The 72,089-nt window shown below is 33.6% G+C and overlaps 1 protein-coding gene across 2 annotated transcripts; it reads right to left on the reverse strand.

The window, feature by feature from the left end:
• Nucleotides 1-9,518: 9,518 nt before the first annotated feature.
• On the reverse strand, nucleotides 9,519-38,697 carry LOC149535523 (S-adenosyl-L-methionine-dependent methyltransferases superfamily protein). Of its 2 annotated transcripts, none has more exons than XM_089803117.1 (7): nucleotides 38,465-38,697; nucleotides 30,741-31,407; nucleotides 30,344-30,554; nucleotides 29,926-30,223; nucleotides 28,665-29,054; nucleotides 23,252-23,329; nucleotides 9,519-10,033 (listed from the first exon to the last, which is right to left on the reverse strand). In XM_089803117.1, exons 2-7 carry the CDS (start codon nucleotides 31,398-31,400, stop codon nucleotides 9,802-9,804), a joined length of 1,869 nt encoding a protein of 622 aa, XP_089659243.1. In that variant the 5' UTR covers nucleotides 31,401-31,407; nucleotides 38,465-38,697; the 3' UTR covers nucleotides 9,519-9,801. The 2 variants fall into 2 exon arrangements, with proteins under 2 accessions (XP_089659243.1, XP_089659244.1); XM_089803118.1 differs by having other exon boundaries at nucleotides 30,741-31,410.
• Between the last annotated feature and the right edge of the window lie 33,392 nt (nucleotides 38,698-72,089).

The following is a 72,089-nucleotide window of genomic DNA, read 5'->3' on the forward strand; positions in this document are numbered from 1 at the left end:
CCATAAGATAGCACAATTTAGCTTCTTCAAGCACAAAGAGAATCACAATATCACCTACAAATTGGATATTTGATAGCTCCTCATTGGGAAGTGACATTACATGGACCTTTGGGGAAATGGATCTATCTCTAAGTATGTAAAAGAGGGCATCAACTATTATAATAAACAAGGTTAAGGCTAAGGGACATCCTTGTTTGATTCTAGTTCGGTAAGTTAAAAAGGATCAAACCTCACCCCATACTTTAGCTCCATTTAGGAGAGTTTGAACTATTCTATAGAAGTGACTAGGGAATCCTAAATACTTAAGCATCATCATAATGAAGTTCTACTCTACTCTATCATACACCACCTCAAAATCTAACAAAAACATTACAAGCTATAGGTCAAAACACTTTGCCCAACCCATCGCCTCCCAACAAGTTACTAGGCTCTCAAAAATGTAGTAGTCTTTCACAAACCCAATTTGGGTTGTAATCATGATACAAGGAAGAATTTTAGTAACTTTCGGTACAATAAGTATGGTAAGGATCTTATATGACACATTCAGAAGGGCAATAGGCCTCAAGTTCTTAATAAGTTTTATGTCCCCTTTCTTTAGGAATATGCTTGATAAGACCTACATTAATTCTTGAACCTAAATAAGTCTTGCAGATAGCCTCATTATAGACTTGAAGCAACTCACTAACAACCCATCTCATATTGGCCTTGTATAGCTCGACAAGTATACCATCCAAACCCGGTGCCATCTATAGTAATCTTTGTAGGTTAGTATGTACTTTTACAAATTTACATTTTCTTCATGCAACTTTTAAATTTGATATTCATCTATTTATGTTTTATTTTCACATTCTTATGTTTAGAATTATAGTATAGAGTTGAATGTCACATTCTTTTGTTTGTATTTGTAATTTAAGATTTGGTAAATTAAGTTTAGTAATATTGCATTTGTATTTTTTGTTATAATATCACATTCATTGATTTGATATCTAAACTTCACAATCTTTTATTTTTATGTTTAGGTATAGAGTGTTGAAACAGAAAGAACATATTGATAAAAAGAAAGTGGTGATGTTGAATAATATAATATTTTTAAATAAAATAATTTTGTAAATAATAAAAAGAAAGTTATGATAGCATATAACATAATAATTTTTGAAATAAAATAATGAATACATAAAATAATTTTCTAAATAATGATATATATCAATATTTCTTACATATTGTTTTCTAAATATGAGTATGCTAGTATATTTGGATGCAAATTAAGTGCTTAGTTTTATGTATGATGAATCTAAAATTATTTATCTAAGTGAAAGTACAAAGTTGTGTCACCTTTCAGGCTGACTAATCATAATGACTAAATTTGATATTTCTATCTAAAAATTAATTTTTTTACAAACATATGATCTTGTTAAATTTATTATAGCTAAATTATATATGGTCTTACACTTTTCCAATTGGAACTGTCTATTAAATGCATGTTTTATAGTAGTTAGTATCAAATTACCAAAGAAATTAAATTATTTCAAAAAATTGACATTTCAATAACTCTTACTATTTTTTATTATATCTTTTTAATACCATATAAACACCATTTTGTAAAGCTCAAAGTCAAGAATATTCTCATATAGAGTTCATAGTGTTTTAATTAGATATAATATATTGTAATTAAAAAATTTTAAAAGTACACATTTTAACACTCGAGAAGATGTTGATTTTGAGAAAGAAAAAAATAGTAAATCATATCAGAAAAATTTAAAATTATATGGCGTTCTAGAGGAGAGAGTCCTCTTCGAGAATCTATAATTTTTCTTTTGGTTGCAATAGATTTATTTTTAAAAATGAGATGGGAGATGAAAACTATCGATTTGAATAAGTTGAAATTTAAATCATTATAAAAGAGAAAATATAGATCTAAAGTCCATTTTTGTTTTTGATTGTTCTAGCTACATATATTATCTATAGCATAATTTGAAATCAAAAGGAAATAAGTTTATTTCCTTGTAGTTTTGTGGTGGGAACTAGACCCCTAATTTCCAATGTTTTTCAGCAACTAAAAAATTTATCTTTAAAAAATAGGAAAATTTATAATTTCTTTTTGCAAATAATTATTAAAAATCATAATCCTAAACCTTATCCATTTCTACACATTTCATTAGTTTATTTCATTTTCAAATTCTAAATAATAATACAAGATTTATGTCATTGAAGTTGAATAGTTATACTTTTGTTAGCCTTTTCCTTTGTAAAAGGGTGACACGGGTTTTTACTTTTACCCATCTAGAGTAATTTATGTTTTATTCATGTATATATCTAATTCAAATAAATAGATTAGAAAGGTGCAAGCAATTTCTCTCTCTCTCTCCCTCTCCCTATATATGTGTGTGTGTGTGTGTGTGTGTGTGTGTGTGTGTGTGTGTGTGTTAGTTTTAGTTTTATTAGGATCGTTGTAGATGTAATTGAATTGCCTTCTTGGTATACTCTTTCCAAAGACAACAATCTTATATTATACATAGAAAGAATCAAGAGTAGACATGTCCCATGATGTCCTTTCATGAGACATGTCAATTCATTAACATGATGATAATTATAATAGTTATAACACATGTATTAATTCTCATTGTATTAATCTCTCTAATACAATAAAACATGTTTCTATAATTACACACACACATGCACTTTAGTCTCATAGTTTATCCAACTGAAGCTACCAAACATCAACTCTCTCTCTCTTAGCTAGGGAGGATGAACACAAGACAACTATTACACCATTGGTAAAATTAGGAATGACAATTTTTTAGGATTTCTTTGATTAGAAAATATCCAACATTTTGATATCACAAGTATTAGTCTCCCAGAATATTGACATTTGATATTCACCAAGTACTCAAAACATTTTGATATCGCATATGATAGCATGAGTATTGATCTCCCAGAATATCAATGATATTCACCAAGTACTCAAATAAGGTTTGATATCATGAGTGTTGGTTTCTTAGAATATCAAAGATATTCACCAAATACTCTTTGAGTAATGGCCTTTCAGAATATCGAGATGCAAGATGTTCACCAAGTACTATGACTAATGGTCATCTAGAGCATCAAGTCACGTGATGTTCACTAAGTACTCTATGTAATAGTCTTGCAAAACATCAATTTGTATAGCATACACCATGTACTCAAAACATTCTTATAAGGTATGTACACATGCATTCTCATAATGATTACCATATAAAAATCCACCATACAAGGTATAATCTATCACAATCTATATAGACATCGTAAGATATCCATCATAATAGGAAATTAAGTTATTATAAGATCATCACCTTTTAATAATATTAAGTTATTATGTGTGTGTGTGTGTGTGCGCGCGCGCGTGCGTGCGCACTTTAGTCTCATAGTTTATGCAACTGAAGCTACCAAACATCAACTCTCCCTCTTAGCTAAGGAGGATGAACACAAGACAACTATTAAACCATTGGTAATATTAGGAATGACAAACTTTAAGGATATCTTTGATCAAAAAATATCCAACATTTTGATATCACAAGTATTGGTCTCCCAGAATATTGAAATTTGATATTCACCAAGTACTCAAAACGTTTTGATATCACATATGATAGCACGAGTATTGATCTCCCAAAATATCAATGATATTCACCAAGTACTCGAATAAGGTTTGATATCATGAGTATTGGTTTCTCAAAATATCAATGATATTCACCAAATACTATGAGTAATGGCCTTCCAGAATGCCGAGATGCAAGATGTTCACCAAGTATTGTGACTAATGGTCATCTAGAACATCAAGTCATGTGATGTTCACTAAGTACTATGTATAATGGTCTTGCAAAACATCAATTTGTATAACATACACCATGTACTCAAAAAAATCTTATAAGGTATGTGCACATGCATTCTCTTAATGATTACCATATAAACATCCACCATGCAAGGTATAATCTATCATGATCTACATAAACATCGTAAGATATCCATCATAATAGGAAATTAAGTTATTACAAGATTGTCAACTTTTAATAACTTTAGTAAATACAAGTGATGATCATTTGGAAGTTGTCACTTCCTTATGATGTACCCAAGGGGGTAGGCCTGTTAAATCATGCAATCACACGCATGATACCAAAATTTTACATGAAGTCAAAACTCCCTTTGATCATGATATGATAAAGATCTTCAAGGATCAACTGAAACATATCCTTTATTTGCTCCTTTAGATGGATGTGTCAAACTCCCTTTGAACATCAATCTTTCTGAGCTCCTCATCCAATGTTCCCTTTGATGGAATGTCAAACTCCCTCTGAATCTTAATCAATCTTGCATTTCCTGCAAGAACATTCTTGGAGGAAAAGATTAAGACAAATAGTTCTTATAGTAAAAAAACACCTTTAATAATTATTTATGATAACTATTGAAACTAATTCCATTTTGAATTCAATATAAGAATTTTAGAAACTTAATTATATTCAATAATTATTTGATCCATCACTTTTGAAAAGCAATCTCATTTAATTGTATAACTATTAGACTATATAACAAGAAATATACTAATAATATTATTCGATATTAATATATATATGCCAATAATATTTCATATACTAATATTAATATTTCATATTAAGAATACTCTCTAATAATATATGAAGATAATATAACTTACCTCATTACCTTTTTAATTCACTCCATGCTTGTAGTGGGTCCCTCCCCACATGAAACACAACCAAATTAAGGTGGGCTTCTTTTGTTTGGATGATGTCAGCATGTTCAAATGGCCAAGCCACTTCACATTTGATAATTTGGTTTTGCGTGCAAGCATTTGACCAAGCTCTCCAAACATCCATACAAAACATAAGACATTAAGTGAGCCCTTCCTTCTTCCATTAATCAAACATTGTCATTGGCAACCCCACATAAGAGACACTGTTCAAGCAACATCAAAACAGTACGTGGTTTAATTTGAATCGGGCATTCTACACAGGTGCCCACTCAGCGACCTTCATATCTCAATAGCACTCTCAATGCAAAAAATACATTGTGCCATCAATATAGGCTTGTGCCCGCACTGCTCGTCTTTCTCACATAACTCAACAACATAGTCATTTAGCAAGCACCTGATTTGAGTTGTGTTTCATCAAGCCCAATCTATAAATTTGAAACCCGTGTGAAATTCACTTGATCGAGCAGAAATAAATTCCAACCCATCTCTTCATATACACATAGAGCCCACACAGCCTCACCCAACACGCCATGTTGACATATTTCATAGCCAACCATGATTTCCAAAGATCTTAATCTGCACACTCCAATCATATCAGAGAAATATTGATATTACATCTCTGGCGGTGACAAGATATCACATATTTTGAATGTCATTGCAACATCCTTTAAATTAGTGGGAAATCTACCTCTCTAATCTAAATCATCCAAATATGGTTACTATTGATGCATGTATTATTCTTCAGCACTGTCTTTGTCATTTATTTTATTTTCTTCTTGTGTTACAGTCACTAATGTTTCTGTAGGTGATGTCGCTGCTACAAAAGAGGTCACCCACAACTTTGACATTAGATTTGTTGCTTCTATGACCTTCTTTGTCACTGCCTTCAATATAATGCATACATGATAAATTATTTCAATGGCATTGTCAGTCACATTGTGAAGCAGTTGGCAGTTGGGTTCCTACGAAAAAACATATTTGAAACTCTTCATGTGTTGGGCCTTTCATTCGGCATCTATTTGCAGAACATTCCAGTTCCTTTGTTCTGAAGCTTTTTCTAGCAAATGTTGATCATCCTGCTCATCATCTCGTCAATGTTGTTGTGAATGATTTCTAAAAACTTCACAAATCCTAGAATCTGCTCTGATATCATGTTAGTTTTATTAGGATTTCTGCAGATGTAATTGAATTGCCTTTTTGGTATATTCTTTCCAAAGACAACAATCTTATGTTATATATAGAAAGAATCAAGAGTAGACATGTCCTTTCATGGGACATGTATATTCATTAACATAATGATAATTATAATAGCTATAACACATGTATTATTTGTCATTGTATTAATTTTTCTAATATAATAATAAGTGATTATATAAATATATAATATCTCACATAATTATTTCTCTTCACTCTCTCTATCAATCTCTCTCTCTCTCTCTCTCTCTCTCTCTCACACACACATATGCACTCAAGTCTCATAGTTTATCCAACCGAAGCTACCAAACATCAACAATATATTATAATTTCTTCATGAATATTACTAGATATTGTAGACACTAATTAAAGATTCAAAAATGAAATACACATGTTACAATATACAAGATACACATATATCCTCAAAAGCGACAATAGTGACGCCCTTGGTATTAACCAAATTTGATAGCATTACAAGGGCCAATTTTTTGATGGGATTATACATAATTAACATTAGATAATTTTTCTTATCTCCTGCTTAACCATGATTACTCTTCCATCTTTTGTTCAATCTCTTATATTTTAGGTTTGTGCTTGCTCTTTTGTCGACACCGTTTGGTGTTTTGTTTGGTGTTTTGTTGGTGCTATCTTCTTACTTGTAAGCTCCTAGTCCCGTAGACCCATGTTGTGGTCTCTTGTTGGACATTAATATTATCTTATAGCTCTACTTTTAAAAACTAGTCTTATGAAAACTCACATAGCCCAACTAATGTCACATGCCACTATATCATAGTCTTTATATGACCCCCCAACACCTTTAGCCACGCAATATTCTCTTAACAATGACTTTATCTACCTCATTTCGCTACCTCACTCACTTTGCCATATTACATAAATACAATTGTACTTTTTAACATTTAGCACAATCTAATAACTTTTTTATACATGTATTCATTCTTAGTGGTGGTATAATTATTAATTGTATTTGTTGTTTAAGTTAACTTTGATGATTTATTTTAAATACTTAAGTGTAATAACTTTTTATACATATATTCATTCTTAGTGGTGGTATAATTATTAATTGTATTTGTTGTTTAAGTTCATGTTGATGATTTATTTTAATTACTTAGGTGTAGTAACTATTTTATGTATATACATTCATTCTTGGTGGTGGTATAAGTATTAATTGTATACTTTTAATTTAGTTACTTAAGTAGGATAAGACAAATGAGCACATATGATTTTCTTGTTTCATGGTAGTCTCCATTTTTTCCATATCTTCTCATAGTTACAAACTTAGTTGAAGCAATCCCTTGTTTTTAGATTTCTACCACTTCTTCATCTTAATACCACATGAAAATTTGAGGATACATATTGTAGTCGTTTTCTTTCATTGAATTTCATATTAATCTCACTATATTCTCAATATTGATTTCAAATAATGCTTGTAATTTACACAATTTGTGGGCTTGCTTATTACCTAGATCTAGGCTTGTATTAGGAATCTCGTCCTTCAAAACTTTTTTTCTTTGCAACCTTGACTTTTTCTCACATAAGTTCTACAAACACTAGTTTGCAAATACATTCTTAGCTTCTTGTTCAAAACACTCAAAGCTTCTTTTCTTCCCAACCTTGACTTGATCACATAAGTTTTGCAAACACTAGTTTGCAAATACATTCTTAACATATTGTTCAAAACACCCAAAGTAGCTATAGCCTATGCAAATTGAATCTCTAGTGTGCCTTCTTAGATTTCATTATCAAATGGCCGTGCTCATTCAATTTCTCATATATCCTCTTAAATTTCCTTCAAGAACAAGTCATGATGAGGAATTTCTTATAGAACACACAAGTGCATCTAACATGTTCAACTCTAATCAAACTTAACATTTAATTTCTCAACACACTTTCTAAGGGCATAGTTTCACACATTTTTACTTTATAAATAAGAATTTTGGCTATTTATTCAGCTATCAAATCTTTCATTCACACTTCAATCTTAGCATTCATTGCCTTCTCAAATTATTTATCCTTCAACCCTTGCATCTTGATTATGTCTCAATTTACAGAACATTTGCCCTTTAATCCTTTGAATCTTTTTTTTTTCACTAGAAGACGACATCAGATGGTAGCATGAAACCCGTATAAATTGTCCATATTTGTCTATATCTCAACTTTATATAATGCTCTCTTTTGCATCTCATTCATGCACATTTATATCATACACGGGGAATTTGCATACCACCCGTTTTACACACTCATTTGATGATAGTAGAGCACACTCATTTAATACGCATGGCTTTAACACGCGCACACGTGCATGCACTTTGAGGAATCTTATACACATGGTTTTCGCGCACACATTTAATGCCTGAATATATTCATGAACTATTAAGTCTTCAGTTGACATGGCTGACTGTTACACAAGCATGCCTTACTAGTGGACTTTTTTTTGGGTGTCCACAAGCATGCCTCACTATCGTCATATTTTTGGGGTTGACTGTTACACAAGCATGCTTACCGACACAATCTTGGAGCAAGAAGGAATCTCCACGCCCTATAAGATTGATGTAATTGTTTTTAAATTTGATTTGTGCAAAACCTTTTAGCATCCTGGGATCATTAGAATGTTGAAGCTTGAAGATATTCTCTAACATCGTGATAGATCAAAAATGTAATCCAAAACATTATGCTCAAATATCCTACATAATCGAATCCAAAAACACCAACATTTAGATCATATCAAGTTCTCATTCAACTATGTTAAGTTTACATATGCAAGTTTGCTTCGCCTTGTTTAAAGTATTTGCTTTCAACATTTACTTTTACCTCTCAAAGTTCTTCTCAAGGCGTCTCTTCTCAAATTTTCATTCTCAAAGGCGTCTTTCCTTGCCAATGGGGCAAATTAGTAGTAGTGATACAAGCACGTCAATGGGGAAAATTGTATAACTCAAAATATCAATTGACTTATTCCTAAAATGTATCATTTCCTATGTTACATCAATTGTGGAATGACTCGAATTCGTCGAGCAGCTTTAATTCACCTCTAAAATTTTCAATTCATAGGCTTATGTTCAAACCTACCATCGCTTACCTTCTCCATATCAGCCTTTGGAATGGGCATAGAAAGCCATTTATCCATTTCAAAGTATGGAATGGGCATAGAAAGCCATTTATCCATTTCAAAGAAAGCAATACGTCTTTAAAATTTTGCTTTATGTGTCTAATTTCCTCCCATATTTAACCATAACTTTCTAAGGTTCAGTCTTCGCAAAAATGTTTCCAATCCTGAGAAAGCCTTCTATGTCTTACAAATCCATCACTATTATCACATCTGGAGATACGACACTTTCTAGCTTTATCTACATTATGCAAATAAGAAAACATATGTAAATATTACTGTTTCAGCTACAGATAAACATGTTTATATTTTAAAGCACAAAGCACCACTGTAAAAGAAATTGATTAGATTAAGTTGCAAAGGTAAAAACAATCTCGAGACAGAAATGCCATACTCATGCAAATATAAGCTGGTAGTTACACTTTTAAACATCAACCCCGCCATCAGAAATTACGCACAGTATGCATCAAAGTGAACCATAAAATCAAATTAGTTTTGTACTGAAAAAAAAATGATCATACTACAAGAAATAATCATAATAGGCCAACAGTCCAGAAATGGGGCCTTCAAACCCATCACATGCCCTCCATCATCTTACACAGCCCATGATTACCTGAGAGTACAAACGAAGGCTTTAAGCCATAGCTTCCATCATTCCTTTGAGAAATGGAAGAATGTAGAAGTGCAACCTTTACAAGTAAGGGAGCACTCAACAAATACGGCTGATGATACTCCCATTTCCTTCTCAAGATTCTACAGTTCTGTTACCATCAGTCACCCAATATTGTTTCACTGCAACCAGTATCTTTTCAGGAACAAGAGGCCCATCTTCATGGTCCAGCATTTTACTATCCCATCTAATACCACCTAGCATCTTTTTCAACTTGTTCAAAACATCCACATCATCTCGAAATATGACTGCACCTTCTGGGCGCAAGACACGGTCCATCTCTAAGAGAATGTCTGCTATGTTGCACCTTCTCAAAAGCCAAAAAAAATGTCCATTAAGCAAAAATATGCATAGATAAAAATGTCTAGTCAGTGTACATACAAATGTCCTTTATTTTCTATTTTGTTTTTTGAAAAATTTACAAGAGGTCAGATATTGATCCATATTCAATCAAAAATTATAAACCCTTACCAATTGTCTCTTAAATAGTTTGATGCATGAATATCTAAATCCAAAATTATAAACCCTTACCAATTGTCTCTTAAATAGTTTGATGCATGAATATCTAATCCAAAAACAGATTTAACGACTTCCCAAAAAAAAAGACGTGACTACAAACAGGTTAATAAATACAAGAATTTTCCAAAAATGTGATTATGTAACCACTATTGTTCAAAATTCAGTTGTATACCAACAGAGGGTACAATAGGTGGAGCGGGAAATTGAAATCGTTTAAACATTCCAGGTTATCATGATGCAAAAACCTGCGCTAGAAATTCTCAATGTTTATTGGTCCAACTTTTGAATGTTTGGTTGTCATATATTTAACAGCCTAAAGGACACTGGTTTTGTTGCAGAAAATTGATATCGTTTATACAATCCAAGTTATCATGGTGCAAAAACTTGTGCTTACCTATTGCTGGGATTGCAGTAGAAATTCTCAACGTTTGAGTCCAACTTTTGACTGTTTCTTTGTCGTGCATTTAACAGCCTAGAAGACACTGGAATTGCAGTGTAAGAAATTCTCATCGTTTGTTAGTCCCAACTTTTGACTGTTTGTTTGTCGCATATATAACAGCCTAAAAGACACTGGTTTGTTGTACTCACATCATGCACATTTCATCTGAAATTATTTTCATGCATTTTACTAGCATAATATTCGCAGCTGTCAAGTATTGATGGAATGTATGCAGCACACCTTCAAAGCATCTTTTCTTCAGCCACATGTACCCTTTGTATTTTCCATAAACAGGTTTTTCTAGCAGCAACTACAATTTTTTTGCGATTCCAATTTTGTTTTTGGTATTAAATTAAAAGCAGCAAAACTGGGGTGCTGTCCATTTACAATCAGGCCAAAAGGCTAACAGTTCAAACCAATTCCAATTTTGTTATGCATGTTCTCTGGATCAATTCTTACATTTCTGCTCTTCATCTTCCTGGTTCCAGATAATTCAGTTTCAACTGCAGTTCCATGCTTGGATTGACTTTTCTTACAGTAGAACATTCTATAAACAAACTCCTGAGAATTATATTATGTTCCTGTGGCCTTGTGAAAGATTCATTACAAGAAATGTATGGAGTTCAGATGTCCCAATTGCAACTCGTCTCATACATAACAGGTGACAGACCATAGAAGCTCTCATATGCTTAATGTAAGAGCCCAGAAGGCATCAGTCATTGATGACACCAATTGTCTGCATTATAACAATAACTGTAATACTCGCAGTCTCAGATAGCGATACTTGTGCTCAAACAGTGGAGGCCGAAGCGGATGCATGCGAGTACCTGCAGGCGGACGGGTGCCCTGTGGTGCATCCGGGTGGCACCTGGGCACTTCCAGGCGCATCCACAGGCTGACGTCCAATGCAAATGAAATATCATAGAGGCCATGTGTCAAAACTGAGAAAGATTAAACTTGCTGTTACTATAGTTGAATACTTTGATGTGCCATGCAGTGACATTAAAAAGATGCCTCTGGGATGTGTTTCTGTAAGGGACATCACCCTTGTTTTAAACATATGATTAAATGTTTGACACCTCTTAGGCATACAGTTACATGGTCAAGTTGACCATAGATAGTTTGAGATGTTTACTATAGACTAACAGTTATCAATGGAGGTGTCATTGCTTAAATCAAAATGGCCAGAGCTATACAGAGCTTTATCTCCTTTAACAGCTTAAAGATAGAAAAATAAAATCAAAGGGCAGAAAGCTTGTTGGATATCAGTCTATAATGATGAGGTTAATTATGTCACCTGCCTGCCTGTTAACAGATGCTTTTCATAGTAACACTGATAGCAAAGATCACTGCACGTCCATGTCTTCTATCAATTCTAATAATTGGGAGTTAGCGGAAGAAAGGCACTGACAGAAGCTCATTTAAGACATTGGCTGGCTGCATAACATATTTTATCCGAAATGGATCGCAAGACAAGCTCAAAAGCCATCCCCCACAATTCAGGGCAAAATTGGAATGGGAGGAACTGACCAAGCAAGAATGCACACAAAGTATCCGATAAACAATAGTGTACCAGTCTGCCTGCCTGTCACATTCTTTAAAGACGAAGGATAGAAAGGTCTATGGGTATCTTGATTGTGTGGATTACACAGTTTGTCCACATGTGGTACACACAGTAAATAAAATGATGAGGTCATATGACCAGGCACACATCCCGGAGTTACTGAAATGGAGGAATCAGACAAGATAGGATTCGGAGACGTGATGTTAATCAGAATTCTGTTTTGCTAAATATACTCAACTAGGTTGCCTTTTTATTTGCAGGGCAGTGGAATGGAGCAGGAAGAGCGCAGGGAAGTGTCTTTTAGCTGCTTCTAGGCAGATTGACTACAGAAGCAGAGCTTTGTAATAAGCACATAAATATAAAGTTATAAATGTCCCATGCTACATCAGAGAGCAAGATAATTGTGTATGGCCAGCCGATCTGAAATTTGAATATTTTCTTTGTAGGGAAGTAGTGATTGTACTGATGTATTTACTTCTAGTTTGACACAAGCTATTTATTATTTTGCTTCCTGCCATCAACATTCCCCATTAGAATGCGATTTTTTACCCACTATGCATTTAAATATATCTAAACTCTACTTGTTTCCTTTGTGTTCTCTTTAATAAACTCACTACATGCATCTTCTCGTTGAATTTTGCAAAAACATGTATTTTTTATTAAATTTAAGCAGTTTTTTAGGTTCACGAGTTTTTTAGAAAAACTGGCCGATTTTTTCCCGAATAAACTTTTTGGGGCTTGGCGAGTTGTTACCGAGTGAGAGTTTTCCAACTATGATTTTACATACATCATTATGCATTTCAATCAGATTAAGTTAAGAGACAATAACTGATTCATAATACAAACTTTAGACCTAGCTCCTTACTTCCCTCTTAATCAATAACCTTAAGAATGATGGGGATTTACTTGTCGTAGGGTTGCTTAAGAAGGATGGAGATTTACTCGTCGTAGGGTGCTTGACACCAATCTACAAGTAGGCTCCCTCAAGGCTTCAGGACCTGGTCCTTATCCCATCTTGGGAGTTTCCTCCAACATTGTGAGGCTTTACTCCACCTCCCCCTACAAAACACCAACCTATAATCTTTTCTGTATTAGCAGATTAAGGAATTGATCAAGTATTTATTATTAACTTTGTATTACGAATATATATATCTGATTTCATTGTTATATCAGACTCTTATATGTGTGTGTGTGTGTGTGTATGCATATGCATATGTGTGTGCGTACATATGCATACACACACACACACACAGATATATATAAGAATCTCATATAATAATGAAATCAGAGTTTTATATATACACATAATTCTGATTTAATTGTTATATCAGATTCTTATATATATCTGAATTTGATAACAATTAATGAAATTGGAAATTTATTTTATATCTGAATCTGATAATAATAATGAAATCAGAAATATATATATATATATATATATATAATCTCTTCCTCTCATTCCTTTTAAGGATGTCACATTATTTTTTCCATTCTCTGATCATGCCCATTGATGCCCCCTGAATGATGATTTGGAAATGTCTTTATATATATTGTGCTGGTAATGACAGCCATGTTGTGACTCGTGACTCGTGTATATTATTATCAGCCCTTTACCAATCAAAACTCTTAGAGAATAAGGAATTCCTAATAATCAACACTATAGACATTAACAAACACGTTTGCTTATTCTTTCCTTGGGCACTGATAATCCTTTTTTACTTATTTAGCCATTGCACCCGAATATCTCAAGTCACTACTTGTCATTGATTAGATTATTATAGTAATTGCATCCTTCCTTCTAATTGTAGTCTTTGCACAGATTGCTAATAAATTAATAATCTATTTTGATGATTTAATATTTAAACAATCATGGTTTGTTCAAGATAGCGCCAGCTTAGTTGCAATCGACTTGAGATTGTTTAATATCAATTATTCTCCCCATTTTAGAATAGTATACTACACCCCTCCTTGTCGCAGTTCAGTTTTTCCTGTCTGGTTGGAATGTATACTTTCCTATCGCAGGCCTTGGACAATATTGTCACTGTTTGCAGTCTGTTCTTTTGTGTTTTCATTCCCTTCTTACCGTCATTGTAGGTCGCAAATCACCTGATAGTCATAGTTTCAACTTATTCTGTATCTTTGAGCTTCTATCTTCTCCATCATATTCAAATGGGAACATGACAGATAGAGTACAGAAGCAGAAATTTGTAATCAGGACACAAGTATAAATGTCCCTAGGTACATCAGAGAGCAAGATTATTATGTATGGCCAATCTGAAATTGAATAACTCATGTATGTCACTCTCTTTATGGTATAATCGAATTCCATGGAATGTGGTTCACTCTAGAGCCCTATGCTTGTGATGAAGAATACAGAATGTTGTTCAGAACTGAACTTCAGTAGGTCGCACAGGCACGTTTGCCGCAGCAGAACATGTTCGTCATCCAAGACCAAAGTAGCCCGGGATTGCATAGTTAGAGACACATCAAGTTTGAAGATTAAACTTTTGAGCCTTCAATGATGACTGATAAGAAACAGGTCAAAATTATGCAAGAAGAAACCAGAAGAATTGCAAGGGGAGATGGTTCTGCAGCAGAAAGTAAGGCAAGGAAACATTAGCAGGATTGCTAGCAAGTTGAAACAAGGAACATATGCTGACCAAAGCAATGTGGTGCACCAAGGTAAACATGGGGGAGCTATTCACTCATCTTCCAAAAGCATAAGCTTATCTCCAAATTGTGGACATGTGATCCCTCTAGTAAGCAGCACATAATATAATAAATATTTTGGCTCACTTTTTGGATAAACAAGGTTGGCTGAAAGTTCACAAACATTTGAAATTATAAATAGCAGGTTAAATGCCAAATGAGGGTGCTAATATGAAAAATCCTCCCTGTACCAAGCTTTGTGCTATACACTAACTTATGCAATAAAGCTGATGTTCTCTCATACTCTTGCTTTATTTTACAGGATGTGATATTTTTCTGCAAGTAGCATGTTTTGGCAGTGTATTAATTTTCTGTAAGCCATTTTTGACACCATTATTGAATAGTTGAAAATGAATCTCCATTAAATCACACAAGAATCAACCTCCTTCAATCACCTTCCACTGTTCATGTTCAGCATGGGATAAAATAAATATTTTGGTAACCAACTTAGATGTGTTGCTACTTCCACTATCATAAGCTTTGGTTGTGCGTAGTCATTTGAAGTTATGCAAGCTTGGGCAATAGTTGTTTCATAACCTACCATGCAAAGGAGGAAGAAATACTGGGAATTTGGCATTACAAGCATTTCTGAAGAATGCATTGCAAGCCTGGAGAGCTAGATAAATATATATTGTAGAATAGAAATAAAACCTGGTAAATTTATAATACTTTGAGTCAAACCATTGAAGAAGAAGAAAAGTGGTTTGGCTCAAAAACTTGATTTGGGGAGCTTGTTAAGGACACAACAGATGGAACAAAGAGTTAAATATGTTTAATGTGGAAGGAAGTGTATGGGTATTTTAATCAAAAAAATCTAGTCCATAATAATAATATAAACAGTAAAAATAAAAGGTTCAATAGTTTTTCATAAAACTATAAAAACATAATTGAGTATTTAAATGCAGTGAGACCCAGGGACGTGCACCCAGCCCAAAATCCAGGAGTACTCAGTGCAAGGACATTCCCAGATTGGGTACTAGGGAGTACCCAACTACCCCTGCCACCGCCCAAGCATCGTTGCACCGCTTCAGTGTTTGGAGAATCCCAGACGTCCCGAAACATAGTAGACTACCAAGCATCGCTCATGATCTATATCATACTAATTGTAATCATCTTTGTGATATTTGAATCTTTGATAGAACTAATATAAATGAAAATTCTATTTGCTAGTAAATCGAATTTCTATTAGAATTTTTATTTTTGAATGTTGCAATAATATTGGGTATGTTACTATATACTCTGTTACTATGTTGAATTTTCAATGGTTTTGGTGCATGATGCAATTTTGCGATGTTCAAGTATTTCAAGAATCAATTTGGTATGTTATACTGAAACATCATTTCATAACTAGCATTTCAAGTTTCTACAAATAGGAGGACTCATCCCCAAACTTTAATTGTTGAATCCTACGAGCTCAATAGCCCAACAAAGTTACAAACCTAAAAGTTTAGTGACCCAATAGGGTTTTGAACCTTGATGGCTGATTCACCAACAAAATGCTTAAACCACAAAACTACAAATCCAAAGACTAGATTCTCTCAATACCGTCAAATCTTCTTAATTGCTATCACGAGAAAATTCGCCCAATCTGAATGGATGAGGACCACATGCTTCTATCTTCTAATATTAAGATGAAGAGCCAATTATAGTCTTCCACATCTATTAGGTGATCATTTTAAAGCCTAAATGTGCCTAGAGGCTCTTTCTCAAACCATCTACATTTGTATAACAGACATAAAATTGAGGGTGAGTGAAGTACTTTGATTGAGTGAATTACATGGTTGGGCAAGCTTGTGAGAACATTGTGGAAGTCATGCAACAGTCCCAACATCCTTGAAGACTTCAAGATAGCAATGTGTTGCACGTGTAATTCTTGATAACTTTCAATTAACATTATGAATTTGCAGCTCCAAGTCGCTGGAGCTTTTCAAATTGGGTTTCTCTAATGTAAAATTATGTCTTTACTTGTGTGATTGATTCTTGTCATTTACTTGCTCATTTTTATGAATTTGCAGCTCCAAGTCGCTAGAGCATTTCAAATTGGGTTTCTCCAAGGGAAATTTGTGTCTTTACTCGTGTGCTTGATTCTTGTCATTACTTGCTCAATTTTATATTATGCAATGCCTATCATCAAACCCATGTGCTTCTACCTTTCTAATTTTGATATGTAGAGGCAGATTGATACTTGTCATTTACTTGCTCAATTTCATATTATGCAATGGTTGTCATCAAAACCATGTTCTACTTTTTGTAAGGATTAGAAAGACAAAAATAACAATTGCATGCAAATATAACCAATAACACAAATCAAATAGAAGACATAAAGATCTAACGTGTCTCACCCAATCCCTGGACTACATCCACCAAACAGTGAGTCCAATAATATTATCCAGTGATTCAACCTAATTACAATCTGCAATCTCTTGCAACTCAATACCACTGCAAGAAGCTACTAAATCATCATACCATACTAAAATTGCTAGCCCTAAGCCATTTTATACAAGCCTTATGTCGGTTCTCAATCAATTTTTTGTTCTTCCTATCTATGCAAATTTTCATACCAAGGATCTGTTTTGCTACCCTCAAATCCTTCATCACAAAGGAATTTGTTAAATATTGTTTCAACCCCTTAATGTGATCCATGTTAGACCCACCATAAACATAAAATAATGTAGTTGTCATGCAGCCTCTTAAATTAAACACAATGGTCTAACATACACCAACTATATCCATGCTCATTCATAAAACTGTCAAATTTAATATACCACTATCAAGGTGCTTGCTTCAAGCCATATAAACTTTTCTTCAATCTACACACTAAATTCTCCTTACCTTTGCCCTCAAATTCCAATGGATGTTCCATACATATTTCTTGATCCAAATCACCATGAAGAAAGGTTGTTTTAACATCAAGTTGTTTCAAATGCAAATCTTTAGTAGCCACAATACTTAAAACAATACAAATATAAGTCATTTTAACAACTAGAGAAAAGATCTCATCAAAATAAATGGCCTTTTTTCTGTGCAAATCCTTTTACAACTAACCCACCTTAAATCTTTTCTTACCCTCATCCTCCTCTTTCAGCCTATAAACCCATTTATTTTGTAAAGTACTTTTACCTACAAGTAACTTACATAATGTGCAAGTCTGATTTTTCAGAAAGGAGTCAATTTCTTTTGTTATTGCAAACTCCCACTAAATCTTTGTATCCACCTGCATAGCTTCATCATATCCTTCTAGTTTACCACATCTGTTAATAAATTAGAGAACAAAGAAGGAGAAAATCATTTTGGAAGTCTACTTAGCCTTGTTGACCCTCTAACATTCACTAAGGTTTGTTTGTATTTGTTGTTTCTATTGTTGCGCAGCATGAGGGACCATTGGAACATTATCTTCTAGAATATCATCTAGTACTACATAGTCATTTTCTTTCTTCTCATGCTGCTGCAACAGATCTTTGTACAACAATTTCTCATTGACTATGACATCCATGCTTCTTACAATTTTATAATTTTCAAAATCCCAAAGTCTATAGCCAAATTCATCAATGTCATATCCAACAAACACACATTTCTAAGATTTAGTTTCTGGCTTGGTTCTATTTTCAAAATCTTTATGTGCAAATGCTTCACAACTGAAGGTTTTGAGAAAAGAATAACTCATTTTCTTACCTGTCTCAACTTCCTCTGGAATACCACAACCCAAAGGAGTAGAGGGACCTCTATGATTAAATATACAACAATAGTAACAGCCTCTACCCATATGTTTAAGGGTAACCCAGAATGCAACCTCGTACTCCTTGCACTTCCATTATTATCATGTTCATGCATTCAACCACTCCATTTTCTTGTGGAGTTCTTGCAATAGTCTTCTGCCTACGAATACCATTAGAAGAACACTAATCTTCAAACTATGTTGTAATACTCACCAACATTATCAAATCTGAAATATTTTAGTCTTTTACCCAGAGTTCCCACACTTGGACCCGATCCTAACTCGACAAGGGTAATTCAACTCGTGAACCAGCTCGTACTTGGCCATGACTTGGCAAAGCGACAAAACCCTTGAAATTTTTATAAAGATTTACCCTTGCCTTCACCCGTTTGCTATCATATAGTGAAACTGGCAGGGCTGACCCGACTTGCTGACCCAGAGCTAGCAGGACTGCCCTGACTCGTTGACCCAGGATACTCCCCTGACTTGTGGAGAGTCTTGAAACTATGCTTTTAGCAGTCTCATTCTCAACCAAGCTTTTTCATTTTTCAAATTAACTCTCTTTTGTTTTTCATACACAAAACTTTTATACAAATCCATATTGACACATTTTAGACTTGGTAAAACTATCTTTGAATGAAGTAATTGAATACCTTTTTCACTCATGTGTCCAAGTATGTTGTGCCATAGTGTTGTTTCAGAATCTATAATGACTATATGATGTTCTTCCTACTCAATAATTGACATATTTTAGACTTGGAAAACTTTCTTTGAATGAAGTAATTTCATACCTTTTTCACTCATGTGCCCAAGTCTATTGTGCCACAGTGTTGTTTCAAAATCTATAGTGACTATATGATGTTCTTCCTACTCAATAGAAGCAACTGTTTTTTAACATTAACTTTTTTTGTAACAATTAAAGTAGAAGGAATAGTATGACCTGTATAAAGATATAAGGTGCCTACTTTCACATTTTTTGCTACTACTAAGGAAACTTATGAAATCTTCCAATTTTTATTATTAAAAGTAATTGTGCGAGCCTTATCACCTAATTGCCTTGCTGAAATTAAATTTCTACTCAACCTTGTAACATGTTTTACCTACATGTTACCTCTTGTAGTAGCCAATGATTCCCATTTTGCAACTTAATCTTAATTCTCCCCTTTCCAACAATCTGACAGCGTTCATTATCTCCCAAATAAACTAGCCCAAAATCCCCTTGGACATAATCAAGAAAATAACTTATGTGGGGTGTAACGTGAAATGAAGCCCCTAAATCTAAAACCCATGAATCATCAACATTTTATAGAGAAAGAAGCAACGCATCATCTTCAAATTTATTACTTACCACATTAGCCCTCATTATTTCCTTCTTGTTTGTCTCCTTCATTGTTCTTCTGAGACCAACAGTCTTTCTTCTTATGGCCTAGTTTCCCATAGTACCAACAATCTCCTGGTCCTCTATATTAAGACCTCTTTCCCTTTGATCTTCCTCGTGATTTCCCATGATTTCCAAAATTGTTTCCTCTCCCATTTGACCTTCTGCTTTATATGTTCAAGGCACTTCCTTAAGTAGATCCACTTGAGTTTTTCCTACAAATTCTCACTCAAAACAACGCCAACAACATCATTAAATTTTAAGGTATTAGAACCAGAAAAAGAGTTACAACCATTCCAACTTTCAAGCAAAAACTACAGAATCAAGAGAGCCTTAATTTTTTCATCAAATTTGACATTTACAGAAGATAAATGATCGGTAACCATATTAAAACCATTTATACAATCAGCAACATACCCACCTTTACCATTTTCATATTAAATAAATGATTAATGAGAAATATTGTGTTTGAAGCAATTGATACAGATCGAGAGCCATACCCCATTGCAAAGGGACTTTACTCTACCTAGCAAAAACTACGACACTTGTAAAGCTACAGCTACTGCAATGGCTTCTGAGTAAGCGGAGTAAACAACTACCTATGGATCTCAATTGTTCAATCAACGATTGCTAGGTTTTCCATCAACTCTTCAATTGTCTTCGCTTTTGTAATATTAAATGCCACCGATTGTGCCAAGCAAAAACGAATACTTCCAAGTGCCATTCTGTCCAAAATATCCCAATGCTCATTTGTCATATTTGCTTCTTTCTTGGATTTTCCTACCAATGGCTGCCATAAATCCTTCTAATAAAGGTAGTCCTTCATTTGCATTTTCCATTACTGTAAGTTTTGCCCATTAAACTTCTCAACCTTTAGCTTACCCTTGTCTACCATTACTTTCTCTCAACTGTGAGATCTTCCTGCAGAGGATAACTGAGACAACCTTGCTCTGATACCACTTGTTAAGATTAGGGAGACAGAAATAACAATTACATTCAAATATAATCAATAACACAAAGGAATAAAACACATAAATCAAATGGAAGACACAAAACACTTAACGTGGTTCACCCAATCCCTAGGCTACGTCCACCAAACAGCGATTCCAATATTATTATCCAGTGATTCAACCTTATTACAATCTGAGATCCCTTGCAACTCAGTACCGCTGCAAGAAGCTATTAAATCATCATACCATACTAAAATCCTTAACCCTAAGCCATTTTATATAAGACTTATGTTGGTTACAAAATTAGGGCTGGAATATGTCGTCCTATAGAATAATAACTCCTAACATCTTTTATAATAATAAAGTCATTTTTGGCCTCAAGGGCACTGTCCCCAAACCTGAGGGAACCGCACCAAAGTGGGGAAACATTAACCTCTAAGTCTAATTACGCTCCACCGAGCACAAATATTGAGATAACAAGGCAATTCAAGTCTTCCACATCTATTAGGTGACGATTTTGAAGCCTAGAAGTGCCCAATGGACTCATTTAAAAACAACTATATTTATATAATAGACAGTTAAGTACTTTGTTTGCAAGACTCACAAAGCAGTGTGAGCTTGTGAGAACATTGTTAAAAGTACTGCAACAGTCCCAGCATTCTTGAAGGCTTCAAGAGAGCAATGTGCTGCACATGTTAACTCTTGATAACTTTCACTTAAAATGAACATTATTTATTAGCAGCTCCAAGTCACTGGAATTTTCCACATTGGGTTTCTCTAAGGGTAGATTTGTGTCTTTACTCTTCTGTGATTGATTCTCGTCATTTGCTTGCTCAATTCATAGTATGCAATGGCTGTCATCAATTCCAGCACTTCAATAGCTTTGAAATTCAGCATTTAAATATGTTTACATTCAATGCAATGGAGAAGCATTGCAATTAATCTGTTGTATCAGTTTATAAGACTGTTACAGTCCTGTGTTCATGAGTTAAGAAGGAAATAGCTACCATAATTACAAATCAATTTCCTGCATGAATCTTTTTTTCTGCGAGTACCAAATCTGCATGCCTAACTGTCAAAATTAGCTGGTCCAACCCTCTGCTTACTAAATTAACCAATGCTTGCTATAAGTCTAATTTCTGATTCAATTAAGTAGAGAAAAAATCACGTAAAAATCATGTATCCATAAAAAAGAACTTTTTCTATCTATACATATGGACCAGATTCTCATAAAATGTTGCTAGAAAACTTGGTGAGTACCAAGGTGATGTCCTGGAACCAACAACATGCTGAAGTTTATTGTTTTATAAAACTGTATGTATTGCCTATATTTCCACATAGAGATATGCGTACGACAGTAACTAAATATTTGAGAATCAGATCCTGAAGTATTGAAATTCATCCAAGGACCGCAACATATATGGATTTTATGAATTATTGCTTAAACACTGACATTGTTCCAATAATAGGAAACATTCAATGAGGTAATCATATAAAAAATCTGGAAAGAAAACACATGGCAGCAACTTGCTAGATCAGCAATGTTTAGGCCAATATCCTGCCATATTTAGTATCCTTCACAGATCCAGCTTAATGTGCCCTTTCGTCTCTTGTTAAAAAGACTTGTTGAATCCAAGGAACAGACACAAAATCTTCATTGAAGTTGGTTTTCTCAAGCCTTGGCGTCCAGAGGAAGTCAACAAGCAAAGACCAGAAGGGATGGATGTGGCATAAGAGTTAAACAAAACTCTGATTGTAATCCAGATGCAATTTACAAATAAATTAGGCTGTTTTAAAAGGCTGGTCCAGGACAGTCAAAAAGGTAAATTTAAAATGGCATGCACAACACAGAACTTAATTGGGCCTATAAATCACTAAGTCAGAGATTGGCACACAAGGAAGCAAACCACAAGAGTTCAGAAATTCATGGCAAGGCCTGTAAAAATCTTTCATTATTTACTGAACTTTCTTGGTTTATGGTAAAGTTGTTTTATTATCTACTGAATTTTATTACTTTGTGGTAGAACCAGTTCCTGGTATGTTTTTTATTGCAGAAAAAATATTCAGAAATTAATTATTATTCCAAAAATTTAGAGTTATAGGAAATTTAATGTTGCAACAAAATCCTGAAGATGCCGGAAAAATAAATGAACTTGTATGAAACAAATGAATTTATATTTCTTGCATGATTAATAAGCTTTGTAAAACAAAATTTATTCAGTCTCCCCATAAGATAAATCATTAAAAATACCTGTCTTGATACAAACTGAAGACGCCATTTGCATGAATAAGATCATATGTCCTTGGATATGTTGAAAAAGCTTCACACCTGTTCGATAACAAGGAACCAAATATATCAAGATGTAGAATATCCTGAACTGCCACAACATTTCACTCTTTTCTAAGAAACATCATACACAGTTTTTGGCAGATTAAAGACAATAAATCATGATCAGGATTCACAAGTATCTAAATGCAATAGACAAAACAGAGAAGTAGCACAGGAATCCCAGAAATACATTTCACTCCACTATATACCATACATTTGGAAAACAAATCAATGTATTGCTATTACATTACAAAAACAAAGTTAGAGCTCAACAGCTGATTTTCCAGGATGTGTAAAATCATAAATTCAAGAACATATTCTTTTTATAGACTATCATCATTATTACAAGGGATCATTCACATTTCATTAAGTTCCATATATCCATGACATTATGAGTGATGCTCTAGGACATAAAAGGAAATTGCACACAGAGCACGGATATTTTCCTTCCAATAGGATGACCACTTTTCAACGTGGGTTTTTCAGTTAATTCTAGTATGACTCCACCAATCCCTTGAGAATCAGTCAGAGGCATATTTCATGTTTTGTTATCTTTGCAAATGCCAGTGGCACTACAGTTAGTGAAGAAAAGAAGAGTACTTGACATGCAGTCATCAGTGAAGAAAAAAAGCCAGAACAGATGAACAATATGGTTAAACCTGCGTATGAAGATATCCAACCTGATCCTATGTATCAGGTATTATGCATACCTTTAGAAATTGAATAATCTTCAGTAAATCAATGGAGATGAGAACTATATATTTCTGAGAAGAAGAATAGAAATAAAACTTAATGGACCTTACTTGCACTGAGAGCTCTTGCAATAAGACACCCACTATCAAAATTGTCTTTTCTCCAAGAAAAGGGTTGTCAATTCAAACAGACTTCTTATGTGGGTAGTAAATAAAGCAAGGGACACTTTGCTTCTTGAAACTTACATGCATTACGCAAAGAAAATGTCTAAACCAAATAGGAACCTGGGAAATGATTTATTGCAGCAATAAAATGGTGTGCGTGTGTGTGGTGGGGGGGTGGAGGAGGGTACCTTGAACCATTCTTAATCTTATAAAGATTCACATCAGCCTCGCACCGAGTGGTTTCATGAAAATATTCCAACCTTCATGATGCTCATGGAGGAGCCAAATAATCTAAGCTAGTTGGTCAGCAAATCCTCAAGCGAATATGGCATGTTACAAAACGACTGGTGCATGAGGAATTATTTGATGTCTGGAGCTAGTTTTCAACACTTAAGTTGTATTTCCCCAAGCTTAGGAAATCAATTATAAAAGAATTCCAAATTAAAGAAGATATTTTCCAAGGACATTCGGAACAAGCAAAGTACTTGGGAAAGAATGGCAATGTTTCTCCAAGTTTAGAGGGCAAGAAAAATGTGGGAACATATTTCCACCACAGCAAGAAATTTCCAATCAACAATTATACAATGACGGCACAAAAAAAACTTATATATATTTTCAACTTATCAATTTTATATTTAAATGCTAAAAAACAAATCGAAATAACTGAAACTCAAACAGCAATAACATCTCTGTGGTACTGACTCATTGAACAAAGAACATAATTCAGCTCTAAAATATGAATATGAAAATTGTAAATGTAAATATCTGGTTGTCAATATGAACAAAAACATAATTAAGCTCTAAAATATGAATATGAAAATTGTAAATGTAAATATCTGATTGTCAATAACCATGCACATTAAAATTAATTTTGAAAATGCCCCAGCTTTTTTGTTTTCCGAAAGAAATCTTATTTTCTCTTTTTTTTAAAACAACAGTTGACAGGGGGTGTTGGAATGTCCCCAGCACATGGGGGCTAACTGTTATTTTGTCTTTTTTATAAAACAACAGTTGACAGGGGAGTGGTGGAATCATAGTTCCATGACTCTCTGCGAGTTGGGCAAGTACCCCGGGTCGGTGAGTCAGGTCAGCCCTGTCAGTTTCAATATATGACAGAAAAAGGGTTAAGGCAAGGGTAAATCTTCATAAAAATTTCAAGGGTTTTGTCGCACTGCTGAGTCATGGCCGAGTCCGAGCCATTCACGAATTGAATTACCCTTGCCGAGTCAGGGCCACATCCAAGTCTAGCAACTTTGGTTTGAATGTCTCCTGCAGGTGGGGAACAACCCTTGGTGTCTTGCCGAATGTCCTTGTTATGTTCCCAAACGATGACGGATGTCCCTTGACATCTTAGCGGCATATGAACATCCACAAATACCCCCTTAAATAGGAAATAGTCCTCGGGGTGCCAATAAAAACCCATAATATCTCCAATGTTTTTTTGCCATTTTGTAAAATAGTAGTTGACAGAGGGATATGAGAACGCCCCCAGCAGATGGTGAACAAGCCTTGGTGCCTTACCAAACATACTAGGTTTGTCCCCAGCAAATGAGGGATGTCCTTTGAATAGGAATGTCCTAGGGAAGCCATTAAAATTCCAAAATATCCTCAACAATGAGAAGACATGGGGAAGCATCCCTATAAAGGTTTGGCATGTTAAGGACAGACCTACATCCATGACACCTTCAGCAATTGGATCCCACAAAATACATGTGCAATTTTAAGATCATGATCCATGATATACAAAGATTAAACTTCTACAATTATAAAATAAACAAGACTTATGACCAAATTATTTGATGGGCTTTCATCTGATTCCAAATGAACCAAATATGATGAGTTTTTATCTGAACTCAACTGAACCCAAAATGGGAGATCTGTGACTTTGAGAAATGGTGGTCGTTTCAATGTAGGACTGGAACTAATACCATATGTAGAACTCATAATTCAAACGCTTGTCTTATTCTAGAGTATTCAAGGGAATTCGCATGGAAAATATGTCTACTTCTTGAATAGTAATTCACCTAACTTAAACAGTTGTGGAGTTCGGCATCCATGGAGATAATGCGTGGAGGACTCTGCACAGGCCTTAACAAAAAGAATGCTCAATGTTGTAATCACATTAATGCTTGTCATCAAAGAGACATGTAAAATATATAACAACTATATCTTGAAAAATTGTGCTGGCAGCTTGCTTTTGGACAACTTAAACCATGAATTTATTTGGACTCTAGTCTATTCATTGGAATTCATATGGAAAATATGTCTACTTCTTGAATAGTAATTCGTGTAGTCTATATCATTGTGGAGTTGCCATGCATGCAGTTAATGTGTGGAGGTGTCTATTGGAAATTTGTCCAACACTCCCCTCGAGATTCGTGACAGGGGCTTAACCGCCTCCTATGTACTATAAGTTGAGTGTTTGTATCGGACATTGACAGATCGGTCTTTTGGTGCAACAACAACCCCATTCCAACAAGTGGTATCAAAGATTGGTCATAGGTTCAAATCCTCAGACCCTCGGGCAACGTTGAGGGGGAGATTGTTGGAAGTTTGTTCAACGCTCCCCTCGGGATTCGTGACAAGGGCTTAACCGCCTCCTGTGTTCTATAAGTTGAGTGGTTGTATTGGACATTGACAGATTGGTCTTTTGGTGCAACGGCGACCCCATTCTAACAGTGTCTACACAAACCTTAACGATAGGAATGCTCAATGTTGTAGTTACATTAATGCTTCTCACCAAAGAGACGTGTATAACAACTATATCTTGAGAAATTGTGCCGGACAGTTTTCCATTGAAAGATTTCAAAGCTCAAAATATTAGTGTGTATAGTCAATGCTGATGGCATTAAAGATTATATTCTATATTGAATAAACAATTGTTACTTAGAGTCCAGAACATGAAAAGTAATTATTTTTGGTAGCAACATAGAACGTTTCACTTACTTGTTCTATAAGGAATATAATAAATTTAGCAACTTGATTTGAAATATAAAAATTTGTCTCAAATTTACAGGATTTAATCATTAACTATGTAAAGTTATGAAGATTTGTAATTTTAACTGTATGTCATTTGGACAAGTATTTGACATTTGTACTAGGTAAGTAATACTTGTTCAAACGTTGAATAAATTTGATCAAAACTAAATTTCAATATTTTAAAATGTCCTTATCCATAGTTTTAAAAATCCAGATGTAGAAATAACAACTGTGTCTATTCAAAATAAATATCATCCAATTGTACCCTGATTCTACGATTGTCTACCATTTAGGTAAATAGAAATTTAAAATAAATTACAAAGTCAAACAAATATAATTTGCACTCTATAACCTAGAGACCAATTTTTTCTCCAAATCCAACCTAAATTGGACAAAAATTTAAACATTCCAATTTATTACTTTATGTTTAGCAGATAACAACAGGCCCTATACAACAGAGATGTCCTTAAGCAGCAGATCCATGCAAGTTCTATATGTCATCAATAATAACATGCAGGATCTCCGTCAATAAAAGGTGATAACAGTCATAACGGGAGCAGTGCTGGTATCACTAGTGGTAGTAGCAGTGGTAGTGATGGTAGCAGTGGCGGTCGTAGTAATGATTGAAGTTGTGGTAGTGAAGATAATGACAGGAGAAGCAGCAGCAGTAGAAGCATACGCAGAAGCAACATAGAAAATAGTAACCCAGATGTAAGTTGTACACCCAACATGAATGACTGCCATAAACGAAGATATATGCAAACCTCGGGATAATTCTGACGGGAAATATACTACTCCAAAATGACTTCTGAGCCAAACATTGTCCAAGTCTGAAGGGAGATTCTCCAATTGGTTGCAGTTATCTGTTGTTCGATTAGTAATTAATTATTACCATCAGACCATCCATTGTCTTTTATTACATTTATGATATATGTATGTGCATGTGTGTAATTAGAATTCACATGTTTCCCATATCTCAAGGCATAACCAAGCCTGGCACTGGACAAACCTACTTGAAAGCATATCAAACCCACTCATAGCCAAACCCATACCGTCGACTCCGTGAAACCATGATCCCAAATTACATTCTCTTAATCAACTACTAAATTGCAGCAGAGCTGCATTCTGCTGGCTACTGTTAACTAATTTGATTGATTCTTTTCACCGACTTACCACACACAATCAATGATTTCATGCATCTAAATAACCATTCACCATAAGAATCCCAGAGATAAAATTGATCTTTTCCCCACAAACTTTCCAGAAAGCAAGGCGGATTTATATCCTCTAGATTTTCTTTCTGAAATTTTTAACAAGCATTGCAGGATGCCAAATTGAGTATGATGTATGAAAATGTCAAAGAAATACATACTTCACATACAGTGCAACTAAGTTTCCAATTAAAAATCGATAAGTGTATTTAAAGTATGGAGGATAAAGACAAATTGAAAAGATGAAAATCTTGAAAAAAAATAAGGTGGAACAAAAAGCATTCTTACCAGTCATGGTAGATCCCAATCAAGCCTCGTTCATAAATTACACCAAGTGTATTTTCCTTGGCAATATTAGGGACAACATTCATAACCCAAGCTTTATTGGATGAGACTGCTGCTGCAAAGCCACCTAGACCTGCATTCATATCCATGATATTGCGATACCTAGTCTCCCCAATATATTTGTTAATTCTTTTGTATGCCTTAACATGTTTCTTCCACAAACTTGTATCAGCCTGAAATGTCTCAGCTGTAACACCTGGTAACGAACCACTGAGAACTCTTGGAGGAACAGCATTCAGGCGTGCTGGGAACTTCTCCAAGACTCCTCCAGCTACCTCATTTGGATCATTCACTTTAGGTAAAGGTGTAATGCATCGTTCCATTTTCTTAGACCTGCAGGCAAACAGCTCAGCTAATCAGGGTATTTCTTATATTGGATAGAAATAGTGTCATATGACAATGAAACCCAAACAGCTGGAATGACAGACATTTCATCCAAAGATTCCTATGATGGCCAAGAAAAATGGTCTGCAAAAAGCTCGAATACTTGTAAAGATTGAAATGGAAAACATACAGGGCATAACAAAAGCTGATTTGCAATGGTTTGGGTTCTCCTTGCAAATAACGCAAATGCAATTAATATTTTAAATAACAACTGCCCAAATGTCTTAATCAACTAAAAGCTATTTTAGACAATTTAACTTTGACCTGTTTAGCTGTCACTGGAAGAAAGGCAAGTCCATATTAGTATTTTTTGGCTGCAATTAAGATCTATGGGGTTTAAATTAAGTATGCAAAAGTGTCTTATAACTATAAGAGACTAACTGACGGACAGTTTGCCAGTCGGGCTGAAAATAAGATTGAATTTAGGGTTGACAAGCAATTCAAAATTTGCTGTAATAATCAAAGATCTAAAAGAAAAATATAACTAAGAAGATTCCCTGGATATTTTAAAGTACAGTGCTTTGGAACTGAGTATAATGCATGCCTTGTGGCCTGAATCACCAATACAAGCAGTTGTGCAAGTTTGCATTCTTGCCAACTAAGCACAATAGATATGTCTCATTATCTTAAGCACTAACACAATGAACACTGCGACAATACTCCAGTAAGGGTAAAACAAGTGTTTATTAAATTTACAAAATAAAAACTTAGCTGCAAATGTGATTCCAGTACTACAAGATAATTTGAACAATATTAGTTTTCATTCAGCAAGCAAAAACTTTTACTTTCAAATTTTGAGTTTTGAAGTTCAGCAACCCACCAAGCATCATCAGGACTGACTGATTCACAGGCAGGAGGTGCTTCAAGATTATGTCGGCTTCTAGGACAGGACTCTCTATTAATTCTCTTTTGCCAGATGGCAATATCGCCTTTTTCATATTTCTTTTCCCAGCATAAAATTTCTGCTATTTCTTCAATTTTATCTTGCTCCTTCTCAAGCTCCTCTTTTGATCGCTGCCAACTCTGGTAATATTGTCTCCAATTGATGGGAGGTCCAGAGAGAATCCAATAACCTCCTGGTCTCAAAACTCGGTCTACTTCCATCATATAAAGCCCATCTGCAAACAAAAACATTAAAAAAACAGAGATAATAAAAATAGATTATAATTGATCTATGGTCCTTTCCTAAAGAAAAATTTGACATTACACAAAAACATTTGACTGTGGATAAGCCCCACCATTTGCAGTCCAAGGAATCAAACAACGTGAACACTGAGACATGTCAAAGGCCCTGGAAGGGTAAGGAAGTCGTTCTGTGCCTATGACATTTATAACAGCAGGTACACCACGCTCCAAGGCGAATTGCACTTGAGCTTCATGAGAATCTCTTGGTGCAAAGGACATGGTCAAAACATTTCTCTTGAAGAGATATGCACCCCAGCTGGCCACCTATTTGTACCACAAGGCTTTTCACTCAGTCAATTTAATTGGAACATGGAGCTGAAACAATTCCTTTAAAGTAGAACTGTTGATCAGGCATTGACAAAATAAAATATAGCAACAAAGCAGTGGTGAATTGCTACAGAATAAATACATAATTGTATAAAACTTGCAAGGGAGAAGCTCCATGCATACCCCACAGCCTGTATCTAATGCAACCCTGGCAGTGCCATCTGCAATAGGGATTACTTTGGCGATGTCATCAATATATTTATCTGCGCCTTGGGGAAACATTGTGCCTCCTCCAGGAAACTTGAATACATCACCTTCAAATTGAACCCAATTCTGAACAGCCTTTTCTATTGTAAGACTTTTGTAGGGAACATTTGCATAAGGAACATAGTCACGGCTCTTTGGCCATGGAAATGGATTTCTGTATCCTTTTGGAGCAGGAATGAGACAATGCAACTTTTCATCCTCCGGTGGGCAGTGCCTTTCTCTGTATATCATGTTTTCTCTAGGAAAGGTCATAGCTCTCTTTTGATCATGGCAAGGTGTATAATCAATGTATTTTGCACTGCAAGGTTTAAACACTGTTGCTTTTGATTCTGAAATCTCAACGGTAGCTCCTTCATTATGATGAGTTTCAAAGTTCAGAGTAGATGAAGGTTGTGAAGAAGATGATGTTCCACAATCTGTAAGCTTGGTCACCTCCAGTGCTATGCTATCACCCTTTCCAAAACCACTCTTCTGCCAAGCACCCAAAATGTAGAAAAAGCAACAAAGTCCCACCACAATAAAGATAGAAACAGAACTTCTAGTCTTGCTATCGGTTGAATTTGTCTTGGACCTCATGGTGGACCTGCTAAAACAAATGCCATGTTAGCATGAAAAGGAAAAAGCTAAATTCACTACAACCATATTATGTAATCAAAACCTGGATATATGGAGCAAAAAGTAAAATCTGAACCAATAATGTTTTCATGAGGCCAAAAACTTGATGAGACAACTGAGGCCTGAAGCCAAAAATAAACAAAAATGGGTGAAGAAAACCTATTACTGAATAGAGAATTGAACAAAATGTGTCTATAACAATCCTCTAAGAATTCAATATCATTAATACCTTTCTTTTTCCCTTGTAAGAAAAATTATTCCTGCTTTGCATGGTCTGGCTGACGAACTACTAGCATTCATGAATCCAAATCCAAACACTATTTTAAATAATATAGAAGCTGCAGCTTAGAAATTTGATAAATTTAAAGCTAGAAAGGTTGTGTTTTCATTCTTGACAAAACCCAAACAAGCATATGCCATTTGAGACAATGACAGCACAAAATTGATTTCCACTTAAGTATGTCATACCTTCATTGTGACTGTTTAGCAAAGAACGCTGCAGGAGACTGAATTGAATCATGTGGTGTGTTTAATTAAAATAAGAGAGACATTCCTTTAAAGAATCTGTGAAATGATAGTCCAAACTCCAATGTTGTTCTTTCTGAGCTTGGAATTATATTTATTAGTTACCCAGTTTAGATCAACTTGAAAGACGGGGATGAGAATTCTTCAAGGTGTGCATGACTAACATGCATTTTATGTCCAAAAACCAAATGATACTGCAATGGAATGAAACTGCAGGCTACATTAAAAAATTGCATGCATAATAAATTGGAACCAAAAAATGATATGGAGATCACAACAGGAAAGGTTCTGATTAATTAATAATTACACTCCATTAATGTTTTCAAGAGGCCAAAAACTTGAGGAGACATCTGAGACCTGAGGTCAAGGAAAAAAAACATAGGTGAAGAAAACCTATTACTGAATAGAGATTTGAACAAAATGGGTCTATAACAATCCTCTAAGAATCCAATATCATTAATACCTTTCTTTTTCCCTTGTAAGAAAAATTATTCCTGCTTTGTGTGGTCTAGCTGACGAACTACTAGCATTCATGAACCAAATCCAAGCACTATTTTGAATAATTTAAAAGCTGCAGCTTCGAAATTTGACAAATTGAAAGCTAGAAAGGTTATGTTTTCACTCTTCACAAAACCTAAACAAGCATATGCCATTTGAGACGCTGACAGCACAAAATTGATTTCCACTAAAGTATGTCACACCTTCAATTGTGACTGTTTTGGGAAGAATGCTGCAGGAGACTGAACTGAATCATATGGCATGTTTAATTAGAATAAGAGAGTCATTCCTTTGAAGAATCTGCGCATAGAATCTTTGAAATTATAGTCCAAACTCCAATGTTGTTCTTTGTGAGCTTGGTATTATATTTATTAGTTATCCAGTTAAGATCAACTTGAAAGACGGGGATGAGAATTCTTCAAGTTGTGCATGACTAACATGCATTTTATGTCCAAAAACCAAACGATAATTCAATGGAATGAAACTGCAGGCTACATTAAAAATTGCATGCATAATAAATGGGGACCAAAAAATGATATGGAGATCACAACAGGAAAGATTCTGATTTATTAATTATTACACTCCATTAATAAGACATGAGTCAAAAATTTAAATAACCCTTCCCATCCTAATAAGGTTGTAAGCTTCATGAAGAAAATAATGATTGCAAAGCTGAGATATAATTGACATGACCTACATGGTGAAACCACTAGATTGGCAATCTCAAAAACACCTTGGGAAAAATAAACTATAGGCTATGTAACTTAATGAAATAAAAGATGATGCTTATTTTCTTCTACAAATGGGTTTGTGAAGCTGTAAATGAGAACAATTGGAAGAATCTTTTTGTAGTGCATATATAAATCAGATAAATTATTTCAATGTCTAAACAATAAACTATACCAGATTGCTAGCAATATTAAAAAATGGCATGAAACTAGATAGTAAAACAAAAGTTTAAACTGCAAAATTAGATTTAGGATACAACAATCAAATAATGCCAGAACTGAAGCAAGGCCAAGTCACGCACAAACAGCTCTACTTTGTTACTCATATGAACATGCATTTTATGTCCAAAAACCAAACAATACTTCAATGGTATGGAACTGCAGGCTACATTAAAAAATTGTATGAATAATAAATTGGAACCAGAAAAAGATATGGAGATCACAATAGGAAAGATTCTGATTAATAAAAACACTCCCTTAATAAAACACCATGAGACACAAATATAAACACCCTTCCCATCCTTATAAAGTTGCAAGCCTCATGAAGAAAATAATGATTGCAAAACTGAGATCTAATTGACATGACCTACATGGGGAAACCACTAGATTGACAATCTCAAAAATACCTTGGGAAAAATATTCTGTAGGCTATGTAAATTAATGAAGATAAAAGATGAAGCTTATTTTCTTCTACAGCTTGGTTTGTGAAGTTTTAAATCAGAACAAGCAAAAGAATCTTGTCGTAGCATGTACATAAATCAGATAAAATATTTTAATGTGTAAACAATAAACTATACCAAATTGCTAGCAACGTTAAAAAATGACTTGAAATTAAATGGTAAAACAAAAGTTTAAACTGCATGAATAAAATCTCTCACTAATCAACAAACGTACTCTATCATTGTTATTAAATCAGCAAATGTAGTCGCTCTCATTGATATCAACAACCTCACTACAAATCATTACCAAAACAAAAATATGAATATAAATCTCTCCAGTTTAAAAGTGAATTTAATATAGTAAGTGGCTGAGAAAGAGAGAATTTCTCTCAACAAATTAAGTTTACATACAAACTGAGAAGCTGAGTGGGGAGAAGATAGGAGAATATATTTACCAAACATAGAGAACTTCTAGGTCAGGCTTTGCATCAAAACATGATAATATAAGCATCACCATGACGGTTAAAATACACTAAACTAAATTGACAGGAAGAGGGAAAGGTCTTTAGTAACATGGAAATTAGAAATACTCTCAGTTCAGTTTATCAAGCTGAATAGCTGAATTTGATGGTGGCTTTCAGGGCAATCCAACCCTATTGGAGATAGCTTTCTTCTCCATGATGAGAATGTTTGCTTTTCTAGAGTCAAGATCAATTAAAAATCTGAAGTGGAAACGGAATGAAGGGGGTCATAATGTCTGGATGCAGGTGTGTGATTGTACAAGGCAACTCCCAGATTATAATTCTGGGGCTTGATAAAGGTTCAACTATAAATTGGAAGCTTAATAATGTGATTTCAAAGGTTTAAAAGTTTGGTCAGAATCTGGAGGTGGTCTTCTCTGTTCAGTGATGTGGAAAAGGAAACAGGTGTGCAAATTTTCTATGAAATGCAAGTATAGATCTAGTGACTTTGTCAGTACTAAAAAGTGATAGGCCCTATTCCTGGAAGAACTTTTCCACCTTTTGGTCTTAGATAATCCCTCTTAAAACTCCAAACTTTCCATCCCAGATAGATACCACCTTTTGGCACTCTCCCTTGTCCTTTATGGTTCAAAAGTGGCTTTGCCTACATCCATGAGACACCTAATCTCCACATTATTACTCCTATCATTAATGAAGGTGCTCACATGAGGCATAGTAGATCAACTTAAGTGCAATTATCAGTAATGAATGGTTAAAAGGACAGCTCCCTTTTACCTAGCACATGCAGAGGCAAGTTCTTTAGGAAGGTTGGTTTCATTCAGAATGTCAGCTAATTTCTCTGAACTTGCCTCAGGTGGTTGTCGGTCAGTAATAGGTTAATTGATAAGGTGATTTAAAGATGAAACTTCCCGTTCCACTGTCAAAAGAGTAACGATTTGAATTATCAATCATGGTGGTTTTGTATTGGACAGAACCTTAAGACACTTTCCTCATTCACATTTTTCATTAATAATGTCTTGGGCAGGGATGTGCTGACCTACACAAAGAAAGCCAAGTCTCATGCTTAAATTGAGAAAAAAATTCAAGAAAACTTGCAGTCAAGGGTGGCAGACTCGGAAGTGCGGGTCTAAATTCTTTAACATTTGTTTTTCATTGGAGAAGGAAGGTCTTGCTCCCCAAGACTGACGCCTAGCTAGGAGTCCTTGGGATGAAATAGGAGCCCTTTGGAAGGAAATCAAGTTGGCATACAGCATTAGGAAGAGCTGATAACATTTGTAAGGATTTTTCTACATGTGTTAACAGACTTAAGGTGGTGCACCAAGATGGTATTCTGAGGGTGGTTGGCTTGTCTATGCCCCCACCTCTCTAAGGGCAGGGAGGTGCCCATTAAAAGCACTACCTCTACTTGGAATCGAGGGTGAAGATCCACAGGGCTGATGAACCAGAGAAAGAACTGAACAGTGCTAGTGTAGGTGGCATAGTAAGTGGTGCACCAGAATGAGGAGGTGAACCATTCGACCAGCAGCTGCAAAAAGTGGAAGAAGGTGATCAAGTGTGCAGTAGTGCAAGAAAGCATGGGGATCCTGTCTTCAAATTGAGGGCTGGTACAGCAAGGATGTATCAACAGCACTAAGACAACTTATAGTGGATTGCAGGTTTCTGGCATTTGGTTGACCTGGATACTTCTCCTTTTTCAGATCTGTGTTTATAGTAATACCATATAATTGTTGTTGTGTAAATAGACCAACCAGGCTCAAATTTAGTAGCATCTGTAATTTTAAATTTTGTGAGAGACGGACACAATAAAATCCTCAATTTGCAAATCAAAAAAATTATACATCAACAAAACCAGACAACAATCTTAACTGCCACATGCTTTTAGCTGCAGCAGGTGTTGTCCTTCAGTTGGAACATAATATATAAAATATGTGGGACAAGTTTTGTGAAACACTCCATCAGAAGACCTAATGAGCAGAAGTTTATATTCATGGAGAGATAAAGTTGCAAGATCAGAAGGCAATTACTAACAATAGACGTTAAAATTATTGCTGAACAATGGATAGAAGCTACTGTGTTTTCAGTTTTTATCCAATTTCAGCTGAGTGTAGCAGGACAGAAATAACCAAGCATAGGTTCCTCTATAGAGGGGTTTTGGAACACGAAGGCTACTACCCCTTCCATCTCTGCTAATTTCTGTCAAGTTTACACTCACGTGTATACTTTTGAATGCAGATTTGCACTTTTATGTGTTTTATATTAAAAATTTAGGACTACCGGATAGAGTGATCCATCATGGTACCTATATGCAAAAAGAAGATCATTAGCTAAGTACTACTGCAGTCTACCAATATCTAAATTATAATTATGCAGTCTTTTCATGAATATACCTAAAGGCTAAAGCAAAACCCATAAGTGACCATTGCATTAGACAGTCATGGTAGAGCAGTCTATCATTATCAATCATGATTCCTGTAGCACAATGATACATCATTGTCAATTCTAGTGCTGTACAGTAGTACAAATATGGACAGCTATACCATAAGTGGCCATTTTGTTAGATTCCCTTTGCACTTATATCCACTATAGTACCGCTACACAGAGAAAGAGTGTCAAGCTGCTGCTCTGGTCAGGTGAAACAAAATGGACTTTTATGTTGAAAATCAGAAAAATGGCAACCTAACACATGTGAAGATTGTAATAAGAATGTCACCAAACTCTTAATATGTGGAAAGAGAACAAAACAATTTTTCTCTCCAAATTAACCTTTTGATACGAAGATCCATCTTCCGAATGCCATTCATAAAATATGGCTATTGTATAATGACCATTATCGTAGGACAGCAAGATCATCAAACTGTTATTTCAGCTTACTAAACTCTAATTAGGAAATCTTATTCTGAATGCCTAAGAAACATGTGCACATTACTATTAGGGCCACTATCGTTGCAACACTAAATTCAAGGGCAGTACATTAGTGCTCTGACTTAGTAAACTATAGAGAATTGCACAATAGATATGAACGCCACAAAGCATGCGGTCACTATATTATGATTACGGTGATGCAGCACCGCATTCACCATCAAATCACTGTTCCGGCCTGATTAGCCCTTAATATACCGAGCTTCGCTTTTGTCGTGTAAAACCCTATCATAACACAGAAAGGCATTCTAATAAATGCATTTAAAGTGCAGCAAGATCGTCAAAGTTCTTATCTGGCCTATTCAACTCTAAATATAGAATCGTGTCTTGAATAGACGTGAGGAAACTCTCAAAATACGTGTGGATTTTGTGCCAAAAGCCAATGCCGCAATCTACAAGAGAGTGAACTCCAAACTACTGTTCTGCTCTAATGATTTCTAAGCATGGAGTCCTATTATAAAATGACCCACATAAGCCGATCGGCTACTAAGATCATCATCGTCGGCTACTGTTATAAGATCAGCATCAGACTACAATTCTCTCCTAATTACAGTTATTTATGTACAGAGGCCGCGTAACTCTGCTACTCTCCCCTAATGAACCTCTAAAAACGGAGTACACTCCACACAACACATGCTATTCTCCCTTAATGCACTGATCAATAGTACGTGTAGGGCCCCGCAGTTAACAAACAAATGTGAAACTAGTTTTCTGGCCTACTAACCTCTTAACAAGTATTGTCTTGAAAATGCCTCCCGCTTACAGATGGGGACAATATATTAAATCAGCGTAATATAGAATCGTAGCTTTCTTGTCTAATTAATCACTAAACTTGAAATCCAGTATTAAAAATTCAATTCATAAACACGGTCACTCTACTAAGAGCATCTTTACAGTAAAGAAAATTCATCGAACTGCTAATCTGACCTAAAAACCTCTAGATATAATCTATCAAGAAAAAACCCAACCAATCCCCATAAGTACAAGTGGATAATCTAATAAAACCATAACTCTGCAAAAATAACAGAATGATGCAATAAGCGCCATTCCCAACTCCTAATCCTCAATGTGAATCTTGTGACCCAAAACAATCAAAATTAGCAGATCCATGGCCAAACTTCGCGAAAAGTGCAGAATAGAATAAAAGAAAAGATCAATCCCTGGCAAATATATGATCTTACTACCAAAATGCAGGATACAGGCTCGAAACTTACTAGCATTCAAGATCCAAGATCTGATGAAGAAAGGCTCCTTCGCAATGTTTCTCAAGATTTTGCTATAAACCTTCAACTGTAGTACCAATTAAAGCGAAAAAGAAGTAAATGAGTATGGTGGAGTCCAGAAAAGCCTGCATCCGCCCAATTTAATTATGGTCCATCCTCCCGTCCCAAGAAAAACCACCGTCTTCGCCAGTAGATTGTTTACTATTCTCTCCCCGCTTTACTGTCGATAAATTGTATATTTAAAACACAGATATAAACATTCAGCGGCAACAATTTGGTCCCTCTTTTACGGACACGTAACATATCTGGCCACGTGCATGAGTATTGTGTTGAGGTAAATTACGGCCAGTTAAAAAATAAAAATAAAAACGTGTGGCAAGTGAATTTTAGGAACATGAAGAATGAAAGTTAAAATATTTTTACCCAGACCATATCTAAAGTGAGATTTTATTCTCCTTTTCAATGAGTATGTTTGGATTTTTCCTTTTATAGTCACGGTACTAATGTTTTTGTTTACCCTCCATGCTAATTTGTGCAAGTCCTCCTTGCTAATTTGTGCAACCCAAAAAAATACTAAGTTCTAACATTCAACAAACTTTATATTTTTTAATTAATTTATATTGATTTATTACCTTTTTCTAATTGGTCCGTTGCATTTTTGGTGTGGTTTATTTTATTTTTCCATTTCAAAAAATACAATATTTTCTAACATGCATTAATGAATTCATTAATTACATCTCTATCTTTTCCATATTTGTGACAAATTCATTATTAATTACAACTTTACCTTTTGCATATTTGTCACAAGTTCAATTATATTTCTAAAAAAGTCATGTTTTTATCTTCCACAAAAATAATATCTTATCAATATTAATATCACAATTTTTAGTTTTCAAAATAGTTTTTAAAAATGCTAATATATTTTAAATTAGTTTTATATAAATCAATAATTATTAAATTTTAATTTTTTATTAAAATATATTATTGCTATTAAGAGTTGTATTGATGTATATATATAGAGAGAGAGAAAGAGAGACTTTAGTATATATTAATTTAAAAAAATTAAAAATAATTAATTTCTAAATTTAACTTATGTAATAAAATTTTTTTAAAATTAAATTTCTTGGTTAAAAACTTATTAATTCAAATCTCGTGATTTTACAATTGATTACATTAAGTTGTATATTTTTATACAATGGCTAGTCGCCACATTATCCTATAAAACTAAAATTTAAAATATTAATTAAAAATCTAAATTAAATTTGCTAAAATTTATAACTTCTCTTTTCAAAATCAGCTCTTGTTCTATTAGGATTTCTTTGCCAAGCAAACCTTTATAGCATAAAATTAACATATATATTAAATTATAAATAAATAAAACATATAGATATCATAGCTTAATTTTTTTTATTTAATAAAACTCGAAGTTTAGGTGGTGGGGTAAATATGGAGCTGAGTTGGGAGAAATTGAAAAAGGGTTGAATAGCAACGTGAATTTTAGAATTATAGAAAAATGTTTAAAATGATATATTGTTATTAGAGGTATTTGTAGAGTTGTAAAATGTATTATAGAAAGTAATGTTTAGTAGAAGTGTGATTGTGATATTTGATTGAATAAGAGATGTTGAAAAGGTATTGATTGCTATGTGTATGTTTAATTAATGAGTGGATGAACATTACTTTTGATTTTGCTATGTTATGTTAAAATCTTACAAATATTGATGGTTGAAATCAATAGTGTAGAGACTAATTTTTTTTTAGTAAATAAAAGTAGTTGAAGTTGTGAGCTATGTTCTTATTTATTTATTTTTTGGAAAAAAACAATTACAATTTGAACAAGAGCTATATCAAGTCCCGCCTATTGCTAAAAAAAAGAGTTAAGAGTTCAAAAAAAATTGCATAACACATGTCATACTTGTAAAAAAAATTAATAATAATATCACAATCTATACAATAAGTTCTTTAAACCTTTGAATAAAATATTTTTAAAATATGATATATATATATATATATATATATATATATATATATATATATATTTTATTTTTATTTTTTTTTTATTTTTTTTTTTTTGGTGGAGGTTAATTTTTTTAAAGATAGAATTTATATGAAATATATTTATTGAAACATAATATTAATCTTTATCTCTATATTATCTAAAAGGGAAAAAATACTAGCAAAAATATAACCAACCAACTCTAGAAAAAGACAGAGTATTTAAAAAATAAAAATAAAATAAGATAACTCAAGAACATTACAAACATAATAATATCATAAATTATATTGAATTTTTAAAAGAAAAAAAGAAAAAAACCACTACCAAAAATACCACCAGCCAATTAGAAAAAAGAAAAAACTTTTAAAAAATTAAAATTAAAATAATATAACTCAAAAATATTATAAATATAATTTAATATTTTAGAATGCATTTAAACTAATTGTAGAAAATGAGGTGAAAACATAAGTCTCGCCTATATAGGCGGGACTAATAAAACAATAATAACACTATTGTAGGAGCAACTATAGAATGACAAATAACAACAAAAAAATAGAAAAAAGATGGACATAGGCGGTTATAGCAGCTACTACATAAAAGAGTATGCATCTTATAGTTCAAATCGAATGAGACTAAAGTTTTTGATAGCCTTTTTACACATTAGTTTGTTTCTTGAAAATTGTGCACCTTGAAAATATCTCATCTAAAACTAGTCTTAGAGGAATTTTTGAATAAATCTCATGTCATATATGTAAATTGTTTTTTCGCTATTGGTAAGTGTTATTTTTTTTGGGTAGCCTTTTCTTTTTTATGTCAAGCATTGAGAAAATTGTTTATGTAGTTGTTGGCATAATGCATGGGTTATTACATGACTTTTGCATATCAACTCAATGCTTGAATGCCAAAGTCATACACTTACATGCATTCTTTTGCATGTTAATTATTTTCCCATTTTTTTATCAGCATTTCCATGGCTACTCAAACCAAGAATTGTTTGAGTTTCTAGAGTTAATATCATTTCCTCTTTAGATTAAAGAAGACTCTTCATATCTTAATAGTTTGATACATCTTCCATAGTGAAGGTTCTTTCTATAGGGAAAGCCAAGTAAATTTAATAAGATCTCGCAATCAAATCAATTATGTCATTTTTCTCACCTGTGTTCTCTATAAACTTGGTAGCATCTTCTGCTAAAACAATAGTATAGTGACCATAGGACCTACATGGTTTTTATTTTCAAGATAACGGGGGTGGGAGAATAAAGTGGAGAAGTGAGGAAGTTCCAAAACATAAGAAACGAAGAGACTTCCACTAGGCGTGCCTTGCAAAATAAGACAATTCTTCTACGTCTCTATTTAATATTGATGCCTTTAATATATTTAGTAAAAACTTTACTGCTTTTCAAAGCTCCTCCCTCTTGAAGACTATAATTTTATCACCCTTATATGGAAGGCAAGAACATCACATGAGTTGCATTCATGTAGTATGGAGAAGTGGGTCTATGGTTTGGAAGAGAAGCTACCCTAGTGGCTTGCAAAATTATGAAGGCAATGGGCACAATGGGTTTATGCAATTTGGCAGCTTCTATGTTGCAATCCAATAATCCTCCTCTTATCGTATCTTTCATTTAGGCTCAGCCAAATACTTCTATGACCTTTTTACATGTAATGATTTACATGTTGAGCTCATTTTTTAGGTCCTTTGTTTAGTATCATTTTATAGATGCATATTGACTTTTTTATTCTTCTATTAAAAGAATAATATAGTCTAATGTAAATATTAAAAAAATAAAACCATTATAGTTGAAAGGATGATGCAGTTTTTGCTTCACTATCTGCAATTGTTTATTTTATAAGATATTAATAGAATGTAGTGGTTGTCCCAAACTAGTACTAAGAGGGGGGTGAATAGGTTTGTACTTTAAAATTTGTTAGTTAAGCTACAGCCTTTTAGAACTTAAATACAAGTTGCTTAAACAATAATATAATGATAAAGTAGCACCATGGAACCATACAAACTCACACAAGAAAGAATACATCAATGACACAAGAAATTTTATACGTGGAAACCCTCAGCGAGAGGATGAAAACCATAGTGGGAATAATATACCCACTAGCCTTTTATCGCAGATAAAAGGTTGTCTTGTTAAAGGCTATAGATGTTCTTTCAAAGAATACATCTAGTTAAGAACATCGTAATCTGCTAGGATTACAATAAGCTTGTAAAAACTACCTTGTAGGAGGATTTACAATACTCTTTCTAGGAGGTAAGTTGTTAGAGGATTTACAAATTCTTATAAATGAAGCATGCTCGATGAAGAGCCTACAACTAGTCACAACAATATGAAAGAAAACTAAGTAGCAAATCTAGAAAGTGGCACAACATGCCTTCTAGATCTTCTTGTTCAAACTTTGAAGATCCTCTAATCTCCTTTGTAAGTCTTGTTTTGTACTATGATAGGCATTTGTAGGGAAAATTTGTGAATTCTAGCTTATTGGATCATTATCATGGACATATCGCCAGGTGTTGGAAAAGTTGAGAAGAATCTCAGCAATGAGCGAAATGAACAATTGAGTTTTACATATTACCTTGCTCAAACTAATATTAATTTTGCTCCTACATGCTCTTCAAATGGTTCATCTTATGTATTCCCAATGCATGATGTAGATAGAGAATACATTTAGTTGATTTAAAGTTCCTAGTAAGAGTCCAAGTGAAATTTATCTTGATGTCGAGAGTACAAATGGAATTACTCATTATCAATCTAAAAAGCTATGTAAGGTTTTTGAATTACAACTAGGGTGATTAATGGATCTAAAGGCAAACTTCAATTGTTCTCTGCCAAAGAGATTGCCAAGTATAGACATATGGCTATGTCTGACAAACATGCTTACCAATATATGCATTTGTCATTGGTTAGAATTGGAATTGAAGGCCATTATAGGAGGGTATTACTTGTAATTATCCTAACGATGCTTAAAGATGATAGGCATTTACGAACTGATGATACTCTTCTTGGCACTATATGTGATAGTATGGATAATGGTCCCATTATATTTGATTCATCATTGAATTTTTTAGTTATCTTGTAGGATGATAATCTTAATGATGTCCTTTCCTATAAATTCAAAACCATAAATTTATTCACAAAGAAGGGATTCATAGACTATATCATGTATTTTATTATTCACTTCTATTTGTTCAATACTACCATGCCCTTTATGGATGATCCTCATAGGGACCTTCCCCTCAACAAGCAATTTTCTACCATCTGGACCTCTTCTAGTACAACATCTCAAATGTGAGCTCCTCGTAATATCAAATGTAAGGATATCCAATATCCCAAAGAATGGTAGATAAAATTGTTTAATGAAGACCAACAAGACTGTGCAATTGTGAGGCATTTCTATTTGCGAAACCCCAAGCTTTGCTATTATTAGTTTTGTTGAATCAAAGGATCCAATACCAATACATCCACCTACCAAGAAAAATCACTTAAGCACCTTATAACCTCCTCAACTTGATAAAAGACAATCCTTGGATCCAGTTTGTTTGATTGCTTTTTATTTAGAAATTGATGATTTGAGATGGCTTTAGTGTGACAACTATCCCTATAGGTTTCATCTTGACCATATCTAAATACTTTCTACTAAACCTATTTCCATTCTAGATTTTAATCTAGCATATTCAGAAATCCATGAATCTGAAACCTCCCATGATGCATCTCATATTCATGGATTGATTCCTAAACTTTGTGACTTTATGCATATTGATGAGCCCCAAAAATTATATATTCCCTATTGGCCACAACATATTTATCCCATGGGAGATGATATCCTCTCTAGATCTAAGTTGCCTAATTGTACAAATCTTTGCATGTGCAAACAACTTCTTATTTCCATTGGTGATCATGTTTCTTAACAATTTTTTAGGGGGGAAAGGGAGACACTTTAATAGGGTTATAGGTCTCCACTCTTCCAGGCTACTAAGCCATTCAAATATGTGTGCGAGGGAAAGAGGATAATTTCCAAATATGATTCCACTTATAATCCAAATTAGATTAGCTAGGACCCAAAAGAAGAAGGGTGCTAATACCAAATTTGAATTATGAAGAGGAATGAAATACAAGGAGATACTCTCTTTGGCCCTTATAGGATAATGTGTAAGTAAAATTGAGCCAATTGCATAAATAATGTGGATCTAGATGCTATGTATATACAATCATCCCAATTAAGATATAGATGTGCAGGAAACAAAATATAAAAAACTCACCTTGAAATATGTAGAGGAAGATGTATTTTAGCTTTGAAAGTCATGGATCTGGGCCTATTTCTAAATATCTAACTAGGGTTTCTCACATAAAATGACAAAAGGAAAAATCCAAAAATCATTTGGCAAGATGGCAAAATGGACTAGGTCGACCTAAAGGAAGGACATCTTTCCACTGAGTTGATATAGTCCAATGACACTATAACAAAGTTCTCCAAAAATCTCCTGTAGAGTTATTTCCATATCTACATGTGAAATCTTGATATCCTACTTCTACACATAGAAAATGAAGGGTTTTTGTTGTTGGGTTGGATGAGGCCTTGCCTTAGTCAAGCCCAAGGTTAAGGAATCAACTGTAAATAAGAAATGTAAATGTAAATGACTGAAAAATAAGATAAATATTCAGATTTAGCTTTCTTAAAACCCTTCTCAATAAGGATTTTGTTTGTAATGTGTTGTAGATCTCGAATTAGGTATAGGAATGTAGGGTATCTCCACAACTTGCAATGGATTTTCCATAATCCTGTCATGGTGTCATGGATGTAAGTGTGCATCAATGAAGATGATAATGAATGCTTCAATGCAGATCTCCTCCCTTGATGACCAACAATAAGTTAGATCTTGAAGAGGAAATTCCCACAAGAGATCCTTCAATGCTAGATAGAAATATCCTTGTTGGACTACTTGATTATTCTTGAACTCCTTGGATGCAAAACACAAAAATATTAACTTGAGAGCATGGGATTGAGATTTGATATCTTGATTATGAAAATTAAGCCTTCAATCCTCCTTATATATGATTTTTTGGTCAGAAAAACAATACAAGTTGATTGGAGATCACAATACAACTAATTAAACCCTTGAGGCCTTTCAGGCTCCAAGCTCTGAAATCATTGTGGACTAGTTTGGCCTAAGTTGACCTATCCTAGAGATCAGGTCCAAGATGGCAAAAAAAGAAGAGGTGATCACAAAAAGAAATAGGACAAAAAGTGGATGAGGATAAGATAAAATTACATCGAGCACGAGTAAATCTATGGTCCAAGAAAGGCATTATGCAAAGGATGTTAAAAGGTCTTAAAAGGAAAGTGTATCCATTTTAAGACGGTAAAACTTTCTCAACTTTCACAGTAGAAGTTTCAAGCCCAATAGATGCAACATAACCATGATGTCATTACTTGCTTAATCATTCTTGAAAAACAACTATCTGATTCGCACTTTCAATTTCTCCAAGCTAACCTTGCCACTTTGCATGCTAATTATCGTGACTTTAAGGCTAAAGCAGAAGCATGGTGGGAAGGACAAAATAAAGCCAATTCTAACATCTTACAAACCTTGATTGTGATCTCTAAAAAGGTTTCCCAGACTCATCCCAGCACTTCCATGTATTTTCCTTTGGGAGCCACCAACATGGAAAATTGAAGAACATTCATGATTTCTCACTAAACTAATCCATAGAAGAGAAGCACCCTAGTCTCTAAAGTGATGGGATCCATCCATAGGTACCTATACAAATATTTCCACATAGCAACAAGTTCTCATGATCAATATAAAGAACAAAGATGGCAATGGCAATCAAAGTTCATTCTATAATTTACACAATTTTAAGGCCGAAACTCCTCCATGGTCAAATTTTGACTCTTTTGATCCTATCAATAATCTTAGGAGTATTAAGGTTCTAAGAGCATGGACTTAAAATAATATCAATGCAAATCCAATAGTCCCACCAAGAGAATATATTTTGTACTCTTTAAATGGAATGATTGGATTGGCTAGAAAAGCATGGGATAGATTAAAAATTTAGTATAGGAAAGACCTATTAGCAACAGGATTAGATGCAATATGTAATCAGTTTATTCTCATGTTTGTTGGACATATGGATGTCATTCAATGCATGACATACAATAATTTTATGGAAGCTAAGTGTTGTGATCTCACCTAATTAGATAAATACTTCAATGATAAATATCAAAATATATATATATATATATATATATATATATATCCAAGCATGAGCAAAATCATGATGCCATGTATTTTACATTTTTTAAGAGCTTTGGGAATAAGCTTGGCAACTATTACTTGAAATAGTATTTGGAAAACTTAGTTCTTAGCAACTATATAATGACATATATTACATTTCCTCACATTTGCAACTTTATTATTGAAGTGAATAGGGAAATTTGTTAGGACTATAAAAAAGAAAAGCTTAAAGAAAGGATAAGGTCTGTCATTGCTAAATATGTATGTAGCCTATATTAGCATGAATGTTGATGATACTACATTGGGGGAGTATCCTAAGCATTGGAGAGTATTGATATGTTGCATTCATGACTATGTTTTTCATTGATGTCAACATAACATTGTTTCTATAAAGATTGGCAGAGTAGCAGACAAAGATCTTGATGGTACAGACAATGGTTTGATTGTTTGGTCATGCATAGTTATGGACATGTATAGCACAGTGTCCTAATGACGTGGTCAAGTGCGCAGAGTCTAAGTCAACGGCATATACAAATTGTACCTAATTTACAGAGAGCAATTCAAAGATAGAGTATTGGAAAAGTAGTTCCTGATAATTGTTGTCTACCTTACATTTGAGATGTAATGAAGTGATGCACAGTTAGACAATGATAAAGGACAATCAACTGATGACATCAGAAAGTGCGCAAGTCTTAGTATTGCAAGTGTGAAGTTTTGTATAGACTATGAGCCAACAATGCTATTGGAATTGTAATTTAATTAATTGGGAAAGCCTCAAGGCTGACTCAAGGGATTATTATGAGGATATGGTATAAAGGAAAGATGCTTTCCTTGATTGTAAAGTATGTGTTGAAGTATTGTGATCATTGTTCAAGTGTGAATTGTGAAAAGGAGTAGAGTACTTACTGAATGCGTATAAGCAATCCAAGGGATTATTGGATATGCAGTTCGAGATCTGGTTACAAGATCTGAAGGAGTAGAAGTCTAGTTGATAGGAAAAAGATAGAGGAAGGAAGTACATTTCAGTTCTATTATTTTGCAAAGAAGAGTACAAAGATCATTTGGACAATGGGTTCATTGGTCTTGCCCTTGAAGCTATTTGGGTAGTGGATCCAACTGTCTTCCACAACTCCTAACAGGGATTCAAAGTCTCCTAATAGGAACTCATATGTACTAAATGTTTTAACAGACTCCTAACAGGGTCTATCCTCTAACAAGGAATATTTATATTAGGACATCATCTTGTGGGTACCATCCCCACCTGGGTTTTCCCTTTGATCAAGGGTTTCCCTAATTAACATATTTGGTGTTACTATGTATGAGTATATTGTTATGGTTTCAGTTTACATTACTCATATGGTTAAGATTGTAGTTGGATAATTGATTCACCCCCCCCCACTCTTAGTTACATCAGTGGACTATATATTGTAACAATTAGTATCAAAGCTTCTAGTCCTTGAAGGAAAAACTTAAGAATTTTGGGAGATCAGTGGTGAGTTATTTCAAAAAGAATAGTCCCAAGTTTAATGGAGGAATTTTGTCACCCAGAAGATGGAGCTTCTTGGTGAGGGATTAGAATTGTGTACAAAATTGAGCATTGAGCTTTTGAATAGAGACATAAATACAGATAGATCCAGATCCAAAGAAGACATGGAGATCAAGGAAGGTATTGATCTGATTATGAAAAGGGGGCCAGCAGGTATGGAAATTTTTACTTGTTAGACTTGTAATGAATTTGGTCGTTATGCATCTAAATGTCCTAAAAGAGAGAAAAAGTATAAAGGGAGATTTAACCCCAGAAGAGATAGAGATAGAAATTGTTTATATGCAAATGAAGATGAAGAATCTAATGAGAAAGGTCAAAGTGAGAGTGATGATGAATTAGGATTTGTGGCTATAGAGGAAGATGATCTTGATAGAGAAATTAGAGAAGAAAGAGCTCTAGTTACCCAAGTAGAAAATAAGTCTGATTGGATAATTGACAGTGGTTGTTCACATCACATGAGTGGTGATATGAATAAGTTTGTTGTTAAATTTAAGAATCATGATGGAGGTATTGTTAGAGTTGGTAATAATGCAACCTGTCATATAACAGGAATTGGATCCATTACTCTTGATGGTAAAACTAACACTATTGATGTCTATTTTGTTGATGGATTGAAGCATAACTTATTGAGTGTTGGAAAGTTGGTGGACAATGGTTATCAGTTGCAGTTTACTAAGAAGACCTACACTATCAAAGACAACGATGGTAAGATGATTGGAATTGGCACTAGATCCATAGGTAATGTATTACAATTGAATCCTACTAAGATAACACATTTGGTAGCTAAAGTGGATAACAGTTGGTTGTGGCATAGAAGATTTTGTCACATAAATTTTGATAACATTGTGAAGGTTAGTAGCACTTTTGCTTTCAAAGATTTGCCTAATATTGTCAAGCCTTTTAATGTTGTGTGTAAGGAATGTATCTTGGCTAAGCAGGAAAGAAAGTATCATTCCCTAGCAAAAAGTTCACTACCACAGAGAAGTTGGAGATCATTCCCACAGATCTAAGCGGTCCTTCTAGAAAAGAGGATTCTATGGTGAAAGGTATTTTATGATTTTTGTTGATGATTTCACTAGAATGATGTGGGTAGCATTTCTTAAAGAGACTTCTAAAGCTTTTGAGAAGTTTAAGATATTTAAGAATAGAGTTGAGAATGAATCTGGTGTTAAGATTAAGTGTTTAAGATCTGATAGAGGAGAATTTAACATGTTTTGTGAAGAAAATATAATCAAAAGACAACTATATGTACCCAGAACACCTGAGAAAGATGGGATTGCTGAGAGAAGAAATAAGTCTTTAGTAGAAGCAACTAGAGTGATGCTATTTGAAAATTATTTTTCTAAGAGATTCTGGAGAGAAGCAGTGAATACAATAGTATATACTCTAAACAGAGTACAGATCTGAAAAGGTACAGACAAGACACCTTATGAACTACGGTTTGGACATTCACCATTAGTCAAGTATTTTAGGATATTTGGGAGCAAATGTTATATTAAGAGAGATGATGGCATTGGTAAGTTTGATCCAAGAAGCGATTAAGGTATGTTTCTTGGCCACTCTTTGAAAAGTAAGGCTTTCAGATGTTTTGACTATAGAACTAAGAAAATAATTGAATGCACAAATGTAAGGATCAAAGAGAAGTTTGGAACTAAAGAAAAGATGGTAGATTATAATTCAGATGAAGAAGAAAATAACTCTAGAATTGTTAGACAGAATGTTGAAGTTTTGTTTAAGACTATCAATGACTTGTAGAATGATATACTAACTTTTGAGCATAAAGGAGAATAGAGGTCTGAACCTAGAGAAGAAATAAGAGTTGAGATGTTAGCTCCTACTCCTAATAGAAATATGACAAGGAATCACCCTCCTGAGAAGATAATTGGAAGTAAAGAGAAAAGGCGTTATGACAAGGAACAAAGTAGATGAGGAGATATGCCTGATATCTCAAGTTGAACCCAAGTGTGCAGATGAAGCAGTCAAAGACAATCATTGGATCCAAGCAATGAAGGAAGAATTTGATCAAATAATAAAGAATGATACATGGGAGTTAGTTCTTAGACCAAAAGACAAAAATGTGATAGGAACAAAATGGGTTTTTAGGAATAAGATGAATGAGCAAGGAGAAGTTGTGAGAAACAAGGCCATACTTGTTTGTAAAGGTTATTCACAACAAGAAGGCATTGATTATGAGGAAACATATGCACCTATAGCAAGAATGGAAGTTGTAAGGATGTTCCTAGCTTATGCAACAAACAAGAAATTCAAGGTTTATTAGATGGATGTCAAATCTACCTTTCTAGATGGAGAATTAGAAGAAGAGGTTTATATTGAGTAGCCTGAAGGTTTTCCTCTATTAGAAGACAAAGACATGGTATGAAGATTAAAGAAAGCTCTTTATGGTTTGAAGCAAGCACCAAGAACCTGGTATGCAAGATTGGACAGTTAGTTGGCAAAGCTTGGATTTGCTAAAGGTACAACAGACAATAACTTGTATCTGAAAGAAATTGAAGATGGTTTGTTGATCTTTTAATATTTGTTGATGACATTATTTTTGGAGGTAATGATGAAGCTAGTGATAAATTTTCTAAGAAGATGAAGAATGAATTTGAAATGAGCATGATAGGAGAAATGAAGTTTTTCCTAGGCTTGTAGATTGTGTAGAATAATGATGCTATATTCATTTCACAAGCTAAGTATCTAAAAGATTTTTTGAAAAGGTTTGGTTTGGAAAGTTGTAAACCTATTGGCAAGCCAATGATAACTATTCACAAGTTATCCAGCAAAGATGAGACACTTGCAGTAGAGTAGAAGAAGTATAGACCAATGATTCGAAGTTTGCAGTATCTGACTCACACCAAACTAGATATAAAAAATGCAGTTGGGATTGTAGCTAGATTTCAAGCTAATCCTAAGGAATATCATTTTGTAGTAGTTAAGAGAATACTCAGATATCTAAAAGGAACATTTGATTATGGAATTTGGTATGACAGATTAAGTGATTTCACACTTTGCGCATATACTGATGATTATTAAGCAAGCAATATGGATGATAGAAAGAGCACCAATGGTGGACCATTCTTTCTTGGAGGAAAATTGGTTTCTCGGTTAAGCAAGAAGCAAGATTGTATTTCATAAAGCACTGTTGAGGTAGAGTATGATGCAACAACAAATAATTGTAATTAGGTTATATGGATGAAGTAGATGTTGAAGGATATCAAAATTGAGATCAAAGACCCTGTTATCATTTATTGTGATACACAAGTATAGTGAGTATGTCTAAGAATCATGTATTGCATTCTAAGACAAAGCATATATCTATTAAGTATCATGTACTACGAGAGAAAGCAATAGAAAAGGAGACCAAATTGGAGTATGTAAGTACTAAGAATCAAATTGCATATATCTTTACAAAGTTGTTGCCTAAAGATACATTTGAGTACTTGAGAGGTATGCTCGGGGTCATGCCCCTGCCTACTTCTCAATAGTTGATGTAGAGAGTGCATCAGTCCAATGGCATAGAGCACTATTATTTGATTGGACTAAATGATGATGCTTCCTATATGGGGGAGTATCTAGTATGTACTGAGTCATTGAGGACTCTTGGTATTTTGTATTTGGTATTGAATAATGTCTTTGGACACTTGAGCTAGTTAATGACTTAGAGCAGTTGATTGACAATTGGTATTAAGATTGACACCTTTGACATTGATGTCAATGCGGGTGAGAATATGCATGAAAAACACTTCCTAAGGCATGGGGGAGAGCATGTATGGAAGAACTCCTAAAGAAATGGGCGAGAGATTCGGTCAAACAACAACAACATAAGTTTACTTGGTATTCTTGGAACTTAGATAGTTTTTCATCTATGTTACCATCAATGTCAAAGGGGGATATTGTTAGCATGAATGTTGATGACACTACATTGGGGGAGTATCCTTGGCATTGGAGAGTATTGATATGTTGCATTCATGAATGTGTTTTTCATTGATGTCAACATAGCATTGTTTCTGTAAAGACTGATAGAGTAGCAGAAAAAGATATTGATGGTACGGACAATGGTTCAATTGTCTAGTCATGTATAGTTATGAACATGTACAACATAGTGTCCTAATGACATGGTCAAGTGCATAGAGTCTAAGTCGATGGTGTACAAAAATTGCACCTGATTTACAGAGAGTAGTTCAGAGACAAAGTATTGGGAAAGTAGTTCCTAATGATTGTTGTCTACCCTACATCTAAGATGTAATGAAGTGATGCACAGTTAGGAAGTGATAAAGGATAGTTGGTTGATGATGTCAACAAGTGCACAAGTCTTAGTATCACACGTGTGAAGTTTTATATAGATTGTGAGCCGACAATGCTATTGGAATTGTAATTTAATTAATTATCTTATTTTAATTAATTGGGAAAGCTTTGAGGCTGACTCAAGGAATTATTATGAAGATATGGTATAAATGAAAGATGTTTTCCTTGATTATAAAGTATGTGTTGAAGTATTGTGATCATTGTTCAAGTGTGAATTGTGAAAAGGAGTAGAGTGCTTACTGAATGCGTGTAAGTGATCCAAGGGATTATTAAATGCGTAGTTCAAGGTCTGGTTACAAGATCTGAAGGAGCATAAGTTCGATTGACAAGATAAAGATAAAGGAAAGAAGTACATTTCAGTTCTATTATTCTGTGAGGAGTAATACAAAAATCATTTGGACAGTGGGTTCATTGGTCTTGCCCTTGAAGCTGTTTGGGCAGTGGGCCCAACTGTCTTCCACAACTCCTAATAGGGATTCAAAGTCTCCTAACAAGGACTCACATGTACTAAATGTTGTAACAAGGTCTATCCTCTAACAAGGAATATTTATATTAGTACGTCATCTTGTGGGTACCATCCCCACTTGGGTTTTCCCTCAGATCAAGGGTTTCCCTAGTTAACATATCTAGTGTTACTATGTATGAGTATCTTGTTGTGGTTTTGCTTTACATTACTCTTATGGTTAAGATTGTTTATAGTTATTACTTGTGATATTAGTTGGATAACTGATTCAACCCCCCCCCCCCCCCCCCCCCGCTAGTTATGTCAGTGGACTATATATTCTAACAAACTATTGGTGCCTGATTATGGTTGTGATAATTTCTCGAGTTCACATTAAAAGGGCAGAATTAATCACAAGAAACTTACTGATTGTTCCTGCAAAGTCGACTATGGAAAGTCCCAAAAAACTAAAGGCTTTTTCTGAAAGAAGAAAATTTTCAACAAGAAAAGAGATTGGAGACCTACATAGTATATTTGCAAAGGCCCTCGCTATGCAAATAAATGTATAGATAGGAAAAGAAAATGGAGAAAAACATAAGTTAATCAAGTTCATCAACTTGGGTGTTCTGATGAAGAAGAATATGAATACATTAATGGTTATCCCAAAGAACCCTCATATATTCCTTTAAAAGCTTCATCTGATGATGAAGATGAATTTTTTGATGTTCTAGAAACCTTTTAAACATTTCCAGTCATTAAGGATAGTGATAAATCTTCTGACTCTTCTGATTTAGAGGTGTCATTCTTTTGTAAAAAAGTTATCTTCAACTCCTTCTTATTAATCTAAGCATCACACCTTGATTGAAAGCACTGAGGAGATTAAGGCCATATAATGCGAACAAAAGTCAATGTTAATTTATCAAGGTGCCTGGGAATGTAATAAAAAGAAGGCTTGCTATTCTTCACCTATAAATGAACAATCTAGAAGAAGAAGAAGTTGTCTCTACTTTTGATTCAAGAATGAATCTTCCTCTCTTGACAACAACATCTTCTTCTTTAGGAAAATTCTCACAAGAATCTTGGCACCACCAATATTGCACATTCTTGAATAAGGTCATCAACCAAACACAAAAGGAACTTGAATATTTGCAACAAGGAGAGATGCAAGAAATAGCAACTGAACTCTATCAATACATTGAGGAAATAGAAGGAAAACCATCATCTATTTATATGTCTTTCCAAGAACCTCCTCCTCAAGAGGCTCATGTCTTAGTAGATGAAGGGTTATTACGCAAAGAAAAGCCTTACTCTCCTTTATTGGAAAAGGCATTAAAATATAAAATTTTAGAAGAAATGAACCTCTAAAAAAATTGCACAAAGTACATGTGGTTTCTGCTACAACTCGTCTTGGTATCACTTTTCTTCACTTTTTGCTTAACACTAGTGCATCTATGAATATTGCTCGTTATCAATATTTTCAAAAGGAGCAATGGAAAGCTACTCAGACTAAGTTATGATTTTCTAGTGGAGATCATATATCTTCCTTGGTTTGAACAGTACGCATTGCTCTCTTTGTCAATCATATAGAATATGTTAATTTTATACAATTTGAACTTGATGGTTATGATGGATTTATAGGTAGTCATACTTTGGCTAAATGGGAGCCCTTTACTATGAATAAGGATTATTTTCAGTTCAAAGGATTTTTTGTCCCATGACTTACTCAAGTAAAATGTAGCACTACGAAAGAAATTGAGCTATTTCAGAAGAAAAGAGGTGAAATTGAGTCTTGTTCACTAAGAAAATTGATTCAGTTTAGTTTCGATTTCATAATATACAAGAAATGTTCAAAGAAAAGGAATTTTCTAAAGATTTAACAAATCTTCAATGAAATTCACAGTGTTCTTTGCCTCTTAAGACATATGCAAATGGTAAAGAGATTATGGCACAAGGACATGCTAATTACTTTCTTCTGAGCATATTTGAACATAAAATGTGCAAAAAGGAGATTGTAAATTTATTGTCTAAAGGTATCATCAAACCCTCATCCTCTCCATTCTCTTTCCATGCAATGTATGTTCCCAAAAAGGATGAAAATGGAATTGAGCTACCTGAGAAGCGAGTAGTAGATAATTACAAGCCTTTAAATGCTTGGTTATTGGATAATAAATATTCTCTTCCCTTCTAAAGAACACATATGGTTATTTATGGTGTTAACATCTATTCAAAGTTTGATTTGTCAAAGGGATTCTGGTAGATAAAGCTCAAAGAATCTAATCAATACAAGATTGCTTTCTCTGTACCATAAGGGCTTTATTAATGGATAGTTCTCCCATTCATCATCAAGACTTCTCCATCTATCTTCAATTAGGCCATGGATAATTTGTTTCACCCATATTCTAATTTTTTTAATTCCCTATATAGATGATATCTTAATTTTTTAAGGATCCAAAGAGTCATGTTGAGCACTTGAAAATCTTTCTTGAAGTATGCTTCTAGAATGGTATCCTATTAAACCTTGACAAATGTCAATTTTGCTTGGAGTCTATTATATTTATAGGAACTGTTAGAGTAATTAGATATTTTCTAACTAACTCTATTTCACTTAAGCTAAACTTTAGGCATCTAATAATTAATTCTTTTATTAATTATTATAATGGAACCTAGGTTTTACCTTGTCTTTGGTGATTATCTTGTTCTTCCTATGTGACAATTTATGCTCTTTCAATAGATTTCTAGACATGATATTAGTTGAGGTGACATTTACGACTAAGGTCTCTTTCACTAATTTATGTGGATTTTCATTTTATTTCTAATCCCTTTTATGTATCATGTATTTGTCTTTTTCTTTCTATTTTTTGGGTTTTTTTTAGTGCCCTTGTGCATGGATGTTGAGTTAAAATCCTTGGTTTGGGGGGATTGTGTCCTTCAACTTAGTGATGTCTTATCTCTTTGTGATTCACATATCATCTCTTTCTCTCATCATTCTTTCTTTATTACATCTCTTCCATTACCATTAACTTAAGTCTGTCTCATACTCCTACTAAAGTAGGGGATACACATACTATTCTAAAATGTAAGAACTTAATTTGTGTGCATTTTGGGACCTTTTTGAGCCTATTTTAGTGTGTTTCTTATGGAAAGACCTCATATTTTACCTATATTCATATTTACAATCAAAATATGTCCTCTTCCTTAAGACTTGAGGTTGACTTTAATTTGTATGCATAATTCCCCATTTATCCATCCATTCACGTAATTCATCTTCTATCGAGGTCCTTTATATACATTTATTGATTTCATGATTTGGCCCATTTTCTCGAGAAAATGAGGCTTTCAAATCCTTTTCTTGGAACACAACCCTAGGTCATGAGAAAAGTTTAAAAAATTATGCCTAGAAAAAGTTATCTCAAGTTAGCCTTGTCTTAGAAAAGGTCTTGGGATTTTGACTAAAACTGTATCTTTGGATCTACTTTTTTGGATTGGGAATTTTGCAAATATACACCTGCACACATACGAAGGGGAAATTGTTTAGGGGGAAGGATCTTGCCTTGGTTAATCCCCTATTTGGGAATGAACCTTGAAATAAAATAAATAAAGAAAAATGTAGGTATACCTCTCTTCACAAACTTTCATGGATGGATATAGGCCCATTATGTCCCCAAAGATGTTTACTTGTATGTGTATGTAGGAATGTAGGATGTCTTCACTTATGCAATAGCTCAACACTTGTCAAATAAATTGACCATATATGTATAAATGCTTGATATAAAAAAGAAATAAGAATGGATGATGTAGATCTCCTCCCTTGATGGCCAGACTCATTTTCTTCCTACGAAGAATGAAGCTAGATCCATAGAAAGAAATGCTTCAATGCTTGATGGATGGATGAAATGAATTAATTCCTTGAATGAATCCTTCTTCTTGAACTCCTTCAATGCACAAATAAATCACTTGCAAATGACTTGATTTCAACTCATGAATTTATAGACCATGGATGTGAAAATGAAGAGAGAGAAGCCCCTTTTTATAGAAATTTTAGTGTTAATTTTTGTGAAGGCCGAATCCACTAGGAAGGAAAATAAAATAATTGGCATCGGTCCCTGAAGCCCTTCAAAATGAGAGCTTGAAGGTATAGATCGACCCTAGGAAACCTATACCTGGCAATGCTAATTCCAAGGTGAAAGGTGCAGGGTTTGAGGATAATTTCAAATTTAGAGGACAATCAAATAGATAAGTCGAAAATCAAGTGCAACTACACCTAAGATAAAGAAGAACACTAAAATGGGCCCAATTTATCATAGAGCTTCCAAATTAATGGGTGCTAACTTTTTAGGGAGATACAATTAATTAGAAAATCATGAGCTTAAACCACCCATAAAAAAGTGCCATCCAAATCCCAAATATCAAGTGAATTGATGAATCAAAAATAACATATTCTTTCTAGTTGCCATAACTTCATTATAATCCACTCACTAAACTAAGCATTTTATTTTGGATCTCTTAGAACATCCAACCAAATATGCCTTATGATGTTGCATAACTTGCATTATAATTTAATCAAATGTGACTCCCCTTCCCAATTACTTTTTGTATCTAACACATTTTTATATTTATCATTTAAACTTTTAGAGGCCACAAATATTGATTTGGAGGCCGACTAAGCCCATTTTTATGATAATTGCAAATCTCAAAGGTATATATACATAATATGAACCTCCCTTGATTATATTGAATAACTCCAATTATTTGTTTTGGTCAAAAACCAACTCTATAATCTAGAAATTAAGTTTTTATTTTTTGTAACCTAAACATAATTTTTTCTCTATAATTTTAGCATTAAGAGAAAATTTTAGACACCTTTTTCCAACAATATTCCACTTCACAAACACCTTAAAAGAAAATGATTTTTCAACACAATGATCTAAATGCTAAGGATTAAGGGCACAATAGAATTCTAGATCCACCAATAATTTTTTGTTGTGGTTTTTAACTTTATTCAAGCATCTACAATATTTTTTTTTATAACTTTTTTCAATATTATCCTTCCATCCTCCCTCATATACCTAAAAATAGTAATTTTCATCAATATGCTTTTACCTTGCATGAAATGTCAAAGTTTTTGCTAGATATATGATACTTTGACTATTATAATTACTTGTAATAGCCTTTGTTCCTAGCCCAAAATTTCAACATAATGTCTTAAATTAGGTAAATTGATTACATGAGTTATTTTCATGTACTCTACTTATATAATGGACAAAGTGACTATAACCTATCACAAACTCTTTGAAGTAATTGCACCACCGTAGTGAAAATGTGTCTACTTGTGTATCTTCCACTTTCAACATCTATAACCCAAATTAAATTCATAAATATACAAATTTAAAATGAATGTATGTCCCTAGTAGAAAAACCATAAAAATATAAGGAATACTCAAAAGTACATGTAAATACATGATGACCCTCTTCATTATATCTAGATGTACTTGGCTAATTAGTCAAAAGTACATGCAAATACATGATGACCCTCTTCATTATATCTAGATGTACTCAGCCATGATTAGCCACAAATTTGATAACCTGACTCTCACTTCTTTGGAAATGCCTACTAATTTGTAGACGCCAAAATATATCAAACTCCCAAATACACTAGAATAAGGCATTTTTTTCATATCCTCCATCTTGTTAGGAGAATTGAAGTGTTTTACAATAGGTGACTTTTCCAACATTATGTCTTTACATGAGCACAATGAGAATTCTTTAGTTCTTTTAATAAAAGTGATGATTTTATTCTTTTCCTTGGCTAATAAAAATAACAAAGAATTCATTCTCTTAGAAATTGTGACAATTATATTAGCAGTGTTTGGGTTCAAAATATAAGACAACTTTTTTAATCTATACTTATCTGATTTGCGTCTCATGTTTTACACATTTACCATATAGCTCGCTAGCTTTTATTTTTAAACGTGAAGCATGACATGTGATTATCTATGTTAGATTTTAAATATTATTTAGGTTTCTTTTTATTTAGTTTTTTTCTAGATCTATGGACCTTAATCTTAATAACCATATTTGGTATTTCTTCTATGTATCCTTTGTCAGTCAATTGTCGTTTTTTTTTGCATATAAAATCTCTTGTAAATAATCTTCTATAGTATGGTAAAATATAAAAACTAGGTTTCTAACTCTAGATAAACCATATGGATCCCAATATATAATCTTATTTTCTTACTTAAAAATGCAGAAGATAGTACTAGCATTCACTAAGACTTTCTCTCTAAACAACATGACATGCATTTTGTAATACTAATGCATGTACTTGTGTATTTTGATTGTATTTCTTTCCTTATTTAAATTATTTACAAAATAAAGAGATTTAATTTAGTATGATGTGTAGATGCAACGAGATATTTACTAAAGTACACAACATTCATGTGCCTTCTATTGTTTTTGATTAAGTAAAACAAGTTTTTTATAGGGGTTTTTGAAACCCACCAGTTAATAACAAAATACTACTAAAAGTCCAAAGCTAGCAACAAATCAACCAAAAAAGAAACAGGCCATACCCAACCACCATAACTAAACAAATTAAAAACAACCAAAAGCTAGGGTACAGACAAAAAACTAGGAGCACCAATAAAGGCACCATTTCTTTGACCAGCTCTGCATTCTTGAACTCCAACTCTCTTGCAGTCTTTGCCTCGTCGGTCTTCAAATGACTATCATTTGGAGAAGCCTCCTCTTCCCTCTTCCTCTTTTTTGATCTCCTTCTTTTTTCAGGGCTCTCAAGCTACAAGAAGTCATCTTCATTAGTAGCCCTAGTTTCCTCTTTGTCCTTTTGTTCCTTCCCCTTTTTGCTTTCCTGTCCTTTGATTATGTTGAGGCTCTAGCTAACCGAGCTATGGAGAGATCTCTTCATCCTTTCCACTCTCTTTTTCAATCTCAGTAACCCTCGCATCCAGCTTGCTAATTCTAACATCCCCGTCCCCCCCTTCTATCCTTTCCTGCCCCTACATCCTGAACTTAATCTCTTTAATTTCATGGAAAATCCATTTAATGGACTAGAAATTGTCCACCATACTATTGTAGGCATTGTTTAGGAGGTTTGTCCCCATTTCCCTCGTGTTATCACTTAGAATCACCAAATTCAGGTCAATGAGTTCCTCCAAATGAATTTTGTGATCCCTTCCCTCCAAAACCTCTAGGTGGATATGCTCTCTTACCAGACCCATTTTTGTGGTGCTAGAATGAAAATTCCTCCATGTAGTTTTCCTACCCTTAGCACCAAGAGTAACAATGGTTTTTGCCGAACCATCTTTCACTTTACTTTCTTTTTGAGCTTCAAGATTGATCTCCTTACCCTTACCATGTGCCTTCTCTACTTCCTTCTCTCCACCCCTCCTCCTTTTGGCCTAGCTATCATCCTTCCTGATTTCTTGAGCCTAATTGGTGCCCACCTCTTTCACATTTCCCTCCTCATCTATTTCCATCCCCTCTTCCTCATCATTATAATTCTCCTTTGAGTTGACCTCTTGCTTAATCCTTCTCTCCATTCCTTTCCCAGACTTTTTCTTCTTCTTCTTGCCCATGTTCTTCATAATTTTAGCCACCTCATCTTCGTCTTCCGAATGCAAACTTGCACTATCCTCTGTATCTGAAGGGAAGTAAGAGCTCTCTATTTCCTTTGAGGATTCTGCCTTATGGGCAATAACCATTATGTGAGTTTGAGCTTTAAAATGCTCATGTATTAGTAATAACAAACCCTCATGGAAGATAGGATTAGCATATGCTTTCTTCTTAAAACCCATGATACTCTTATTTGCAGAGAAGAAAAGGTAGAAGGGCATGGAGATTTTTGTTCCATACCTAAAGTGGTTCAGGATAACAAAATGGTGTGTATGGATCTTATCAAACCTGGCATCCAACGTTATTTAAGAGATAATCACCCTTGGGACAAACTTCTAAAGTTTTTTTATTGATGTAGGTTCATAATAGGCACTAGCCTTCACTAAATCCTTCATCTCCTTGTCATCCTTAGCAAAGTCTTTCACAACATTTAGGGATATTTTCTTATCCTTATAAAATTTTATGCCTTGGTTAGGAGAATCAATAACCTCTGCTATGACCCCTTCATTTACCTATAAATCTATACCATTTATCTTCACCTTCCCATTTTTCCATGACTTAACCATAAGGTCAGTTATCTTAGGATCCTAGCCATGACATTTTTCCATGAAGGTTGAGATGTCGCCTTTTCTCAACTTCTCCCACACCTTCGATCTCCTTTTCCACTTCTCTGCTTCATCCTCTGGCTCTCTATGATGCCTTTCCCCCACCATTATTGTAATGCCCCGCCAAGGGATCCAAAGAATTAACCTAGAATTTCACTAAATTTGGTAACATTTTTATTTTATTTTAAAAATAACATGAAAGTAAATACCACATATAACTTGTACTTAATAACGGAAGCAATAGCAATGTCCATCTGAAAGTAAACATAACATACATAACCGATTACATTCTTTAAAGATCCCTTAATGTTGAATTACATACATAAATCCATCTAGTACAACGTCCACATGAAATAATAATGATAAGTCCAATGTTTAAATATTACATTTCAAATGCTCATTCATCCTCTGTACATGTCACAGGGTATGACAAGCTCAAAGAATATACATATGTAGAATAAGGTAAATCATCCTATTCTAATCTATGATACATCAAAGTAAAGATAATCACATGATACATCATCATAGAAGACATATACATCCATCATAAAGATCAAACAAAATAAACTAAGTGCACGGTTCCTCCCAACCGTTAATAGCATCATTAGACCATCGTGGGCCCTAGCCATCCCTCCGTGCGTAACATTCCAAAATCATCGAAGATATCATTGGTATGAACATAGTAATAATGTCACTCCTAACATATACAACATCATATGTAGAAAGTAATCTAACATGAAAATATAAGCATAAGATAACATCATCTAACATATGCTAATCATCAATGAAAGGATACATATCCACCATCACGAAGGACGCATCGACCACGATGTCTCAATGAATCTCAAATGATAAGAGTGGAAAATACACTACCACCGTGCTGAGGAGATAATCTCAAGTCCCAAACAAGCTATCCATATAGCACAAATCTCTATAGTCCAAAAATCCTAACAGTATACTAACTCAAAGGTTCCAACACACACAAAATCGACATCTAATTTCCAGAGGCACACAAAGACATGTAGGAACCTACTATGCAAGCGAGAAAGTGTCATCGCATTTATCTCCTACAAGTTACCCTGGCAGTTAGCTAAACTCCACAGATCCATACAGATCTCGTGCGGCCACTAGTATCATCTCATATTGACAAGGCATACTATGGAATGCAAGGTCGCAACCATGCGTTCTCACTACTCCCATCCTAGCCTATACAAGCACTCAAGGCATGGGTGAGAACCAAAACTCTTATCTTTTTAGGTTCATTCAGTTAGTATTAGGTGTAAATGTTATCACTTATTAATCCAACTTACAATGAGTTACCTTGGCAGCCTCTTAGGGCCCCGACCCCCATTGCAAGCCACTTCCCAACACTACAAGTAGATTACCTACCCTAGGCTCATGGAATCATAAATCACCACAGTCTTGTACAAGTGACTATAAAGAAAATCCAAAAGATAATCCATAAAAAGAATCATCAAATAAGCATCAAATATCCATAATGAGAATCATCAAATCTCCAAGATAAGAATCATCAAATCTCCATGAGCATCCGAAAAGAATCCATAGAAAATCATGACCACAACAATTCTCTATTGGCAACTGAAGGCATCACTGATAATCATAAGTATCCATTGATTCTCAATAACCAAAATATATCTCAATCATACTGATCGAAGACTCCAAAAATGGTTGAGTCGAACATGTCACAACATGACATCATCAAGAATAAATCCACATTTTAGTCCCATCATGGTGACTAGAAAGTAATCCAAAGATAATTGATCGATGACTCAAAAATGATTAGCATAAGTGTCTCATACGCATACATCTCAGCTTCACACATGAAGACTGATGAACAATAACAATTAGTAAATACAAACATTTCATAGAGCATACGATCATATTACCATAGTTGGGCTTATAAAGATCGATACCAAATAAGATCAACATGCCAACACATCTCATAACCTCCGAGCCTCTGGTAACAACCTAAGACTGGTCAACACTAGTCAACCCAAAAACCCAAAACAAGAAGCATAAAGAATACACGATGCAAACACATGTTTTGGTTTTGCTATCTTACATAGTTGAATCAAGTGTAGAGGTTTCCAGTTTTCTGTTTGCAAGTATATTTTTAAGTGTCTTAAGTTTCATCATTTGACCTACAAGTCAACCCGTTTGTTCTCCGATAACATTATCCTTCCATTAATAAGAATTACATTTTAAGAATAACTTAAGGATAAATATTCACTAAACTGATCATCATTGACTTTTAATTAAATTGTTCTCTTATTTAACCATGATCCATATTCTAATTGATTAACCTTTCAACTTTTCTAAGATCATTATTCATTATATTATAAGAGGACCAATTATCATTCTTCGAATAAGAGATTATAATTTTATTTATCTCAATCTATTAACATAGGTACACCATCCATGACCTATTAACATCTTTTTAGTTTTCAATTAGAAACTTAATTAAGTATTACTAAAGTTTGAGTCTTTGAATTTAATCGTCACCATCGTTGACAACCATACAATATTTAAAGTCATAAGAATAAGACCTATCAACTTTAATATAGATAATCTACAATCTCGTTAAAAGAATTATATCAAATAAATCTCTATTACATAACTTAATTATTAATTAAATCTAATTAACTCTCATTAATTGATTTAATTAATAATTGTATAACCATAAGAACGTTCTAATTAACATCAATTGACTAATAACTAATTAGAATTCTGTAAGTTAAAAGTCAACTATAATTCAATACTCAAATGATCATATTAATAATTCAATAATAATAACTTGTTAATATTTAATGACAAGCTATATTGGGAATCTTATTATTAAATCTTTAATGATCACATACGTCACTCTACAACAATGTTCTCATTTATATTTTAATAATAACAAGTTATAATAAATCTTCAATATCAGGAATTATTATCTCAAATAAGTTTTTCTTATGTACGTTGATTCAGTTAACTGATAATCCTCCAAATTATTAACCAATTCAATTTGATTAATATCTTTTACAATACTTCGATCATTAACTAATCTCCTTTAGAGTAACTCTGTTCGTATTAGTTGATAACTATTTAAACTATTTATACTATTATTTATTAATAGTTTGTTAGACCCAACAAACATTAATAAATAATAAACTTATCACAACTATAAATAATCAATTTAGAGAACTTTTACATAGAACTTCATTAGCTAACTTTTAATATCATTAAGGTATTCAAACGTATTAACCAATAACATAATAATTCAATCTTAATCCAATATCATTTAGAATTTCTAAATTTAAATCAACACAATATAAATTATCATCTTACAATTATTTAATCAATATTAAAATCAACCATTAGACTCCATTTTCTAATTGTTCTAATAATATTTTGTCTATACAAAAGTTGTTTGAAAAAGATCTCTATCACAAACCAATAAGACTCATTGTAGATTTTAACATGAATAATTTTCAAATTCTTAGCATTATTATCTTCATTAAACAACTCTAAAATTGTTTAATAGTATTCAATATACATTATAAAAAGTCCACTATATAAACTATATTAAAATCTCTTTTTTTTTTTAATCCATTTACTTAGATTGACTAATAATTAACTACACTTCTTCTACTATTAACTAATCTTAATTAAATTTGATTTAATTAGATTAGATAATAGACCATATAAAGCTAATGCATATTAATAAGATTCTAATAAGGGAAGATTGCAATAATATCTTTAATTCATTAAATAATCTCCAATAGATTATCTCGAATCAAATTTGTTGATAACTATTTAAATCATTATTTATTAATAGTTTGTTAGACTTAACAAATATTAATAAATAATAAATTCATTAAACTATATTTTCATAAGCCCCATTAGTTATTATTTAACTAATCTTTAAGCCATATCAATAATTCAAATCGTAGCTATGTTATAACAATGTTATAATGTAACTATGACTTCTTGTCAATATAATAATTCTTATTTAAATTTAAATCCAATATCATTAAAATTTGAGTCTTTTAATAATCATCATTAAACACTTTTACCACCCCTTAACTATATATTAAATAGTATTTAATATACATTAAATAATTAATATTAAAAGTCATCCATTCTCAATTGAATTCAATATCTCTATTCATCAGCTCCATCCACAAACTTTCCATTAAAAATTTCTATTAATTCATTTAAAACATTCTTATTAGTCTTTAGACTAATTAAATAATTATTAAATTCTAATTATATTACTTTGATATATTATTTTTGTGAAGTTTAAGTATAAAGAACTCTTGGTTATGGGAAATGAAGAGACATCTGTTCTTGAATAAAACAGTCCCAGTACGACGGCCATATCTCCTTGATGAACCGTTGGATCGGGTTGAAATTTAAATATGTTGGAGAGGGCCAAGTTGCGCCGATTCTGACCGGAGTGATCGAATAAATTCGATCTCGATAAAAAGTTATGAATGACTGAATTCGGGTCTATCCAAGAGGCAGCGACAGGACAATTTGTGATGAATTAAAAATTTCCTCTTAAAATAATTGTTCTCTAAATTTAACCATAAAAGGGTTTGTTCGTATGCATCTAAAAATATAATTGATAGAAAGATTACATCTAATCATTCAAATTTTCATCATAAAATTTTTATTTTAATTCCAAATCTTGTCTATCTAATTTCACAATATAAATTCGAACCCAAACTCGATTAAGATTTAATTATTTCTCCTTAATTGGATCTAAGATTTTTCTATTGTTTTCTTCTCAACCAAATAAAATATTTTGATTCCAATTTCAAATAGTAGATTCAATCATAGAGAGTATTCAGACACATAAAACATATATGATGAAGACAGGAAGAGAAAGAGTGCAAAGGAAATATGAGAATATCACGAGTGCACCTGGACACTGATGCTAATTTTCCATGCCTCAAAAGTCCATAGAAAATCCCTTTCTTCTCCATCATTCGCAATTCTTCCAAGAATTCAAGCCGATCGAATCCTCCAAGTGATTAGAAGTGCTAGAAAGAGCATAGAAGCAAGTAGAAAATACATGAGCATATGAATCTTCCCCCATGCATGTAAGTTTTAAAGCTTCTATTTTTGCTTGTAACTCGTGGCTTCCATTAAGCTTATAGCTTCTATTAAACTTGTAGCTTTCATTAAGCTTTTCTTTTAAGCTTCTATGAATGCCTGAATATCAAGAGCTCTCAAGAAACTTTTGGAATGCTTCTTGGAACCGCTGAAATGTGTCACCAACTAAGCATGAGTCTTTTCCAATTCTTTTTTGATGAGTCATAGAATTGTAGACACCTTGTGCTTAATTGCTGCACTAACCCCCGTGTTGTTGACACATGTTAATTCTCATGCAAGCTTATAACTCCAATTTACTTTACTCTTTCCAATTTAATTAATTTATTTATTAAGTCTCATGCACTAACTTTAATATCTCCACTTTTCAATCTTAATATATTTATATTTTAATCATATGAGATTTAGAATCTTTTAATAATTTAAAATATATTTTCTACTTTTAAATTTCATTTTCCAAAACTTTATTGCTAAAATATTTATTAGCTTTAATAATATTATTATTTAGTCATCTATTTAAAAACGAGTTCCAAATATATTATTATTAAAATAAATATTGTCACATTCTAAATTTAATATTATAACTTTTATCTTCCAATTTAATTATTTTATTTAATTAATTTCTCAATTAATTAAATAAAATAAATATCAAAATACCATATTAATTTTCTATTAAATTAAACCATTAACTAAATCTTTTAATTAGACTTAATTAATAGAAAATACTCCAAAGACTCACAAAGGTAAAAATACGAAAAATCTATCATAGCCAATATACATACAAATCAAACCAAGGGGTTTATATCACGAATTATATCATCTGACGCATTCGGAGGGTACTCAAATCAGATACTTGTCCTAATTTTTCAATTAGAACAAATGGCTTAAAGGGTTGCGATTTGGACTTGAGAATTTATCTCCCCTCTCTTATCATTGAGATAATGTGATAGGGTACGCTCATCTTGGCAATTCAGGGAAGTCGATACTCGGTACCTGCAACTTGCATAAAAACCATGCATGTACAAGCACAATATATACTAAACTAAACAGGCAATGGCAAGAAGTGGTGCATCGTGTAGATCCCGACTAGCAGGTGACTACGACTCCCTTCCTTAACCACATCAGACACACCACACAAAAGCAAACACGCACACCATACATATGCAAGTATGGGGTAAGTATCCATAAGAAAACACATATGATAATAAATCATCTTACTAATCATTATTAATAACTACAAATATTGAAAATAATCATCATACATACATGAAATGTAGAGTCTAAGTAATCTCATCACATATCAACTGAATCCATAGCACAATATCTGGTAATTTCATAATAATGTTACTAACCATCAACATGAAACTAGCTCTAAAAGAGTTCAGCAATGATAACAAAATGCAAACCAGGGGCAGGGACTACAATTATGTTGCAGAAAAAAGCACAAATTCTCAGTGTTCTCCTAATGTGATAAGCTGAACACTGGGTTTTCTCACAAAAACTGTACTTGCCTCTATCCTTGGTAAAAAAATTGTAATAACAATTACTGATTTCCTAGAAAATTGGCCAGAAAATGTGCCACAAAGCCTCCCAGTTATGATACCTTTGATTCGGCCCATGCCAAGCTTTCATAACTTTAAAAGTTTGATTGACAACATTAACTTCCATAATTACACTTTATTTTTCTTGTCCTACCCTGGATTCTCTCAATCTCTATTAAACTTTTAGTAGCCATCAAATCCCCTCACCAGTTGGCCATCTATGTGACATCTCCCTACTTACCGCCTCATTAGCCATCCAATTAGCAACTGCATTTGCCTCACGATAAACATGTGACACACAGACCCTCTCAAAGATAAGTAAAATTTATTTCGATTCCTCCATCATATTCTTTATACTCCAAGATGGAGGGTATTTGCCCCTAAGGAATTTAATAATATTATTTGAATCCCCCTCAAGCCATAGGCTTTTCACCCCTACCTCTTTTGCCAGCTTAGTTGTTTGGAGGGCAGCACAAGCCTCCATATAATGATTAGTTTGGTGTCCCAGGGGGAAAGTAATCGTCGCTATTCCATACCCATGACTATTTTTTATCACCCCTCCACTGCCTGCAGCTCCCAATTTACCTTTGGCCGCACCATCAAAGTTAGCTTTGTGCCAACCCTCTAGAGGTAAAGACCAATGACATTCCTTTCTTCTTTTCTGAGTATCATTACTACTACCATTTTCACCTGTGAATGAGTTAGATCCTCTAATAAACATATAATTTTCCAAAAGGGCATTTTGAATTTTACTAGGCACAATATTAGCAGAAAGGTTAGCATCCCTGAAGATATAGTTATTGCATTCCTTCTAAATACTCCATCCAAAATGAGGCAAAGCCCATTTACTTATAGCATGAAGCTCTGATCCCTTCCAAGAGTCATCCCACTACCTAAAGAATTCAATAGTCGTGATAGGAACACACCAAATCAACCCAAAAGCTTGACTGGAAATAAACTACACCTCTCTAGTGAAGGAGCAATGTATAAACATGTGATCCACATACTCAACCTAGTTTTTGCAAAGGACACATCTATTAGGAACAGGAAGACCCCTTTTACTAAGATTGTCTACAATCAGTATCATGTTCTGGAGTAAAACCTAGAAGAAAATATTGATTTTAGGGATAAGACCATGAAACCAGGCTTTGGCCCAATCCGGTCTCGAATCTTGCCTCAAAATATCTTGGTACCCCGAAGCCACCGAATAAATACCATCTGAGGTGTTCTCCCAAAAAAGCTTGTCCTAATCATCATTCAAAACCACAGAGTGGAGAATAGTCATCAAAGGTTTTAGGTCCTTGGATATTGAAGAAATATCCCTCCAACCCAGGCCTTATCTGTAATCACTAACAAATTTTCCAAACCTCTAGATGCAAATAGAAGCCCATATTTCATAATCAGGAATGTTGAGAAGAGGTCCCTAGATCAGCCAGTTGTCTTGCCAAAAAAGGGTGTCCTTCCCATTACCAACAATCCATTTCACCCTACTATTGGCTGTCTCTTTACCTTCAATTATTAGACCTGGTTCACTTTTTAATTTATATCAACAACTAACTTGATAAACAAACATTTGATCCATCAATTTTGTTTGAGAATGCTAATAAAGAAAAATATTCCATCTCTTAAGATGAGGAATGCATCTCAACTCTTTGTATCACATATAAAACATGACAAGCCTCATTTAGGGTAACAAACTTGTGAGCGCTTAACATAAGTCACTAGAAGTAGTATTATCTAGCACAAAATCAACCACCTCCTTAATCTTCATAATCCATATTATCTGATCAAAATGAATTAGTCAACATTAACATAGATATAAATGGACAACTATATTACTTAAAATATTTGTACGTATAGCCTTTGCTCTTTGTATGAATCGAGACAATTATTTCCTTTAGTGAATAATTTGTTATAATTAGATGTAGATATAATTGTCTCTATGAAGTAATTAGCAATTCATTAATTTCTTTACATATTAGCATCATAAGAATTCAACATTTTATTAGAGAACTATTTATGCATAAAGGCACAATTCCCACAAAAAGATATGAACATCTTTGCTTTCTATGTACTTGGATTAAAAAGGTGTATCAAACTTGTAATTTTTATGAGTTTTTTTATAGTACAATGAAGTCAACGTGTTTCCTTTGCGACATATTTTTTTATTAGATTTAATTATAATATCTTTGTTGGTTAACAATTTGTCCTTCTATTAGGTTTTATAACCTGACTCATTAATACCCAATGTTTTGGAGAGAAAAAAGGATATTTACCAACAAATGGGTCAGTGTATGTATTCTATCACTGCCCTCCGAATTACAAGGTACAACTCCCTTATGATTTGCAATGATATGCAAAGAATATGTTTTTATAAGATCAGAAGTTTTGACAGTTTAAGCTCTTAACTTGAGAGTAGTAAAGGATAACCAAATTTTTTGTAGACACAAACAATTTAGGAAAAATATCTTTGAATAAGCTATCACACTCAATGGAATGACTGTAGTAGATTATCTTGATATTTCTAACCCTTACTTTTATTCTAAATATAGATTAACCATCTAAATGCATAATAGGAATGAAGAAGATATGCACATGAGGGAAAATAGAATTGCTCTCACTATTAGCCTTGAATGAAATGGAATCCAACCAATTATTAATAGATTCATACACATATATCTTTCATTTCCCAATGAAACTATCTAACATGTTATGAAACTAACAAGAGAAGAAACATAACAATATATGAAGAAAGTAAATGGAATCACTATACAACAAACATCAAAGTGAAATAGAATTCATCTCATTATTTACAGAATCATACGTAATTATCTTTCAAATCTAAATGCAAAACTACTCTATGCATGGGCAATAAAACATGACAAGCAAATATGGTAAATGGAATTACAAACGAATTCACCATCAAGCTTGCCGACCCTTATATTGTCAAATAAGATTACATTTATATTTTTTTGTCTTCCCTCACTTCTGGTAGAGCATCAGTCACAAAATAGAAAGAAAATATGAAATTAACCAATGATATGAAAACCTAGCATCTCTTCTATCAATGATTATAAATCCATGGTACTTCTAAAAATACCCAATGATTGTTCAGTTTCATGCAATCTAAGGAAACCTATAGAAAATCATTGTTTCTTCATATTCTGTTGTTTCGTGCCAAGTCTGTATAATTCATAATACAACAGTCACAATGATTTTGAATTTTGGTTGTCAATCTTAAACCAATGATCATGACTAAAACCCAACCATTTCCCTTTATGACTTTCTTTGCAGGTCCACCTAGGTACACGTGTCAAGTCATCATTATGTTGCTAAGATTATTTTCCTTGTAACTTTTTATAGCAACACAACGATGAGCATTGATCTCCCTTTTAATCTGATGGTAGCAATAAAAGACACCAACCATTTGTTTACTTTGCTTCGTGGGTCCACTTTCTAGCTATGCACACCATGGCAAACAGGTGGCACAATTTCATTGCTTAGAGGATTTGACATCAACCGACCTAGTTTTACTCCGTAGCACTTCGTGGAATATAATGGGCCCATCAAGAAACATGTTAACTCGTCGCTATCTGTCCATGATTAATCTTCATGCAAATTTTTGTAATGATATAGTCAAAGAAAGAAATTGAAGTGTGAGATCAATTTGGGATCACAAAACAACCCAGATGTGTGGTTAATTCAGCAACACATCAGGACTAAGAATACAAATAAATTTTGACTTAAAAAAGTTGAGGATAAAATTTGATAAAACTAAATCAAGGATTGAAGTTGATAAATACTGCTCCCTCATGATCGAAATCGAAATGAGATAGAGGAGAAACAACAAATTGATAAATTTGTTCAAATCGAACAAAAGATAAAGTTCTTGATGTAAGATGAAAGATATAAGAATCACATAACCAAGGTGGATCATCAAGCATGAAATATTATGCCCCAAAGTTGAATTAGAAGAAAAGAAGTTAGGGTGAAAGCGAATGGAAGGTAGAAAGTTGGAAGATATGGAAAGAAACAGAAAGAAGAAAATAAAATTTTCCGTAAGAAATAAAATGCCCGAAAATCAATCAACTTTTTAAGATAGAAATTTTGATTGAGATCACGAAAGAAGATAAGGAAATGAAGATCAAAACATGACCACAATTGATTAAAAATCCACAAGA

The sequence above is a fragment of the Cupressus sempervirens genome, chromosome 10 (genome assembly GCF_028749045.1).
Source record: "Cupressus sempervirens isolate cs-2001-9-10 chromosome 10, ASM2874904v1, whole genome shotgun sequence".
Lineage (NCBI taxonomy): Eukaryota > Viridiplantae > Streptophyta > Pinopsida > Cupressales > Cupressaceae > Cupressus > Cupressus sempervirens.

Bases quoted from the DNA above. Each gene is read 5' to 3' on its own strand.
- LOC149535523 (XM_089803117.1), bottom strand. From the start codon at position 31,400: ATGAGGTCCAAGACAAATTCAACCGATAGCAAGACTAGAAGTTCTGTT. The intron at 30,555-30,740 runs GTATGCATGGAG...TGGTACAAATAG, and splicing joins CATTAGATACAGGCTGTGGG to GTGGCCAGCTGGGGTGCATA. The intron at 29,055-29,925 runs GTGGGTTGCTGA...GTTTGCCTGCAG, and splicing joins GTCAGTCCTGATGATGCTTG to GTCTAAGAAAATGGAACGAT.